The following is a 61,460-nucleotide window of genomic DNA, read 5'->3' as shown; positions in this document are numbered from 1 at the left end:
ACAGAATACCACAAGTAACTCAAAATCATAAAGATGTAAGGTAACATTAACTATTAAGTCCCAGAAGTCTATTTAAAATTATTATTTAAACCACAATGAAAAATCTGTATTGATGTGCTATATGTATATATTTATGAAATTACTAATAAATGTGGCCAGGAAATCAAGAAGTCTTTGCCCAACTGTGCTTTAAATACAATGTGTAATTCATGTAAATATAGAATGGGATAAAACCATAAGGGACAGGTATTACTGCCATGAATGTTTGAAAACTCTTATGTCATTATGTGTTTACAATGGAACTCTGCAGAAGCTCAGATCTAGCAATCCATAACAAAAGATCCACATTCATCTTACACTCCACATGCAATTATAGGAGTATCTGTGCCAAGTATTTTTTTCATATGTGTTCCCACAATCAAGGTTATCAAACAATTAGGGAAGTTCTAGGCAAAGAATATTACCACCAAATCAAAACACCCATTAGAAGTAAGCATCTTGCAGAATCTAGAGTTCTTGTCACTTACCTCTACCTTGCAAAAGTAGCCATCAACTTTACTTAAGGAAATATGAGAGAACAGGTTTTCTTTGAATATGATGCACAGTCACTCATGCCAAAATCTAAGGATCATCCACATTAGCAGATCTATGCAAGTAGGAAAGTTTTCCTTTCAAAACAGGAAAAAGTACCATAAATTATTCAAAAGTTGGTCCAGTAAGGCCAAATGCATAGAAAACAAGGCTCTTTGCATATCACACACACAATTTTGAGCAGAAGTTCTAAGTCATATATATCAGTCAATTTTATCTAAACAGAATTGCTTTGGCTTCAGAGATCCAGATCAAGTACTTTGCCTGGTACTCTAGTAACCAAGAAGTTCCACTGTAACATTTACAATCTCTAAAATAAGTATTACACCTGTCTTATGTAAACCAACTAAACAGAGGTGGACCTGGCTACTTTACGTTCCCTTCCTAATAGTGGCCATCAATATTAGAAACTACTTTGAGAGAGACCATACAGATTTGGTGACAACAACTGCAGTAATTTTAAGGGTCCCTTTTCCTTGGAAGACTATTAGTTGAATTGAAGGAGCACCTGACTATCTCACTCAGTAGAGCATATGACTCTTGCTATCAGGGCTGTGAGCTGGAGCTCCACTTTGGGTACAGAGATTATTTAAAATCAAAATATTTTAAAAAATTAAAACTAAAAGATGGAAATGGTGATATACACACAACATTTTTTGGTAAAATCAAAGGAAAAGACATAATTAATCTACTGAAATCTGAAGTTACTGAGGTATTAAAACCATCTTTAACTCTCATTTTATAAGCTACTCTTACAATCAATAAGGACTGATTCATTGCCCAGTTGAAAGCTTAGCAGTAAAACCTAAAACATTCTTCCATCTCCCTTTTAAAAGTGAGTTCACCATTGTTGCATAACCATCTCAAACTAGACCCAGATATCTGGGCATCCCTCAGCTATTTAACAGGAAGATATTTCCCATTCCCCTAAACATTTCCAGTACACCACTAAGTGATGTGACTGGATAATTTGTACTCAAGAGTTATCAACTACATTCATTTTAGGATGTAAGTTATCTGTATTTTAAGTAACACAACTTATCTCAAAAAATGAAATCTCCCTGGTTCCCAGTACCCAGGCTCTTTCATTCATTTAAAAATTAAGTAAGGGACGCCTGGGTGGCTCAGTTGGTTAAGCGACTGCCTTCTGCTCAGGTCATGATCCTGGAATCCTGGGATGGAGTCCCACATTAGGCTCCCTGCTAGGCAGGGATTCTGCCTCTCCCTTTGACCTCTCCCGTCTCCTGTTCTCTCTCTCTCATTCTCTCTCTCTGAAATAAATAACATCTTTAAAAGTAATAAGCTAAGTAAAAAAATGTATCAGTAAATACTTACTGGTAGTCAGTGATGATTATTCCAGGATCATATCATCTATTCTGATCACAGAAGGCCCAAGGGCACTGTAAAAGCTCATCACCTGATATAAACTTCCATGAAAAGGAGTATCTCCAATTCCAAATGCTTTGATTTAATGAACAAAGTTTGTTTCAGTACCAGTTTCTTTCCATCGGTGGCCTTACACGGCCTTTCATCCCATCCCTCCTTCCTTTCAGGTACGTATGACATAGCAAAGAGGAAGATACCATATGTAAGTCTTAGCCTATCTACTTAACCCCCTGGTTAAGGGTTTTCTTTGATGTCATGGTTATGAACTAATACCAGTCAATGCACAAAGTGGAAGTTAGGAAGCTTAATCAGGCATCACAACCATTTTATCTTAAGAATCAAAGAGGAAATTATTTAAATGCATTGCTTAACAGAATTCACCTCATCCATAATAACTTCAAAACCAGAAAAAATCCCAGTCTTCACTGTGACCACAATAAAATCAACAGGCAAAAAAAGTACAACATACAACAGTACCTCTCAGTTTAATTGCTCTGCGCATTTATTAGCTAATATTAATGCAGCAAGGAGGGAACAACAGCTCACAAACACTCTACACATTTCACAAGACACATCGCAGGGAAAAAAGTGACTTTTTAAGAATGATCAACAGTATCCTAGGGTCTTGGTGGACGCATTCCTGGGGGAGGTGGACCTGGGGAGGGGAAAAAAGCAAAATTCCATGGGACCATTAGAAAAACATCACATAAATATTAAAGGACCCAGCTGGCACCAATGCACAGAAGTGTAGCCACTCACCTCTAATTCCTGGTGGAGGGGGTCTCATTCCTGGAGGGGGCATGCCTATTGGCGTCCCTCGAGCAGGGGGAAGCCCAATTGGTGGTCCCATGGGTGGTCTCATACCAGGTGGAGGAGCCATAATGCCTAGAGAAGAAAAATGGTAGAAATAATGACCTCGTAATTAAGCTCAGCTAAGATTATAGAATAAAATACAAGATAATATTTAAAGAAATGTGTCCAGATACTAAGTAGAGGGTTGAACAATTTCTCCTGGACCATTATCATGTAAGCCATCCCCAAGTCCATTAATGAGAGTCCACAGCTTTTCATTAAAAACTATTTAAAAGAGGTTTAAAAGTGGGAAACATAATCTAATCAACTAGTTAGGTACTTGGGCTGTTTCTTAGTTCAGTATCTTCTTAGAATATTTTTTGTTGTCACTTCCTCCAGATAATATAATTTTTTCATGTAACATTACACACACACACACACATACACACACACACACACATATATATTTGATATCTATATAGATAAATATCAAATTCACTTACTTTCTATATCAATTTCTTACCTGGAGGTGGTGTTGCTCGGCCCACAGGAGTGGGTGGGGTACCCCGTCCTGGTGGGTATTGAGTTGGGGCTCCGGCAATGCTGGCAGTAGCAGCAACTGCAGCAGCTGCTACAGTGCCTCTTCCCTGTGGAGTCATTACCTGACAAGGCATGGTCAGATATTGTAAAGGTAAGGCACATTCTCACATTATTCAAACAAAGTAACAGCGGATACCATTGCCTATTAAATGATATAATAATTTTATATTTCTCCCATTTTCATTTCAAAAATCTTAACACACTCATACACCCTCCTAAAACCCTACATTCCTTATATTCTTTTACTATTGTTTTTTAAAATTTCTTTTTAGTGTTCCAGAATTCATTGTTTATGCACCACACCCAGTGCTCCATTCAATACATGCCTTCAGTAATACCAACCACCAGGCTCACCCACCCCATAACTTTCTCCCCTCCAAAACCCTCAGTTTCTTTCTCAGAGTCCACAGTCTCTCATGGTTCATCTCCTTCTCCCAATTTCCCCCAACTAACTTCTCCTCTCCATCTCCCATGTCCCCCCTGTTATTCCTTATGCTCCACAAATAAGTGAAAGCATATGATAATTGACTGTCTCTGCCTGACTTATTTCACTCAGCATAATCTCTTCCAGTCACATCCATGTTGATACAGAAGTTGGGTATTCATCATTTCTGATGGAGGCACAGTATTCCATTGTATATACGGACCGTATCTTCTTTATCCATTTCTGTTGAAGGGCATCTTGGTTCTTTCCACAGTTTGGTGACTATGGCCATTGCTGCTATGAACATTGGGGTGCAGATGGCCCTTCTTTTCACTACATCTGTATTGTTGGGGTAAATACCCAATAGTGCAATTGCAAGGTCACAGCATAGCTCTCTTTTTAATTTCTTAAGGAATCTCCACACTGTTTTCCAAATACATTCCCTATTTTAACCTACTAAGTTCTTTTACATTTTTTCAACTTTTTTTTTGAAGATTTTATTTATTTGACAGAGAAAGATCACAAGTTGGCAGAGAGGCAGGCAGAGAGAGTGGGGGAGTAACCTCCCCACTGAGCAGAGAGCCTGATGCAGGGCTCGATCCCAGGACCCTGAGATCATTTCCTGAGCGGAAGAGAGGCTTAACCCACTAAGCCACCCAGGCGTCCCTCAACTCTGGTTTACCCACCCATATTTCTCTATACTTACCCATTCTGGTAAATTCCTCTTGTCGAAGTGGCTTTAATCCTTTCCCCTCCTAATGTGTATTCACCCTCTACATCATATGCTGCTTACATAGTATAGGATGTGCACTCAGGCTTTTAAATCTATTCGGCCTCTAGACATGTTCTCTAAATAATATAAAACCTTCTCCTATCTCCTCACCTGTTGGGATGGCCCCCCAACCCCTCGGACAGGGCCTGCTAATCCAGCAGGAGCCTGGGGAATTGGAACACCAGCTGGCACTCCTCTGCCAGCTGCCCTGCCAACCCCAGGACCTCCTGCAGCTCCAGCAAGAGGTACCCGAGCAATTCCAGTCTGAAACAAGAAAAATTATTGGAAATCAAATTATTTACCAATGTCATGAATAATCTTATTCCTAAAATATCACTATCTCCCACTATTTTCTCACATCATCTAGTTTGTATTAGTTCCATATTCAAAGGAATAAACAAGTACACCATGGAGGCATTCAACACATTAAAAGTATGTATGTCAAATTCTGAGTACATATAAATCTGTCACTCCCATCCTTATATAGGTAGCACATAGAATAATTCATTGAAAGTCCTTTATTACCATATATGGACAAGTAAGCACTGACATTAAGTGCTGGGCACATTTTATCTGACAAATGTTTATTATTATTATGCCTTATTGTACCTTCATTTAGTAAACATCTCAAATAATCTGATGTCCTTCCACATTAATGTTCTGTCCTACCCTACAGTTTCCTTACGTCTTTGGGGGGTGGTCCTTCCACAGTCATGGATACCAAGTTCTCCCCACGTAGTAACACCAGACCCAAAACCCGCTTTTCTTCACGCTCTGGCTGCTTAGCATTCTTTGGCCTATAAATCAAAAGTAAACATTGTTGAGATTAAATTAGTGATCACCAACTAAAATTTAAGTTAGGTATCAACTAAGACAATAATTGGTGGAAGATATTCATGCTTAGTTACTAAGTTATTACCAAGTTATGACAAAACAAAGACCAATACAAAAACATTAGACTCACTGACATATAAGGATAAATGGGAAACCCCTTTCCTATCAAAATTTTTCAGAATGTTACCTCAATGTTTTATTTCAGCAAGATTAATTTCTGCTTCGTTAAACAAAATGCAAATTATGCAGCTAAAACTTTTAAGACAAGTAAACTATAATGTGTTTCTATGTTAACATGGGAAGTAAATTTTTTAAAATCATATTTTAAATAAATCTGGATGACAGACAACTAAAATAGTAACAATAAGAGGCAGTGTGTTCATACCAAATGATAAAGGTAAAAAAAAAGGGGGGCTTTGAATAAGACATGACTATACATAACTGGCATTACCACTTACATAATATAACTATAATTAAAAACAAAATTGAAAAAAAAAACTTGTGTAGTCACAACTGTCAGCAGCAAAAATCTTATATTCATGAGACATATACTATGTAATATGGGTAAAAGCAATTGACAATGTCATTTAACAATCCTCACTAAGGGGCGCCTGGGTGGCTCAGTGGTTTGGGCTGCTGCCTTCAGCTCAGGTCGTGATCTCGGAGTCCTGGGATCGAGTCCCGCATCGGGCTCTCTGCTCAGCAGGGAGCCTGCTTCCCTCTCACTCTCTCTGTCTGCCTCTCTGCCTACTTGTGATCTCTCTCTGTCAAATAAATAAATAAAATCTTTTTAAAAAAAAAAAAACAATCCTCACTAAGTATTATCAGAGAATAATATGTAGTTTAAAGCATTATGCATGTGAAATTATCCTTATATCTTAGTGAGAAAAGTTAAACAGAGAAATTAATACACCTAAAACTCTCAAATACCTTTAGAATTTGTATTTTAGGGAAAAATCTGGATTATTTACACACACAAGAAAAAACACTGAAATTTGCCACCATCCTAGAATATCTGAAATAATCCTACTTGGTGTTCAGGGAGGAGATGGAGAATACATGAAAAGGGAAAGATGAGGGGCGCCTGGGTGGCTCAGTGGGTTAAGCCGCTGCCTTCGGCTCAGGTCATGATCTCAGGGTCCTGGGATCGAGTCCCGCATCAGGCTCTCTGCTCAGCAGGGAGTCTGCTTCCCTCTCTCTCTCTCTGCCTGCCTCTCTATCTACTTGTGATCTCTCTCTGTCAAATAAATAAATAAAATATTTTTAAAAAAGGGAAAGATGTGGAATACGTTTTTGAATATGTTTTTTACCTGAGAGGAACAGACTTAAGAGTACAGCAGACAACTCATGCTGAGCATTATCTTTTTCTGCATATTTAATAAAACCTATATGAAATAGGCAAATTAAACTTCTGGATATCATTGACCGTGGAAATAAAGTAAAATCAAGCCAAGAATCCAGGGTGATGCCTCACAAGTTCTACCCCATGATAAAAGCCTAAAACAAAGCCATCTTGAATGTCCAGAGGTATTACAAGCACCAACTCAACTCCTCTGAATGAAAAGTCAACTGAGTGGAAGTAGGATGCCACTAAGATCCACCAATTTCTATGATCTTGCTGCAGATAGTCAACAATGCCCTGTGAAAGCAAACTCCCTGGTCACAGATATAAAGATGATAGCCTGATGTGGTAAGGCATAAATGTAAAGATGATTCCTGAAGAAATGAAGTGGGCAAATGATAAATACAATAAGCCAAAAGGATTAAGAATGGACACCAAATCAACACTGCACATGATGAATTTGGCCAAAACAAGGAACATGTAAAGAGGCTAGTAGAACAAAGTTGAACTTAGCCTGGAGTAATCGAATCATATCCCAACTCCTCTATCACTAAGACCAAATTGTTATCCTTAAGATTCCCTCAGGAATGCTGCAGAACCTAACCCATTAATAACATCTCATTCCTTTTTTTTTTTTTTTAAGATTTTATTTATTTGCCAGAAAGCGTGAGAGAGATTACAAGTAGGCAGAGTCAGGCATGGGGGGGGAAAGCAGGCTCCCCGCGGAGCAGAGAGCCCAATGCAGGGCTCGATCCCAGGACTCTGGAATCATGACCTGAGCCGAAGGCAGAGCCTTAACCCACAGAGCCACCCAGATGCCCCATCTCACAACTTTTTAAATAAATGTAGATACTCTGTTCATACTGTGAGTTCTATTCCAAATTAAGTTCATGTATGTTTGCAAACTTAAAACAGTAGTGTAAATATAGTGACTTTCAGACTGGGAGACCCTAATTCAGTAATGGTTTAGGTTGTGAGGCAATAGACTAGCCCTGCCACATTTTTCCTCCTCCCTTAACAGTTACCCTCTATAATTCCTTATTCCTATTACTCTCTCCCTCATTATCCCACCAACCAAACCCAAAATGGTCTTACTTGATCTTTCTGAATTCATCGCAATCACAGAGGATCAAGTTCATATGTTTGTCAAAAGCCTTAAAGGTGCCAATGAAGATTCGGCCATCTTGCAAGATACATCTCATTCTATAGTCAATGTGCTGCAGCATCTTGCTGCTCTTTCCCACAGTCTGAAAGGAGTAAGAAAGTTGTCAGTCAGTCATAAGCCAGTTTGTAATTACATTATAACCTCCCCACCATGTCTTCCCTACTCCTTTGTCAATCCAAACTTGGTTTCCTTAACACATCTTACCTCCCTTGTTTTCTCCAAAAATCCCTTCAGTCTCAAGATACCGGACCCAATTTAGGCCCAGAACAACTATACTCCTCTGTGGAACCCTCTATTGTTAGAATGTCTCAAGTGTAGCCTCCCATCATCCTAACTATATTTCCCTAACTACATTTCTTCCTTAACAGAGTCACAAACCCAGTTTCATGTTAGTATTCTATCATTCTAATTAGTCTCCTTTCCCCAATTTTGATCCCAAATCCCACTCTCTTTCAGAACGCTTGACCCTATGGACTATTTCTTTTCCCCTAGACCTGTAGCCAAACAGTGGGAAATTCCTACCTCCATCAGAAACTTTCCAATTCGCATAGACCCAATGCAAATACAAACTATTATTTAGTTCCCCAAAGACCTTTATCCTAGTTATATATCTCACACCCCACATTCCCTCCCCTTCAGAGTTTGGAACACTTGTTTCTCAAACCTTTTTCAGCTTGATTTAACCTACTACATCACTTCAAAAATATTTTTATCTTAAATCACCCACTCTACTGAAATTTTAATATGCTGATAATACTGTATCTGTTTATATACTGTAGTCCTTAAGAAGACCACAAGCTATCATAAAATCTAATATTCCTTCCACTTTCCAAATCAATTTTTGCTGCCTTAAGATATCTTTCCTGTTGAGAATACATGCTACAAGTAATCTAAACTTTAACAGAACCACAAAACAGATTATTAGGGTGTTTTCTCTTTAGAAACTGTTTATTATTATGCATTTCTCATGCCCTGAATTGCTAAACCCCTCCATCTTTAATGTAGAATCTATGTCTATTATAACCTGAGTCTTCTATCCACTGGATGGTCTCTTACTATCTTAAGTCATAAGAAAAACTGTTCTGTATTTTCACATGTAATATCCCTCCTTAAGATATGTTCAACCACTTTATCACTACTATAGGACGACAGACATAGCTGTTCTTCAGTTGATACTTCATACAATGAAATATCATCTCTAAAGACTGATTTCTTATTTCTAACATTAAGAACCCAAAGATACCCCACACTCTGGTAAACCATTACACTAGGTCCTTCCAGTAGCTTTTCACCCTCCTGTCTTAATATACACCTTACCATGGTTGCTGTTCCACCAAATCCAATGTCCACGGGAAGGTTTCAGGATCCTTAAGACCTAAGAAAAGGCTACAGATAAAGGTATGACGCAGGTTCTCCTATAAACAATGCAAGCTTGAGGCAGAAGCTTCAAACAGTAGATGGAGCCTGCAGAGGAAAGCATGATCTAGCTGCACTGCGATCTACCATGTTTAAAAACAGGCAGACAATTTTTCATGAAAATCATTTTAACAGACATGTTCAAAACACTTCCCATGTTCTTACACCCACCAAGTGAATACCAAATTTCACTATTCCCTCACCTTAATTCCCCCATTTGTTTGTATGACTATATGGGCAACTTTCTTAGCAGTCAAAAAATATGCATTATGATAAAAGTTGTTTTTCCCAATATAATGAAAATGCTCTTAAGTCTGGCAACTGATAGAGTCAAAACTGGAAAAGGTCTCAAGCTGTTAATTATACTTATTTGAAAAGTAAATACACAAATTAGACTTGAACGGTAATTTGGTTTTATGCATAGAAGTAACCCCATATCATAAACAGAATCTGATATAATTTTATTTTTAACAATACAGACATTTCTAGTAAAACTCTTCTGTTTTCAATAAAGGCACTTTTCAAAAAACAATGTACACTGCTTAAGTAAATTATGAATTATCTATTTCAGGATATAAAAAATATATAGTGTGAACTGTAACATCAAAACAATAAGGTAAAAGAAATGTTTTGAGGATACAGTTTTCCATGTGGAACTACAGGACACTAGATCAGAAGGTAACAGAATGATATGAAAGAAATAATTCAGTTAAAGTGGTAAGATGTAGATGTTTCTCTGTAATTACAAAAATGTGACGGTAGTTAAATACATTTCTATGAGAATTTGGAGTACCAGATTGTCTAAAAAATAAATTCATCATTACTCAGAATATCTCCTAAACTTTGTTCTCCAAATGCAAACTGCCATGCACCATTTGTGCCTTTTTTCTGAAAGACAATCTACCTATATCCTCAACACTGTCCATGCTTCTCTTTCTTAAAAAGATTTATTTATTTGAGAGAGACTGTGCACATGCACAAGCAGGGGGTGGGGGGTGGGGTTAGGGCAGAGGGAGAATCAGACTCCAAACTGAGCAGGCAGCCTGATGCCAGCTGAGCCAAAGTCAGATGTTCAACAGACTGAGCCACCCAGAATGCCTCTAACATTTATCTTAACTGACAATAATAGCTATACACTTTTTTCTTCTCCCATCTACCTAATTTACATCTTTAAAGATACAATGACATCACGGATATCCCCTCTTGTAGCATCCAGTATTTGTACATGAATTAACATTTTGCATAAAACTGGCATGTAAAGATCTCAAAATATCTATTCAAATCAGCATACTAATGCATGCTCCCCTCCCCAAGTAATTGTAGTTTCTTTTTAATTTAAATTCAATTAGCCAACATAGAAGTAGTTTAAGGCCTATAATATAGATGTTCTTAATTGTGATGGCATTATCTAGGAAGTAGAGTCTAAAATCCTATACTTGTTTATTTTTAAGTTAGCAATTCTTTTAGCAATTTTCATTTTTATAATATTGTATCTATTATGATATAAAGTCTTCAACAATCTATTATAGAAGAAAATAAATTATCTACAGAAATGGAAAAAAAATAAACATAGAAACAGAAAGTAAATTAAATGGTAACCTGAAGTTGGCTGTGGAAACAGAAAATGTATGTAAATGAACATGAAGGATCTTACTTTGGTAATGCAGCATCCTAAAAGTACCTGGCAATGGTTGCAAAAGTCAGTAAATTTATGAAAAAAATTAGGTACATATTATAGTATATAAAATATGTATCAATAAAGCTGTTCTTAAAGTGTAAAAAGTCAAGACCTTCACATAATATACAAAGTCTGTAACATTACTTTTTGTATCTCCATTATTGAAAAAATAAAAGCAAGAAATGCTAACCATTCAACAAGACACTATTACTGGAGTACACCCCCTCTACCAACAACAATGGAGACATGCTACCAGACACTAAGCCACAAGACCGTGAGTATTAGAACAAAAGAAAAAAAAATGTAGGTTTAGATTTCAAGATTCCATTTAAGGGAAAAAATGTAATCACTGAAAAGTTTCTTATTTAAGGATGTAATGGGACCCAGCATCAAATGTGCATTTAAGGTAAATTTGTAGTCAGTCACCTTTCCAATGAAATTTTAAAATTCAGAAACAAGGGGCACCTGAGTGGCTCAGTGGGTTAAGCCTCTGCCTTTGGCTCCGGTCATGGTCCCAGGGTCCTGGGATTGAGCCCTGCATAGGGCTTTCTGCTCAGCAGGGAGCCTGCTTCCCCAGCTCTGTCTCTCAGCTTGCCTCTCTGCCTACTTGTGATCTCTGTCAAATAAATAAATAAAACCTTTAAAAAAATTCAGAAACAAGACTTTTACCTTCAAATGCCAAAAAGATTCGAGTACAGATTTCCCTATCAGCTTCAGTTTAAATGTTCTGTCCCAACTGGCATCTCAGTGAACACATAACCATCAGACGTAATTCATAGTTTAACTGTAAGAAACCAACAAATTCAAAAAAACATTTCCTTGTATAGTGGAAGAGTGAAAAGGAAAGGAAAGAGTGTTTCTGTCCATCACCTAAACTGTTTGAGTTTCCAAACCCTTCCCACATCTACCAGATATTGTTAGCCAGTTACCAAGTATAAAAATGTACCTAGAGATGTGAGTCATAACCTAAAGAACTGGGAACACGGATGTGTAATATAAAATACAATATTCTATATAAATAAGAGATACACATTTTACTCTCAACTCAGATTGAAGGTTGACTGAAGTGATTTAGGAAGTTCCCTAAATTTAGCAAACCATAATCCTGAACCCTTGTAAGGGAAAGGATGTTTCAATTAAGAGATTGATCAAATTTATTTCCATAACAAATGACAGCAAAATCCTTCATGAAGTAGAGCATAAGCGCAGCAACATGACACCACACTGATGAATTAGCAGTTAAGATAATCTCCTTACATCAAAAAGCCATGTAAGCAAATAAATGGCTCCAGGTCCCTGACTGAGGCCCTGAGATTCCTTATAGGAAAAATTCTTAAACTTTTGGAAAGTCTGGAATTTTCAAATGATTAAACTTTATAAAAATGCAAGTGAAAAATATAAAAATATAAGTGAAAAGATAAGATGCTCAAACTTGGCCAAGATACATACAACAAATGAGAAATCATCTAATAATGGTTATGCATTAGTGCTCATTCAAATCTCGTAAAATATCACACCCCTCACAGAAAATGTGCATAGAAGTTAAACAATTAAAAGGTGAAAACACACACTCTAAAATGGCAAAGTACTCATCCACAAAGCAATGCCAATTAAAACCACACACACATACACACACACACACACACACTTTCAATCTTTGGAACTGTTTATTTATCAAAGACAAAGACACACAAAGATGGTACTGAGAAACTAGTGCCAGCAGTAATTATCCTTGATGGCAATCAACAATGCTTATGATGCTGACACAAAGCAATGTAACAAAACATTTAAGAGTCATACTAATATGCATACCCTGCACTCCACAACTGGATCCTTATCCTAATAAATTTAGGATACCAAGTGTATCTTCAAAATATAGAATATTTATAAAGCATAGCAAACTAGAAAAAAAAAACAAGTACAAGGGAAAAGTAAATCATGAATGAACTATCATTTATTCATTACAAATGATAATTATGTTGACTATAATAAAATGAAGATTAGTGATATACATTTAAGTGAAATAAATAAATTTATTTAAAAGCATGATTCCAACTAAAAAAAGCAAATGGGCAAAATGAAAGAAAATTCAATCATTTTTTCTTTTTTAATTCAACCTTATGCTGTGGTTGAAACATGGGTTTTACAATCTTTGGTTTACCTCCCCATTTTTCTTGTCTATCACTTGGAAGCTTTAGATTTATATTGTAAAAAAGGAAACATAACAATTGTCAAAATGTCTTTAAAAACTACCCAACCTACATTTACTCTTTAGATACAATTCTTTAACATGATTCTTAGACTTGACCCTTATCCTAGGAATTTATCTGGTTCCCTATCCTGTAATGTTTACTTTCATATACCTTCCTTCATAATAAGCCCTTTCGCTTCACCACCTTCTATAATATCACTAGACCCCTTATTGTCCCAATTTGGTGTTTTTATCTTTAAATGTGATTCTCTAAGAAAGATGCCTAAGAACTTTCTTTTAAGGGGAAAAATAGTATCTCAAGCTTTGCCTGCCGTTCAATCTGTCACAACTACTTCAATATGCTGTAGTGACAAATACAGCCACAGACCATACACAAATGAAATGACATGGCTATGTGGCAATTAAAATTTCCTTTGGGAAACCTCTGGTGTAGCTAAAATAATCCTAGAAACTAGCGCTGTCTAACAAACACTTGAGACTAGAATAAAACATAAGATCAGAAAATCAGATGATCCTACATGCAAGATCATACTCTGTATGATTTAATTATTACAGGGATGCTTGGCTGGCTCAGTTGGTAGAACATGTGACTCTGGATCTCGGGGTCATCAAGTTAGAGTCCCACATAAATAAATAAATTAATTAAATTATACTTAGAAACTTGTAAGAGTATATGAAATGCAATGAAGAGAAAAAAATTCCTGGTTTTAAAAAAAAAATCTGGTTGCACCTGGGTGGCTCAGTCATTGGGCGTCTGCCCTCGGCTCAGGTCATGATCCCAGGGTCCTGGAGTCGAGCCCCGCATCGGGCTCTCTGCTCAGTGGGAAGCCTGGTTCTCCCTCTCCCACTCCCACTCCCCCTGCTTGTGTTCCCTCTCTCACTGTGTCTCTCTCTGTCAAATAAATAAAATCTTTAAAAAAAAAATCTGTTCTCACTTAATCACTTAAAAATGGCTTTACTCTGGGGAACAGCTGGGACAATGCTCAGATTCCATTGTTTGAAATCAAGTCCACTGCCCTGCAATCAGCTCCAGGTAATTAGTGGAGAATGATGAGTAAAGGATTCAGCAGGGGAGAAATCTTCTCAGAAAATTTGTTTCTATCTTTTAATCTAATACCAAAATAGTGGCTATAAACAGGCCTAAGTAATTTGAGTCAAGATGTAATACACTAACAGAAATAGAAAATTTAGAATAAACTCATCTATAAACTGTCTCTTGGTTTCTAAAAAGTATATTAAACCCTTTGGATTACAGGTATTCAAATCTTAAAATTTAAAAAAGGTCACATAAAACATGAAAAGACGGACTGTAAATAAATCTATATCACATTGAAAATATCATGGATAACAGCTTTACTACATTGTCAGCTGAATCAAATACACTGACACATTGTCAGCTGATTCAAATACATTGTTTAAAAAAAGTGAGAAAGACAAAACAAAAAAGGAATAATTAGTAAATATGCATGGGAAATTATTTAACTTACTTGATTATGAATGTAGTATGTATTTATAATTCAGCAGGCAAAATTGATAATGTAATTAAAACAATCAATGCAGGTAAAAGTATATCGTAACGGGTATTCCCTTTTTTCAGGGTAACAGAGACTAATACTTCATAATACAATTAGAAAATGTACCTAAGCTTATATTTCTGATTCAGTTTATTTTTCACATCTGCATATCTGAGGAAATGATCCTAATATGTTATGCTCAGCAGTTCACTGAAGCCTTACTAAAACTACCAGGAAAGATTAAGTTTTTCACAAATGGTAATTACAAAGCATTCACTAGCAGGATATTCCACAGCTATTTATAACACCATATGTTTATATAATATTAATTGGAAAATCAACAGAAATTAGACACAAATAAAATTACCTAAAAAGTATGAACTAGAATGACTGGGAAACTAAGCGCTGGATTAAGAAGACCAAGGTCCTATTGCTTGATTTTATTTTTTTGACCTTTCTGCAACGTGCCTATAATAAGAATTTTTTATTTAATTTCAATTATGAAATTTTTAAGAAAAAAATTTATTTCAACACATCCCAAATAATTAAGTGACGTCCAAAAACATTATTTATTTTTAACCATTACCGAGTTAATTCTAACCTGGTTTTTCACTTGGAAATCAGCTACCTGGATGTTCCAATAACTGCTTTAACCACCTCTCGGTGTCTCAGCTAAGAATGCCTGTCTCAGTTCCGCCTGGAAATCCACCACAGGTACTTGCTGCTGCTGAGATCTCCTTGGGTACAGCTGACACCTATGACCAGAGCACAATACATTAAAATGAATATAAATGGAAAGAGAAAATTAAAAGGGTAACAATATGAAAGAAAATGTCCTTACATTTAAGGAGAGCCTCAATTGGGGTCAGAGCTTCCCATTATCTTATAAAGAGATTATAAGAAGAAACAAGAGTCTCTGTACACAGAACGTGCAAGGGCCAGAAGGACACTTACTACTTTGGGGATACTACCCAAAGAAACTTTAAAATAAAAAAAGTTCTTTTGTTTTAAAAAACCCTGTGGAAAAACCATCAGAATCATATGCATCACTCACTTTCCTATCTGAAAACAATTCTTTAACCCTTAGCAAGAAGAAGGCATTTGCTAAGGCATTTCCAGCAAGACATTAAGGCTGTTAGCCATACTAAATACTCCAAGGAGTAACCATCTGAAACAAGGAAATACCAGAGCCCAAGCTTTTAGGTTCTCGAACTATATAAACTACCTACCCATTAGTTGGAAGGGAATTCCAGACAAAAGTCCTCAACATATCTCTATGGATCAGTTATTTGGCTGTGAATCTGATTCTATGAATAATGATTTAGAAGTGTTGCTGGCTAACAAGTCAAGCATAAAAATAAATCACCAGCAATTCTGCTCTTGTTAAGCGTGTGTATGTGTGTATATGTATTATCACACACATGTGCATTATATATATGTATGTGTCTATTTATGAAACTACTCAATAGTAGTTACATTTGGAAACGGGCCTGAAAAAAGGTGTTCCACTATTTTTCTAGTTTTTAAATACACTTTAAACATTCTGTTATATAATAAAAGAATTAGGTTGGACTTTGTCCATGGCTCATGGGAGGTAACCTCTAATTTCTCAAATTTACCAAGTGATAGAAGTATCTTCATTATTCTTGGTGGGCCCCTTGGATCACACCTGAGCTAATGCTAACAAGAGGATTCAGGATAGGGGCTGGCCAAGCCACAAAGAGCAAGTATGTGATTAGAGTGTAGGGCCATGGACCTGACCTCTTGGGAAGGGATAGCATCAAGGAAGACGGAGTTCAACCCCATGCTGAATTATTCAATCATGTTTAAATAATGAAACTCTAATAAAAACTCTAGAAGACAGGGTGCCTGGGTAGCTCAGTTGGTTAAGCGTCTGCCTTCAGCTAAGGTCATGATCCCGAGGTCCCGGTGGTCAAGCCCCATGTCAGGCTCCCTGCTCAGTAGGCAGTCTGCATCTCTCTCTCTCAAAAAATTCGTGAAATTTTCTTTTCTTTTTCAACTTTTTTTTTTTTCTTTTCAGTGTTCCAGAATTCATTGTTTATGTACCACACCCAATACTCCATGCAATACGTGCCCTCCATAATACCCATCACCAGGCTAACCCTACCTTCCACTCCCCACCCCTCCAAAACCCTCAGATTGTTTTTCAGAGTCCACAGTCTCTCATGGCTCATCTCCCCCTCCAATTTCCCCCAACTCCCTTCTCCTCTCCATCTCCCCATGTCCTCCATGTTATTCCTTATGCTCCACAAATAAGTGAGACCATATGATACTTGACTCTCTCTGCTTGACTTATTTCACTCAGCATAATCTCTTCCAGTCCTGTCCGTGTTGATACAAAAGTTGCGTATTCATCCTTTCTGATGGAGGCATAATACTCCATAGTATATATGGACCACATCTTCCTTATCTATTCGTCCATTGAAGGGCATCTTGGTTCTTTCCACAGTTTGGCAACTTTGGCCATTGCTATGACTACTGGGATACAGAGAACCCTTCTTTTCACTACATCTGTATCTTTGGGGTAAATACCCAGTACCGCAATAGCAAGGTCATAGGGAAGCTCTATTTTTATTTCTTAAGGAATCTCCACACTGTTTTCCAAAGTGGCTGCACCAACTTGCATTCCCACCAACAGTGTAAGAGGGTTCCCCTTTCTCTACATCCTCTCCAACACAGCTGGTTTAGTCTTGTTAATTTTGGCCATTCGAACTGGCTTAGATTTGAATCTTCCTGATTGCTAGTGATGATGAATACTTTAAAACAAAACAAAACAAAACAAAAACCCTCTCAAAGCCACTCCAAGTTCTGGTGAGCTTCCTGGTTGGTGATACATATACACTGATGAGCTGAGAGTATTACAACCTAAAGTCATGAAGTTATGGATCATGTCCTAGGAGACTCCACATTTGGCTTATCCTGATTTGTATCTTCTATAGGAATCTTAATAGTAAGTGTAGTGCTTTTCTTTTGTTCTGTGAATCATTCTAACAAATTATGGAACCTGAGGAAACAGTGGAAAACCTGAATCTCTATCCAGATGTTCAGAAGTGTAAGTGGCCTGGAAACTCGAGGGCTTGCGATTGGTATCTGCACTGAAGGTAATCTTAAGGAAGGACTGTACCCTTAACGTGTCAGATCTGCACTAGCTCCATTAAGAATCTGAATTACACTGCTCATGCTTTTAAACTGTCCCATTTTTATTGTCCCATTTTATTTTATTTACTTATTTATTTCCAAAAGGCAACTAAGAGTCTCACCTAATATGGTTCTAGAAGTGTTTCAGAGAAAAAAAATATATATTCTTTGGCATTTTAAAACTCCTGTTGGAGTGTTCCTTTTGGATTTAACCTGAAACCCAGCTGTAGACTACATTAGAACTGAGAAAATAAAATGCAAGACAGATTTCATTTCATAAAATGCAAATATAATTTAGAAAGACATCCAAAAAGGATGCATAAAATAGACTCTTCAGGAGACTCTTCAGCCCCCATCTCCAAATTCTCTCAAATTTATAATACATCAAGAAACGGGAAAGACATTCACCAGCCCCAAAGATCAAAAACATTTACTTGATAGATCTATTGGAAGATGGTATAACCATAAATTCCAAGAATAAAAACCAATGAGCTTCTATTAACAATAACTGTTGGTCTATGAGAGGTTTTGTATGCATCGTTTTGGCTTTTATTCAATTTTGCTTTGTATCTTAGATGGAACATGAATAGCAAATCTTTACTACCATTAGAACCAGTACCACACAATTTCTCTGGAACACTGACTTTTAGCACTTATGGTCTGGAATATGTGGGATATGATGGGTTATCATTAAAATAAACAGACTACAGCTATTAACTATCCAAATCCTGAGAGAATTCTGAGCATACATATCAGTATGCAAGGCTTAGCAAGTAACAATACTGCTTACCCATTTTATAATACACTTACTCTCAAAATGAGAGAAATGACTGGGGAATTACACTATTTCCCTAACTCAAAACACCCCTCCCCCATTTAGCACCCTATAGTATTTATACATAATATAAACAGCAGAGGTTAGGAAAGGAACTTATTTCTTCTTTGAAAGCAATAAAATATTTCCATAGATTTGGACAAGAAAATGACATCTAAAGAGGTGAGAGATTTTGTTATGCTGGTTCACACTAGTCCTGCGCAAGATAAAGGTTCTAACAAAATTCAACTACGATAAAACCATCATCCACTAACAAAAAAGAGTCTACCTTCAAAAGAATCCCCCATACCTGAAATACAATCTTTTTTTTTTAAAGATTTTATTTAGTCATGTAAGAGAGAGAGACAGAGCACAAACGGGGAGAGGCAGAAGGAGAATGAGCAGAAGTCTTCCCACTGAGCTGGAGCCTGATGCAGAGCTCAGGCCTCCATCCCAGGACCTGGAACATCATGACTTAACCATCTGAGCCACCCAGGTACCCCTCAACTGCAATCTCTAAACAATCTTAAGATACTTCCAGAGGATCTGGGTAAAAAAAGCACTTTTTTTAAAAGATTTTATTTACTTATTTAACAGACAGAGATCACAAGTAGGCAGAGAGGCAGGCAGAGAGAGAGAGAGAGGGCAGAGGAAGCAGGTTCCCTGCAGAGCAGAGCCTGATGTGGGGCTCCATCCCAGGACCCTGGGATCATGACCTGAGCTGAAGGCAGAGGCTTTAACCCACTGAGCCATCCAGGCGCCACCAAAATGGCACTTTTAAAAGCTCTGAAGTTATATGGGATGCCTGGGCTGCTCAGTCATTAAGCATCTCCTTTTGGCTCAGTTCATGATCCCAGGGTCCTGGGATTGAGTACCGCATTGAGCTCTCAGTTCAGTGGGAAGCCTGCTTCTCCCTCTCCCACTCACCCTGCTTGTGTTCCCTCTCTCACTGTGTCTCTCTCTGTCAGATAAATAAATAAAATCTTTAAAAAAAAAGCTTTTGAGTTACAAAAGACATTACCATACAAGAGAAAATTAATATGCCAAAAGGTCTATTATAAAGGACAAATTATAGGGGCAACTGGGTGGCTCAGTTGGTTAAGTGGTCAAACTCTTTGATTTTGGCTCAGGTGAGAATCTCAGGGTTGTGGGGTTGAGCTCTGTTCCATGCTCAGCAGGGAATCTCCCTGAGAATTCTTTCTCCCTTTGTCCCACCCCCTCTCACTTGTGCATGGCTCATGTTCTCTCCCTTGCTCAATAAATCTTTTAATTTATTTTTTTGTTGGTTAGAACCTATTTTATTTTCTTTTACTTTATTTTTATTATGTTATGTTAATCACCATACAGTACATCATCGTTTTTTGATGTAGTGTTCCATGATTCATTGTTTGTGTGTAACACCCAGTGCTCCATGCAATCCCTGCCTTCCTTAATATCCATCACCAATACAGCTTTTAAAAATAGAACAAATTATATACACAATATCCATTCAGAAGATACTTCTTTTAAAGAAGTTCCCAAACTAAAAATGTAATAAAATAATGAGCTCAGAAGAATAAACAAACAGGGAAAATGGGGAAATAGCTAGCCTCACCAGTAATTCAAACTGTGCAAGTGAATATACTGCAATTTTCCCATATAAAAAAAAGAAAATAGGGACACCTGGGTGGCTCAGTCGGTTAAGCCACTGCCTTCGGCTCAGGTCATGATCCCAGCGTCCTGGGATCGAGTCCCACATCGGGCTCCTTGCTCAGCGGGGAGCCTGCTTCTCCCTCTGACTCTGCCTGCCTCTCTGTCTGCCTGTGATCCTTCTCTCTCTCTCTCTCTGACAAATAAAAAATAAAATCTTTAAAAAAAAAAAAAAGAAAATAACAGAAATAGAAGACAAAATTTTACCTCCATTTTATAACAGCCTTTTAAAAAAAAGCTTTGTATTTGAGGAACTGATATAAAATGTAAATAATTAATATTAAATAATATCAACTTTCAAATTGACTGCCCTTATCTTTGTTGATAATAGCTAAGAAATGCAAACCTCTCTATCAGGAGGCTAATGATAAATGAAATTATTAAACCACCCATATTCTACAATTTTTTTTTAAAAAGATTTTATTTATTTCTTTGACAGAGAAAGATGGAACACAAGCAGGGGGAGTAGGAGAGGGAGAAGCAGGCTTCCCACAGAGCAGGGAGCCCCATGCGGAGCCTGATGCGGGGCTCGATCCCAGGAGCCTAGGATCATTACCTGAGTTGAAGGCAGACGCTTAATGACTGAGCCACCCAGGTGCCCCCATATTCTACAATTTCTAAAATAAGGTATTTATATGCACTGACATACCAAGATCCCCAAGACATATTGTTGCAGAACAATAAATACTGCATATGTAAAGAGATCACAAGTATCCCTCCATTCCTCTCCCCCCTTCCTTGTGTGCATACACATGAACAAACAGGAAAAGGTATGAAAGTATAAACATCTACATATCTATGGATCCTCTCTAGGGAGGGAAGGGGAAAGGACTGATGGCAAGTTGAAGTAGATACTTTATATCTCAAAGTTATGTGTTTTATAAAGAGACAATATTCATGTACTTTTAATATGTGTAATTTTGGATAATAACTAACTGAAACAGCTTTAGGAAAATAAAAAGAATGCTACACACTGATTCTGTCAAGATTTGTGGTAACAAAATGGAAGATCCAATAAATACTGTGTATCAGGTGATTCAAAATGTTGGTATATTTTCTTAAAATCCCCCTTTTGGAAACCTAAATTTAAAAGTATCGGAGGGGGGCACCTGGGTGGCTCAGTGGGTTAAGCCTCTGCCTTCGGCTCAGGTCATGATCTCAGCGTCCTGGGATCGAGTCCCATGCTGGGCTGTCTGCTTAGCAGGGAGCCTGCTTCCCCCCTTCTCTCTGCCTGCTTCTCTGCCTACTTGTGATCTCTCTCTGTCAAATAAATAAATAAAATCTTAAAAAAAAATAAAATAAAAGTGTCAGAGGGTATCAGGGTGGCTCAGCTGGTTAGGTATCTAACTCTTGATTTTGGCTTGGATCATGATCTGGGGTCCTGGGTCCTGGGATGGAGTCTTGCGTCTGACTCCATACTTGGTAAGGAGTCTGCTAGAGATTTTCTCTCTCTATCTCTCTGGTCCTCCCCCAGCTCTATCTCACACTCTTTTTCTTCCTAAAATGAATAATTAAATCTTTTGAAAAAATTAAAAAATAAAAGGGTGTGTATCTATGTGTAAATATCCTACATAAGAAGAGGAACAAATGGGGGCACCTGGGTGGCTCAGTGGGTTAAGCCTCTGCCTCCGGCTGAGATCATGATCTCAGGGTCCTGGGATCAAGCCCCATGTTGGGCTTTCTGCTCAGCAGGGAGCTTGCTTCCCTGCCTCTCTGCCTACTTGTAATCTCTCTCTTTGTCAAATAAATAAATAAAATCTTTAAAAAAAAAAGAGGAACAAATGTACACATTTCAAGCTTTTTTTAAGATTTTATTTATTTGAGAGGCGCCTGGGTAGCTCAGTCAGTTAAGCAGCTGCCTTCAGCTCAGGTCATGATCCCAGGGTCCTGGGATTGATCCTTGCATCAGGCTCCCTGCTCAGTGGAGAGCCTGCTTCTCCCCTCTCCCTCTGCCTGCTGCTCTGCCTACTTGTGCTATCTCTCTGTCAAATAAATAAGTAAGTAAATCTTAAAATTTTTTTTTTATTTGAGAGAGAAAGCACGATTGAGAGAGCAGAAGCAGGAGAAGCAGAGGGAGAGGGAGAAGCAGGTTCCCTGCTGAGCAGGGAGCCCAATGCAGGGCTGGATCTCAGGACATGACCTGAGCCCAAGGCAGTCGCTTAACTGACTGAGCCACCCAGGTTCCTTACATTTCAAGTTTTTAATTAGATAAATGTACTAACAAAAAATAAAAATCTGAATAATGCAGCATATGCATGAATACATAAATTAGCATTTGGTCAATGAATAAGAAAAACTGCAAACATAGAAGTGAATTTAGTAACAACATAAATTAAACAAATAATTCTAATATCAAAGTTGAAGGATATAGAATTTTATTGATAAAACCACCTACACATTTGGGAAAAAATGCATCTTACTGAAATTTTTAACATAAGTTAGTACTACCTGGTTAAGGTTGATTCAACTGTTTTGCTGTATCTCCTATAAATTGGTTCTCAAACGAGACTACTCACTCTTGGTTGCTCAGTGAGGCTGTCCTCCTACGTTTGACTTGGACTTCCACCTCTGGCACGTGCTGTTCTGTAGTCCGTCTTAGGTGTAAGCGGTCCCTGAAGCAGAAAGAATAATTTATTTGATAAGACTTCATCAATTTTAAAATAACCATTTACTTAAAGGCTATATTTATTTTTAAAATGTTTTATTTGAGAGAGAGCAAGTGAGAGAGAACACAAGCAAGTTGAAGGGCAGAGGAAGATGCAGAGTCCCCACTGGGCAGGGACCCCAATGTGGGACTTGATCCCATGTCTCCAGGACCATGACCTAGCTGAAGACTAGAGCACCAACTGAGCCTCTAAAGGCTGTATTTAAAACTATATTTAATATACTGGAGTTTTTAAAGTGCTTATAATCCAATTAAAACAAGGCACAGTAATAATGTATGCCAACTGTATCTCAATAAAAATGGTGGAAAAGAAACAAGGCAAAATTTTAATGTTAATATCCTCAGTAGTCAGGATCTACCCTAAAGTCACTTACTCCCTTTAGAAGCCCCTTATCGTCAGAGATGCCTGAGTATCTCAGTCAATTGAGCATCTGACTCTTGGTTTCAGCTCATGTCATGATCTCAGGTGGTGAGACAGATCCCCTTGTCAGGCTCTGTGCTCAGCAGGCTGTCAGCTTGGTTTCTCTCCCTCTGTCCCTACCCTCACTCACAAGCATCCTCTCTCCGCTCCCCCCAAATAAATAAATCTGTGTTAAAAAAAAAAAAAAAAAAAAGCCCCCAGAGGTGCAAGAGGCTGGACAGCTCAGTCAGTTAAACATCTGCCTTTGGCTCAGGTCAAGATCTCAGGTCCTGCGACCAGGTCCCACCCATATCTGGTTCTGTGGGGAGCCTGCTTCTCCCTCTGCTGCTGCTTCTGTCGTGTCTCTCTCTCTCTCTCTCTCTGTGTCAAATAAATAAATAAATAAAATCTTAAAATCACACTGTTGGTGGGAATACAAGTTGGTGAAGCCACTTTGGAAAACAGTGTGCAGATTCCTTAAGAAATTAAAAATAGAGCTACCCTATGACCCTGCAATTGCACTATTGGGTATTTGTCCCAAAAATACAGATGTAGTGAAAAGAAGGGCCATCTGTACCCCAATGTTCATAGCAGTAATGGCCACAGTCGCCAAAATGTGGAAAGAACCAAGATGCCCTTCAACGGACAAATGGATAAGGAAGATATGGTCCATATATACTATGGAGTATTATGCCTCCATCAGAAAGGATGAATACCCAACTTTTGTATCAACGTGGATAGGACTGGAAGAGATTATGGTGAAAGTGTGAAATAAGTGAAATAAGTCAAGCAGGGAGAATCAATTATCATATGGTTTTGCTTATTTGTGGAGCATAAGGAATAACATGGAGGACGAGGGGAGATGGCGAGGAGAAAGGAGTTGGGGGAAATCAGAGTGGGCGATGAACCATGAGAGACTATGGACTCTGAGAACAAACCGAGGGTTTTGGAAGGGAGGGGAATGGGAGGTTGAGGAGCCTGGTGGTAGGTATTGTGGAGGGCAGGTATTACATGGGCACTGGGTGTGGTGCATAAACAATGAATTCTGGAATACTGAAAAGAAATAAATAAAATTTTTTAAATAAAAAAAAAAAAAAAAGTGACAGCATGAGATACCAGAAAACTGGGGGCTTAGATATATCAGAGAAAAAAGCAAAAAGAAAGTATTTATTTCCACGTATTTATATATATACAGATATAAAGCTATACATTTACAGAGATATATGCACTAACCTCCTACCCATACCTACATCACCTGAAAAACACAGCAATGTTGATTCCAAAACTGGCTTGAAAATATTTTAAAGATACTTTGAATTTATTTATTTGAGAGAGAGATAGAGAGAAGTAGGAAAGGGGGAACAAAAAGGAAGAAGCAGATTCCCTGAGTAGGGAGTCTGAAAAGGGACTTGATCCCAGGACTCTGAGGCCATGACCTGAGCTAAAGGCAGACACTTAATTGACTGCGCCACCCAGGTGCCCTGGTCTGAAAATATTTTACTAGAACAGATGTTTTAGTATAATGGAAAATGTGTAACATTTAAATAATAAAATTTCTACTTAAGCAACCCCGTGTGCAAACGCTGCTTTCCTAGGATTTCTAAAACAAGAAATAAAAAGGATGCTTAAGCAAAAAATAAATACATAAAACCAACATATCTACCACTGTCTGATGATCTGCAGAACAGCTCACAAAATGGCTGCTCAAAGGATCTGAGCATGTAAATCTCCCACCTGGGTCATCCACCCATGTTAGAAACTACAGGAACCACTCTTAAAACTGCAATTTAACAATGCTAATCAGAAAGGGTAGCAGCAGAAACAGGATTTTACAAAACTCATGCAATGTAATATTTCCATGGCAGAATTCAGAAGAAACATCCCCCAAAATAATTCTTTGAAACCTTGCTATTTTCAAATTCATGTTAGATTATGCAACGTAACCCAATCAAATAGCTTTCCAATAAGTCCAAGTTGTTTTATTGCTTAAAAAAGCTTTACTGTTTCAAACAATAACAATAGAAATCATTTAAAAAGCATATAGTACATATCAGATATTTTAAATGATAAACGTATACAATTTACTATTCTCCTTGACCTCTGATTAGGCAATGGTTTTCTTAAGGTACCTGAAGTACCTGAGAAAGGAATCTGTAAGTTGGATTTCACCTGAAGTAAAAAATGTATATGCTTCAAGGACACTTTATGTACAGCTGGCCAGCCAAATGGGAGAAAATATTTGCAATTCACACAGTTTGAGTACTCTTACAACTCAATAAAATAAAAAGAAACTCCACTTAAAAATGGATGAAAAGATTGGAACAGACATTTATGAGCACTAAAAAAAATACTTTATATCACTACAGTTATTAGGGAAATGCAAATAAACACTACAAACATACCACTTCATACCTCCAGAGTGGAGGAGGTGGAGAAACAGGTAGTGGGAATGAGAAATGGTGGAGCTTCTGGCACTTCCTAAAAATGTGTACCTGGGGCGCCTGGGTGGCTCAGTGGGTTAAAGCCTCTGCCTTCAGCTCCGGCCATGGTCTCAGGGTCCTGGGATGGAGCTCCACATCGGGCTCTCTGCTCCACAGGGAGCCTGCTTCCTCCTCTCTCTGCCTGCCTCTCTGCCTACTTGTGATCTCTGACTGTCAAATAAATAAATAAAATCTTTAAAAAAAATGTGTACCATGGAGTTAGCATATGACACTAATCCCACTCCTAGAGGGAGTAAAATTATGTACTGCCAAACTGAACGTAAGAGGGAGTAAATACACACACACACACGCAAACACACACACACACACACACACACACACTTGAGTGTGAATGTTCCCAGCAATATTTATCATAAGAGCCAAAAAGTGGAAACCACCCAAAGTACAACCACTAAAAAAATGGATAAACCAAATATGGTGTGGTATGGTATAGTCAATACAATGGAAACATCATTCAGTGCCAAAAAGGAATGAAGTATTTATTGATCAAACATAACTTCACAAATGTATTTGTTAACATATTAAAATTATGTAATGAAAAGAACCATAATAAACCTTTATGGCTCACAGGCCATCAATTATGATTGATCTAATCGTATAATTGAAAATATTCCATTACCAAAAAATTAAAGAAATAAAAATCTTCAGTTCTTTTATTCCTTCATAGCAGTTGCTCAGTATGAAAGGTCTGAGTTCATGGGATAAATGAAACAGCACATGAAATTATTCAATTTTCTAAATCCATTTTTAAAGCTACCTGTAAAATCACCAAAGAGCAGCACTGTTTTCACAGTGTTCACATTGTTTTCACAATATAGGAAGTGTGTTCTAAATATACATACATGTGAATACATTTAGAATCTTCTACTGCATTCCCAATCACCTCAAACCAGTCAGAATGGCTAGTATCAAAAAGACAACTGGGCGCCTTGGGTGACTCCGTCATTAAACATCTGCCTTCGGCTCAGGTCATGATCCCAGGGTCCTGGGACCAAAGCCCACATCCAGATCCCTGGTTGACAGGAAGCGTGCTTCTCCTTCTGCCACTCCCCCTGCTTGTGTTCTCTCACTGTCTCTCTCTCTCTCTCTCTGTCAAATAAATAAATAAAACCTTTAAAAAATACAAGAAATAAGTCTTGGTAAGGATGTGGAAAAAAGATACTCATGCACTCTTGATAGGAATGTAAACTTTTTCAATCACTGTGGAAAACAGTATATATGTTCCTCAAGAAATTAAAAATAGAAATAGCACATGATCCAGTAATTCTACTTCTGAGTATTTACGCAAAGGAAACAAAAGCACCAATTCAAAAACATACATGCACTCCTGGGTTTGACTGTAGAATTATGTATAATAGCTAAGGTATTAAAGCAGCCAATCAAATGTCTGTCAATAGATGAATGGATACAGATGCAGTATATAAATACAATATTAATCAGCTATACAGAAAATTTTGCCAGTTTTTACAAGATGTATGGACGAAGAGAGTACTATGCTAAGTGAAATAAGTCAGAGAAATTCAAATACCTTACTATTTCACTTACGTGTAGAATAAAAAAAAAGAACAACAACAAAAAAAACAGAAACAGACACCCAAAAGTAGAGATGAAACTGGTTGTTACCAGAAGAGAGAAGGTGGGGATGGACAAAATGGTGAAGGGAAGTGGGAGGTACAGGCTAGGGATGCAATAGGGAATATAGTCAATGATACATATTTTAAAGCACTGCATGGTGACAGAGGGTTAACTACACTTAGGAACACTGCAGAACAGAGTTGCTCAATCACTACATTGTACACTTGAAACTAATGAAGCAGTGTGTGTCAACTAAACTCCAATTAAAAAAAATTAACTTTAAGACCTTGACATCTTAAGTGTGAAATTAAAAAAAAAAAAAAATCTGAGCCCATTCAGAGGAAAGGACAGGAATAAAGATGTCGCATCACCATATATGAGGAAAGGATTTCAGCAATGAAAGGTGGGACAGATGCACTAGGCAAACGAAGATAATACAAAATAATCTGAATAAATCCAAACAACACTACCTTGCCTTAAGTAGCAATACAACCATCCCTGAACTGTTTCCTTGCACTAAATCACGAAAGGATTCACAAGGCCTCGTCATTTGCAAAATGTCCTGATGCTAAGCCAAAAATATTCAGTGGTCAGGGCAGAGACCTTGAAACTTCAGAGGTCTTTCCAAAGGGATCCGCCATATTGACATCCTGAGCCTGCGTGTAAAACTACAAAATGGCTGACCAAGGTAATACACGCTCATTTTCTAAATATCCAAAACGATCAGGAGTTAAGCAAAATATATTTGAAATAGTATGTGTATATGAGTAGGAAAAAATGAGCAAACCATACTTATCGCAGAATTCCAAACTCCTGCTATTTTTAAAACTACTCAAAAAGAAACAATTTCCATAACGAAGCTTTCCAAGACTTCTGGGTTTGTTTTCCGTAATTACACTCCAACTTAGCATCATATTGTTTGTGATGGGGGGGCGGGGAAAGAGCCTGCCCACCAGCATTCTGCAAAGAAAAAGTCCTTGAAAATGCTCCCCTCCAAAGGTAGAATACAGAACACCGGAAGAGCTACTTTGTTAATTATATATTCTCACCAAATTTTCACAGTAGCTCCCATTTCAAAAATACTGGATCAAAAGCATCACTTTAAAAACCGAACTGGGGCAAGAATTCCCTTATCCAACCTGTACTTACAGCCATGTAGCATTCTACTTTTCTGATTCTCTGCTCTGTTCCTCTTCGGCACATAATACTTACAGGTCTCAGCTCCTAAGAACCGTGGAGGAGCCCTGACCCCCAATTTAAGTATACTGTATATAAAAGCTGCGTCACAAAAAGAACATTCACAGATTAAGAAATATGACAGACTCTTAAAGGTGATGCAGTCCTACAATTATCAAATCTGGAAAGGGTAAATCAAAGGTAATAAGGGATTTTCTAAAGAGTCATGAATCCCGTTTGAATATTAAGAACAGTCAGTCAGGTCATAATACAACCTAGAGAATCTACAAAAATGAAAAGGTGGGGCTCTCTTTAAGTGAGAAAACATTTTAAATCAGCACCACTGATAGAGGTGGCCTGAAGTAGTAGCACTGCAGATCACGGGTGACTTCGCCTTTCTTTCCCTGGCTGCAGGCCCCCATCTCTCTTCTATGTGCAACAGAAAGGCAGGGGCACAGCATGGCTGCCAGTCTACGCAGGCATAGAATGTACAAATCCATTGCCCTGTTGCCATCTCCACTCCAATGTGGCCTTATGGGTAAGGGGCGGCCCAAGGTACCAGCTCAGCAAATCCATGTCTTCCTTCTGCCTACCCATGCCAGCACAAGAGGAAAGGAGCAGTCGTTACAGCATACAAGTGAAGGGGGTAGCTACCAGACCCACCAAGTGGACACCGCGCAAACCCCCTCCTCTGGTGCCCGCCCCACTGTGGGGCGGAGACGGTGTCTTCCCAGTTGCGCCTGCGCACCCCAAATCCCGCACCCTTCCCCACTGCGGCACTTTGGGGAGGGAAGCAGCTGCCCACGTTGCCAGCCTCCTCCCCTCAGCGCTGCGCTTTGAAGGTGCCGCGGAAATTGCTATCTGGGAGAAACCTCATACATTACCCTTCCCCCACTGCGGCACTGGCGGAGGGGTAGGCTGCCCCCCACCCTGTCACGCCTGCGCAGATCCGCACATCTGCAACGGCAGCCATCTTAGTGAGCCTCACAATGGTAGTGACGCGGCCGTGGACCCCTGAAAACCTTACTCCGAAGACAGGGAAAGATCCATGCCAACGAGACACGCCTCTGCAGTGTTACACCCCAGAACCTGGCACAACTCTCACAAGTTAGTAAAGCAAGCTCTGCACACCATACCCCTAATCTTATACCAAAGCCTCAAAAGCAAGGAATTATACAGGAGTAAAATATCTGAAGACAAACTTTTCTGCAGCTATTCCTTTAGGTGAGCAATGGAGAGTAGGTTCGCCCTAATACAGACTCTTTAGACTGCAGAGAACAACTGAACGTTCTCCCCTTTTTCTCAAACTAAAGGTGTGGATGCCTCGCTGCCTCTTCCATCAGCCCACCACCAGACTCGTGGTCCACTGCCCCCGCCCCTCTTACCGCGCTCATTCAACCACCGCCATGGCGACCACTCTGCCAAGGTACCCACCGCCATCCGATCGCACCTCCCGTCACCACCATCATGGCTGCCTCGCCACCCCCACACATACCACATCCAAGGTGGGTCACCCCTTTCACTGTGCCACCCGCTTTGTAGCACCCTCACGGTGGCCTCCCTGCCACCCCCTCCCAAACACCGCCATGACAGCCACCCTCAGCTTACCAACTCCGCCCTTCCCTACCACCACCATGACGGTCACTTCACTGCCCCATCCCGTGACAACCATGATCACCCTGCTAGTCACCCCGCCATCTCTTCTGTATCACTGCCACCGTGGCCACCTCGCTGACCCCCAAACCACTAGCACGATCACCGTATCTACCCCCTCACTACCATCACCACCAAGAACAGCCTACGCTTTACTCTCTCCCACCACCACCATGACGACCACCATGGCGGCCACCATTGCTACACCACGATCACATCATAGTGGACATCTCACCCTAAAGATCCTTCCTTATCACCACTGCAAGCACCCTGCTACCCCTGTGATACCACTGTCACCAAACCGGATGCCCTACCTTGTCACCCCCTCCTTGGTACTGCGGACTCCCCTGTGATTCCATCCCTGTCTTTCGCACCACAGTCATCACAATATACCTTCCTCAACCACAGTCATGGCCTCAGGTCTCAAGGACAAAAGGCCACTTTAGAAAGGATCTGACAGGACAGGATACAGTGGCATATACCAGCTGCAATACGACACGACATGGTCAGAGCACTGTCCACGGAGGTACAACCAATCCCCAAACCTTCAAAAGTATCTCATTCAGTTCTCCAGAACAAAGAACTTTAGAGCCCGGATTTCCACTATATACAACAATACTTTACGTTCTGCAAATTTGGAACACTGAACGAACAAAAATGACTATTCCCCAGGCTGTCTCTAAGGGAAGAAATCCACACAGCTAACCTGGCCCGCTCCATCGCGCTGCTACCCGCTCCTCAGAACAGACCGTCAGGCATCTCCGGCGACCACTCCACTCTGCGCTTGGGTCACTGCAGCAACACCAACTAATCACACCAGTTCCACCTGCGCATGCGCAGCAAACCGCCCCTCCGCCTTTGGCTGCGCAACCGCAACAGTTTGCCGCAGTGCTGAGGTCCTGCCGCAGTGCAGGGTTGCCAGTGCCTCTGCTAACTGGCATTATTACCAGGGTGTGATGTTTGCTTGAGTCCAAGTAGCCAAGGCATTAGCGCCCTACGAGGAGGACTCCAAGGACGACACCACCACCCTGGGGTTCAATGGCAACGTTTCTCTCTTTCTTAAATATGTATAAAATGTTGAGGAAATAATTCTTGGTTCCCCAACAAATCTTTGCAGGCACCGTGGTCCAAAAATCCTGATTTACAGTCATCTTCATGTCTTCCTATACCATGTCAGAAATGCTGATTTGGGGGGCGCCTGGATGGTTCAGTCCTTGGCTCAGGTCCTGATCCCAGGGTCCTGAGATGGAGCCCCGCATGGGGCTTCCTGCTCCACAGGAGGCCTGCTTCTCCCTCTGCCCCTCCCCCTGCTCTGTTCCCTCTTTCACTGTGTTTCTCTCTGTCAAATAAATAAATGAAATCTTAAAAAAAGATAAAAGAAAAATGCTGATTTGGAAAAGCTAAATTGATGCAAAACCACGGTCAATGCAATATTGTTAGATCATCGAAACCCAATCTAGAAGAAAATGCCTTTTAAAAGATACTGTATTAGAGTGCCTTCGCGGCTCAGTCATTAAAAATCCGCGTTGGGCTCAGATCATGATCCCAGGGTCCTAGGATCCAGCCCGGCATTGGGCTCTCCCTCTCCCACTCCCCATGCTTGTGTTACCTCCCTTGCTATGTCTCTCTCTGTCAAATAAATAAATAAAATCCTAAGGGAAAAAAAAGATACTCCATTATTTGAATTTGGTTAAATTTCTTTCCCTCTTTTTATGCTTTCTACGGTTTTGGGTTTTGTTTTGTTTTGGGTTGGGTTTTTTTGCAAATTTTGAAAATTACGCCCAAACCATCATAATGTAATTAACCTCTCAAATACAGAATGGATAAGTAATTAAGTTGGAAAAGTTGTCTACTCAATTTCTATAAAACGAAAAGTGACCTTGGATTCCTACATAAAACAAAACCTTTACATGTGTATATTGAAATTTTTACCAATAACCAGTGATAGCTACAGTGGGAAAAATAACACTTTCATACAACAGGGATGAGCAAGTGGATAGAATGATTTTCTTTTTTTTTTTTTTTCCTAATAATACCCTTTACAGATTTAAGAGACACTTTGGTAATTCCAAAATTATTACATATGTGTAACATGGAGAAAGAAAATGCTAAGGACAGAAAGCTAAGGGAATAATCCTGAAGCTATATTTGCATAGAATTTTACATAGCTTTGTAATTTCTCAATTCTCCATGTCAATGAACTGAGGGGGAAGGTGGGCTAATGGTGACTAAATAGCTAAAATCCCCTCCTCATTCCCTTAAGCTAGTGCTCTGTTCCCAATCATTTTATACTTTACAAACAAGTGTGAAGAGATGTGTCAATGCAGACATCTATCATAATAAAATCTTGAAAACTATGTAATGTGCCTCATGAAAGATATATAGGCTAAGTAAATTTTACCTATGTATACAAACAATAATAGGCTGATATGTAGAAATATAATACAGCTCATATAATCATTTGAAATTATCAATATTAAACATTTTTATCTACAAAATTTCACTGATAGTTCATTTTTACACATTCTTGTGGAGTAACGTATGAAGGAGTTCATAATATACTACCCTAAAATATGCCACCCTGGCATACTGACTATTTTTAGTTACTCCCCTATAAATAGAAAGTCAACCCTGATCATGTGAGCAAATAGTAAAATATTATGTAAAATTAATGCTATGTGAATATTTTATGTAAATATGTTATCTGCACATTAAAAAAATGTATAAATCAATACACACCACTATACTGTTGAAGACTATCCTTGGACTCAGAATCATTTGATTCAAATTCTAGTTTTGAAACTTGATAGCAACATTACTTGAGACAATTATCTAACTTTCTGTGCCTAATTTTTTTTAATATGTAAAATATGGAGGAATTGTACTTAACCTTACATAATGACCTGACAGCTAAATGAGTTAATATGCCTATATAGAATAGAGTTTGTTTCAGACCAAAAACTCTATAAAAGTGTTAATTAAAATCTGTACCTTATTCATATTTCCTCAGATGTTTCTTCATGTTATTTTCTCATTGCAAGATACCATACATGTTTTTCAGGAGTCATGTCCCTTTAGGCTCCTGTTGTCTGTAAAACTTTGGGTGGTTTTTTTTTTTTTTTATGTTTTTACCATGTTTATACTTTGTACAATGTTAATTAATTACTTTTAGAGCACCATTAAAAATAACTATTAAAATAAAATTATACTTAATTTGCAGCTCTAATATACTTGTCTAGTTACTTTCCTAGCTTTCAAATCCTTCTCCGCTTGCTCTTTCTGACACTCTGACCACACTCCTGATAGTTTTCTGGCTGCTCTACCACCTTAAGAAACTGGCTTTAGATGCCAAAGAAGGTGTGATAAGTTCCCTGAGCCTTACACACACTCCAAAGAGAGCTGACACATTGGATCATTCATATACTTAAAGAGTATAATTTATATCAGTTTATAAGTCTGATTGAGCATTCCCTGCAATTGGGAAGTAAACATACCAAAAAAAAAAAAAAAAAGAGGAGAGAGAAAGAATGGGAGAGGGACTGTGTTGCTAGACCCAGTTATGTCTCCCAACAATTCCATTTTTCCCAAAGTCTAGACCTATCCCCAAGTCATACACTCATAGTTATACACCTAAGGGACAACAAATCTGGAGTAAAACTATCCTCAAAATTAAAAAAAAAAATCTGTATACAACTGAAGCTAAAGAATCTGCAAAACTGATGAGAGCTCCTCCATTATATACAAAAATTAAGTCAAAATGGATTAAAGACTCAATATAAGAGTTTAAAATATAAAACTCTTAGATGAAAATATGTGTGTAAATCTGTATGACCTTGACTTAAGTAAGCAAAGTTTTCTTAGACAGGATACAAAAAAAATAAAGTAGACTTTACCACAATTACATTAAAATTTTTGCTTCAAAGGACGCCATTAAGAAAATAAAATGACAACCAGCAGAATGGTGGAAACTATTTGCAAATATCATATAAAGGAAGTCTTACAACTCAACAAAAGATAGAATAAAGTGTGAAAGATTTGAATAAATAATTCACCCGAAAAAATGATATAAACAAATGGCCAATCAGCACATGAAAAGATGTTCAACATCATTAGTCATTAGGGAAATGCAAAAGATTAGCTCAGTGAGGTGCCACTTCACACTCAGTAGGAGGGCTATAATCAAAAAGACAATAACAAGTGTTATGGAGGATGTGGACAAATTGGACCATTAATACTTTGCTTATAGGAATGTAAATTAGTGCAGCCATTTTAGAAAAAAATTTTGTAATACCTAAAACTTTAACCATAAAGTTATCCTATGATCCATAACTCTACTCGTTAAGTATATAACCATAAAGAAATGAAAACACACACGTATGCAAAAATTTGTACATGAATTTTCATAGCAATCTTATTATAATAGAGAGAGAAAGTAACTCAAATGTCTATCATCTGATGAATGGATAAACAAAATATGTGGTATGGCATATCTATATTAAAATATCATTTAGCTATAAAAAGGAATGAAGTATTCATTCATGCTGTAAAATGGATGAAGCTTGAAAAATGTTATGCTAAGTGAAAAGATTCAAACATAAATGACCACATTTAATATGAGTCCACTTATATGAAATGTTCAAAATAGTCAAATTCATAGACACAGAGAGCCAAGCAGAGGTAGTCAGAGAATGGGGGAAGGATGAGTAGGGATTGACTGCTAATGGTTATCGGGTTTCTTTATAGGATGATAAAATGTTTGAAATTAAATAGTAGGGATGTTTATAAAATGTTGTAAATATACTAAAAATCACTGAATTGTACAATTTTTAAAAGGTGCATACTAGAGTGTGTACATTATAATTTTTTTAATTCCAATTGAGGAACATTTTATAAAATACCTGAATAGTACTCCAAAAACTGTCAAAAACAAAGAAAGTCTGAGAAACTTTCTGAGTTTTGTTACAACCCAGAAGAGCCTTGAAAGAGGAGTACTAAATGTAATGTTATCCTGGATGAGATTCAGAACAGAGAAAGGACTGTATGAAGAGACTGAGAACATCTAAATAAAGTCTAAACTTCAGTTTTGGTTCATTAATTATAACCAATGCACCATACTAATGTAAAATGTTGATAATAGAGGAATACATGTGTGAGATAGAGAATAACTGCACTATCTTTGAAGTAATTATGTAAGTATAAAGCTGCTCTGAGATAAAAAGTTAAGAGAACAAACTGATCAGAAATTATATGGAGAAAGGTTCTGACATGGTCACCTACAAAGGGAGCAGGTTGGTGGACAGGGCAGAAAGGAGAGGTACCACTGAAGCATCTCTGTAAGCATATTTTTTTAATTATCATTTGAATTTATGAACTGTACCAAATCAAAAGAAAACAATCAAATGATACAGAAAAAGTTGTTTAAGGACATGTGTATGGCAAAAGTATATAATAAACAAGGTTAAAAGAGACAGTAGAATATCTTTGGAATACAATTAATATATACCCATTACATCAAGAACTCACAGAAATCAATAAGGAAGAGAGAACTTCCAAGAAAAAAGTGCAAAGATGCTAGTCAGTATAAAATATTTGTTCTTTGTGATCTCTCTGCTTTGCAACTGTGGCAGATCTCTCTCTACCTATGTGGTCCTTCTTACCTTCTGCTTTGGCCACAATCAAACCTACAAAGCACACAGATTCCCCACTCTGGCCCTTCTAATTCCTCTGGCAGGTGAAGAACAAAATACAGGCTCCCTTCCTAGCAGTGGAGCCCACCCCTCTCCCCCAAGCCATTACAAAACCCAAGAATACCCTCGGGAGGAATAGAGGGCAAGCAGGTAAATAGGAAGAAGTCAAGAGGCAGCCAGCCGAAAGACAATGGTTGGATTCTATCCATGAGGTCTTGCAAATTACACACACGCATTCTGCTCCTTGGGCATGTTCTACATAAATCCCAACAGCATTATTTTGAATTATCTTCCTTTTTGAAATAATCCAAATAGACAGTGATAAATTAAAATATACAAACTTGATGTTTTCTTTTCTTTTCCTTTTTTTTAAGATTTTATTTATTTATTTGACAGAGAGAAAGATAATGAAAGCAGGCATATAAGCAGGGGGAGTGGGAGAGGGAGATGGAGGCTTCCCACAGAGCAGGGAGCCTGATGTGGGGCTCCATCTGAGGACCTGGGATCAGGACTTGAGCTGAAGGCAGATGCTAAATCACTGAGCCACGCAGGCACCCCTTGATGTTTTCTAGAATAAACCAGTCAACATTAGGAGAAAAGCTTGAGGATGGGATGAAGCAAAGAAAAAGTTTGTTTTGAAAGTGGATTTCTGTTTTTGAATTTGTTATATTGTGAAATTATTATGTGGTGAAAATGTATATAATTAATACAACACTAATAAATTTTCATAGAAAAATGAATTATGGAGGTGCCTGGGTGGCTCAGTTGGTTGAGCATCTGCCTTCAGCTCAGGTCATGATCCCGGGGGTCATGGGAATAAGTCCCACATCTGGCTCCTTGCTCAGCGGGGAGCCTGCTTCCCCCTCTCCCTCTGCTACTCCCTCTGTTCATTCTTTTTTCTCTCTCTCTCACTAGCTCACCCTCAAGTAAATTAATTATTTTTTTAAGTGAGTGATAGATTGTGATGGTTTTGACTCATATAAATTGTTTTGTATTTGTTGAATATGAGGGAAGTATAAAAATCCTGCCCAGGTTTGAAAATAAGATGTCCTTCTACTTGAATAAAATCCCCCTTGTAGGGAGTAAAAAATACTTTAAAATAAAATAAATATAACTGATGAGGGAGCAGGAGGCTGGCTGAGGACAAAGCAAAAGCTGGCGCCTTGCACCCCCTCTCCACCCACTCCCCACTCCCCACTCCTCTCTGTAATATGTGTGACATTCCTCAAGCACCTCTAACTGCCCTAAAAGAAAAACAAATAGTTAACTTGCAGAGATCACAATCCTGCAAGACTGGAGTCCCCCTTGGTTTACCAATGTCCTAGAGATTTACAACAAGGAGGCTAGCTTAACAATAGCACAATTTCCAGAGGCAAATAACTCGGTTCCTCAAGCCCTAAATAAAGTTAAATTTATTCTAAACCCAAATCTCACTAACAAGGACACTTGATAGGAGAAATGTGAAACTTTATCTCTTGATCTCCAAGATAGTGTCATTCCCAAGCATATGGCCCACTAATATACATCTAAAGGGTCTCACAAAGAAGACTTTTACTACTAGTAATAAATAACCTTTCTCCCAACAATAGTTAGTCCCTCAAGGTCCTGGAGATCTTGCTTCCAAAATTCCTTAGAGACTAACATCATCCCCTTTGTCCTCACCTACCCAACTCCTGTGTATATAACCAACCACTCTTCACATCCCTGGGGCAGCAGCTCTTTCTGCCCATGGGTCCTGTCCCCATGCTTTAATAAACCACCATTTTGCACCAAAGATGTCTCAAGAATTCTTTCTTGGTCATCGGCTCCGGACCTCAGCCCACCGAACCTCACCTAGGTTCTAGAACTTCATCAATAACTATATAACAGAACAAGTTATAAAATTTTTAAATATAAAATAAGATATTATGAAGTTTTGTATGTGGGACAATTAGACAATCTCCAGTCTTCTTTTCTGCCACTAGTAGGACTTTTGTGAGGAGTCTTTAAAACATGATTATTTATCTTTTTGTAAAAACATTTTTGTTAATGTGAAAATGAAAGCCATACCCACAAAAACCACTTTTTTGGAATTTTATTCCAATGTGTCATAACTAAAACAAATACACAAGATAAAATTATAAAATAAGAGGCAAACATTTTGAGATACAGGCAAAATACTTCATATCTTAAACATATGTGGAATGTGGACAATGTTTGAAATGATACTGCAGAGAGTCTAGAGTCCTTTTTATGACAAAATTTAAAATTCAGAAGCAGAAGTTCAAGGCAATAAAGACTGCATGGTTTGAAGTCTGCATTCTATGCAGAGCAGCTATTTTTCATTACTCGTTTATTTATTTTACAGACACATTCTGATTACTATGTGTCCAGTAATTTTTCCAGGTACTTTCCCATTAATCCAAATAACTACCCCTTGAGTTGCTTTCTATTTCCCACCCTCTCACGTATTAAGAAACTGAGCCCCAGAGAAGTCCAGAACCACACCCAAAGTCACACAGTTCACAACCAGTTGAACCCAGATACAAGCCCAGCACTCTGTTTACTTTGCCCACGCTCTTAACCACTACTCTACGCTGCAGTCAATATTATGGGCAATGACTCTCTTTATAATTCTTATTCCACAAACCTAAAGCCCAAGCAGTAAGCTAGGTGAAAAGACAAAACAGAACACACACTTTGAGCACAAAAGCCCAAGACAGTGCCTGCAGGCACTTTGCTCAAGGCACTGGGTGGCAGCCTTTCCCTACAGGCACAATCCATTCACAGGAGAACTGACCAGGAGATATTTTTGCCTTAGGCTTCCTTCCCCCTTTCTGGGGAACCACATTCTTCAAAATCCCAAGACTAGCTCCAGAAGACGCTAGGCAGGGGGAGGAAATGCCTACTCCTCTTGAGAATACTCCAGCAGGTCACAAGTAATGAAAAAGACAGTCTTTCACCCATGGCTTTTGTATATATTCTCACTATATCCAGGCTTTGGGCTAGAGCCCTCTAGGTGGTCAGCAAATGACACCAAATCTCACCTACTGCCTATGTCTTAAGTAGTTGGGAGGGAATCAAAAGAAAGGCAATTTTGTAACACATGGAAATTACATAAAGTTCAAATTTCGGGGAGGGGTGGAGGTTGGGGAAACAGGTGGTGGGTAATAGGGAGGGCACGTACTGCATGGAGCACTGGGTGTGGTGCAAAAACAATGAATACTGTTACACTGAAAAAAAAAAAGTTCAAATTTCAGTATCTATACATAAAATGTATTTAGAACACAGCTGAATAGAAAAACCCAGTCTTTCCTTCCTAAATGGGAAAAATCCAGCTCTCCAGTCCTGTGTGTTTTTCCTTCTCACACTATTACCCATTCAGTTAGAATACTTCACTTCTGATACTTCTGTCATCAAATTTATGGGTAGTGATAACACCAAATAATTCTCCACAACACCAGCTGGGTTTGTACAATTTAACTCAACTCTGATAATATCTTACCTGGAAGGTAGTGTCAGATCCTAAAGTTAAGGCTCAGTCCCAGAAGATTGCTCCTACCTACTTTAGATGCCAATCACAAATAGCAGGTCCAGAGGTTCCCCATAACATCTGTCTGGAGTGGCTACAAATCAGAGGCTTATTGACCTTCTGCGCCTTTTGGTTTAATTAAGGCACTAAACTCAGAGAAACATTCACAGTTGACCCTTGAACAACAAAAATTTGAAATGCATGGGTCCACTTTATAGGTCAATTTTTTCCAATAAATAAATTAGGAAGATTTTTGGAGATTTGTTGCAGGTGAACTATGTAGCCTAGACATACTGAAAAAATTAAGAAACAAACCAAGGGTTATAGAAGGGAGGGGTTGGGGGTATGGGGTAACCCATGGGGGATGGTTATTAAGGAGGGTGTGTGATATGATGATCACTGGGTGTTATACACATCCGATGAATCCTTGAACACTATATCAAAAACTAATGATGTACTACATGTTGGCCTAATTGAACTAACTAAATAAATAAATAAATGTATCAATGCTTTCTAATCAAAAAAAGAAAAGAAAAAGTATTGTTGAGGGGCACCTGGATGGCTCAGTGGATTAACCCTGTGCCTTCAGCTCAGGTCATGATCTCAGGGTCCTAGGATCAAGCCCTGCATCAGCCTCTCTGCTCAGCGGGGAGCCTACTTCTCCCTCCCTCTCAGCTTGCCTCTCTCCCTCCCTCTCAGCTTGCCTGTCTGCCTAATTGTGATCTCTCTCTCTCTCTCTCTATCGAATAAATAAAGTCTTTAAAAAAATGAAAGAAAGAAAAAGTATTTTTTTTAATATTTTATTTATTTGACAGAGAGAAATCACAACTAGGCAGAGAGGCAGGCAGAGAGAGAGGAGGAAGCAGGCTCCCTGCGGAGCAGAGAGCCCGATGTGGGGCTTGATCCCAGGACCCTGGGATCATGACCTGAGCTGAAGGCAGAGGCTTTAACCCACTGAGCCACCCAGGCACCCAGAAAGAAAAAGTATTGTTGTAAGAGCCTGGTGATGGATATTAAAGAAGGTACCAATTGCATGGAGCGCTGGGTGTTATATGCAAACAGTGAATCATGGAACACTATGTCAAAAACTAATGATGTACTGTATGGTGACTAACATAACACAATAAAAAAAACAGGAAAAAAAGAATATAGTATATAATACATGTAACATACAAAATAGGTGTTAACTATTTGTTATCAGTAAGGCTTCTGGTCAATTATAAGCTATTAGTAGTTAATTTGGGGAGAAGTAAAAAATTATACATAGATTTTCAACAGTGTAGGAATTGGCACCCCTAATCCCCACATTGTTTGAAAGTCAACTGGACCAGTTTAATCCAGTTTAATTAAGGACATGCTAAAAGGATATAGATGAACAACCATATGAGGAGAGATCCAGGCAAAGTCTGGGAGGCTCCCAAAAGCAGAAGCATTTGTCCCACGGAGTTGGGGTGTATCATCCTCTGAGTAATGGATGTTTTCACCAACCTCGAAGCTTAGTACCATACATTGGGTTTTTCTGTGGAGACTTCACTAGGATGACATGATCAATTATTAGCTCCATTTCTACCCCCTCTCTCCTCTCTACAGAAGTGGGGGTGGGACTGAAAAATTCCAAGCTTCTAATCATGACGTCACCTTTCCGGTGGCCAGCTCCTATCCAGGAGCCTTCCAGGAACCCACCCAGAGTTGCCTCCTCAGAACAAGAGATCCTCCTAGGGTTCTTACCACTAAGGAATTTACAAGGGTTTTAGGAGCTCTTTGTCAGGGATAGGGTTGAAGACCAACTGTTAAAACAAGAGTTGCTCTTAGTGTTCCTATCAATCAAAAAAATCACAAGGATTTTAGGAACTCTGTGCCAGGAACTGTGAGTGTGCGTGTATATATATATATATATATATATTTTCTTTTATTAAAGTATAGCTGATATATATATTTTTTTTTCTATTACCTCATACAGCCATGCCCATTTGTTTATATATTTATCTATGGCTACAACTTCACAGCTGAATAGTTACAATTGATGGGGCTCAGTCCACTCTAAGCCAGAATATGGCACCTTGGCATACTGAGTATTTAAGCCAATGGAGTTTGAGAGAATTATAGAAGAAAAAAAATTCACTTTAGGGGCACCTGGGTTGCTCAGTTGGTTAAGCGCCCCTCTTGATTTCATCTCTGTTCATGATCTCAGAGTTGTGAGATACAGCCCCACACTGAGTTGAGTGCTAAGCCTGGAGCCTGTTTAATATTTTCTCTTTCCTCTCCCTCTGCTCCTCCCCACTCTCCCAGGCTCTCTAAAGGAAAAGTTCACTTTGATCTCCCTCCCCACCCTTCTCCTCTGAAATAGGACATAGACTCCTCCCTTGAGAGGTACTTTCCCTATGCCTAGAGAGAAGATGTATCCTTATTTCTAAAGACAAAGAGATGCCAAGAATTGGAAAAAAAACAAAACAAAACAAAACAAAAACAGCTCTTGCTAAATTTCTCCCAGTTTGCTACACTAACCTCAAATTCTATATTCTTCCATGACTACTCACATTTCAACAAATCTGGCAAAAAATAATCATCTCTGTTTCTTTGGGGCCTCATTTCCTTAGTAGTAAAATCTTCTGGGTCACATAAAACTTACATCAAATAAATAAATAATTTAAAATAAAATAAAATCAAACTTACATTAATTTTCAGACCCAGCCAGAGCCCTAAAGAGGCTTGAGGAAAACTTTTCCTCCCCTACATAGCAGAAACCAGATGGTTCACAAAATAAAAATATTTACTATCTGATAGTGATGGTAATTTTGTGTGTCAATTAAATAGGCCATAATACCCAGATATTTGATCAAAGGTCAACCTGTATGTTTCTGTAAACATATTTTTAGATGGGATTAATATTTAAATAGTTTTAAATAAAGCAGATTACATTCCATAATGTAGGTTAGCCTCACTTAATCAACTGAAGGTTTTTTTGTTGTTGTTCTTTTTGTGGTTTCTTTTTTGTGTGTGTGTGTTTTTTATTTGTTTGTTTTTGTTTTTTGCAGGGGGGTGGGGGAGAGAAAATGTGCAAAAGCTGGGTGGGGGGAAGGGAGGGACAGAGAGACAGAGAATGTCTAGCAGGCTCCACTCTCAGCAAAACCTGACTTGGGGCTCATTCTCATGATCCTGAGATCATGACCTGAGCCAAAATCAAGAGACAGAAGCCTAACCAACTGAGCCATCCAGGCACCCCCATTTGAAGGTCTTATGAGAAAACAGAGGTCCCCTAAGTGCATATTTTGCCAGTAGACTGACTTTGGACTCAAGCTGCAAATCAACTCTTCACTGGACCTCCAGCCTCCTAGCCTACCCTGTAGAGTTTGGACTTCCAGCCTTCAGAACCACATGAGTCAATTAAAAAAAAAAGATTTTATTTTTAAGTAATCTCTATACCCAATGTGGAGTTCCAACTCACAACCCTGAGATCAAAGTTCACATGATCTTCTGACTGAGCCAGGCAAGTACCCCATGTTGAGTCAATTTCTTAAAATCAATGTCTCTGGCACCTGGGTGGCTCAGTGGGTTAAAGCCTCTGCCTTTGGCTCAGGTCATGATCCCAGAGTCCTGAATCAAGCCCCACATAGGGCTCTCTGCTCAGCAGGGAGCGTGCCTCTTCCTCCTTCTCTGCCTGCCTCTCTGCCTACTTGTGATCTCTGTCTGTCAAGTAAATAAATAAAATCTTTAAAAAAAATCAATGTCCTGGGGCGCCTGGGTGGCTCAGTGGGTTAAAGCCTCTGCCTTTTGCTCAGGTCATGATCCCAGGGTCCTGGAATCGAGCCCCGCATCGGGCTCTCTGCTTGGCAGGGAGCCTGCTTCCTCCTCTCTCTCTCTCTGCCTGCCTCTCTCCCTACTTGTGATCTCTATCTGTCAAATAAATAAATAAAATCTTAAAAAAAAATCAATGTCTTTCTCCCTTTCAAAATAAAGGGGAAATACACACACACACACACACACACACACACACACACACACACACACACAAGCACAAGCACATACACACACAGACTGACCAACCAATATACACACCCTACTGGTTCTGCTTCTCAGGAGAATGCTAATACAGATTTTGGTACATAGAGTGGTTCTAGAGGAACAAAATAATAAGGATGAGTTTTTGGAATTGGTTCTAGGGTTTCTGTAATTGGTTCTTTTTAAGATTTTATTTATTTATTCATGAGAGAAAGAGAGAGGGAGGTAGAGGGAGAAGCCGACTCCCACTGAGTAGGGAGCCTGATGCCAGACTCTTATCTCAGGACTGTAGGATCATGAACTGGGAAAAGGCAGATGCTCAACCAACTGAGCCACCCAGGTGCACTGTGCAGTTGGTTTTTTAAGCTGGTTAGGCTTAAAGGGATCCAATATATTAGTAAAGAGAACATGGATAGTCTATGGTATGATGTAGCAATGGAGATATGCAAAATACAAACTTTGGACACCCTAATCACACACTTACAGGAGGCAAGACTGTGGGTGACTGTGTACATAAGGCCCTCAATTTTTTTCTTAAACTAACAAATAAATTTATATTGCCTGATTATAGGTTCTCTATGATCATATTGTAGAGGAAGAAAAAACTCAGGCCTGCAAAATATGCAGACATCACCCAAAAATACATAGCTGCAGCACTATGTCCCTTTTCTGGGATATTCCTGAAGGAACACAAAATAGTGGTAAATTCTTTTCCAGTAGGCAGAACTTCTAGCAGTGCACTTAGTTGTTTATTTTGCTTTGGAGAAATGGCCAGACACGTGATTATATGTTGATTGTTATTCTATAGCCAATGGCTTGGCCAGGGATTTGGAAAGAACATGATTGGGAAATTGGCAATAAGGAGGTCTGGGAAAGAGGTATACAGATAGACTATTCTGAATGGGCAAACATTGTGAAGACATTTTTGTTCCCTGTGGATGTTAAACAAAGGATGAACTCAGAAAGGAAGGATTTTAAGAATCAAGTGAATAGTATGACCTATTCTGTGGACACCAGTCACCCCATTTCCCCAGCTACCCATCATCGCTCAACAGACCCATGAACAGAGAGACGATGGTGGCAGGGACAGAGGTTATGCATGATCTCAGCAACATGGATGTTGACTCACCATGGCAAACCTGGATGCAGCCACTGATGAGAACCCAATCTGGCAGAAGCAGAGATCAATACCCTGGGGTATTCAGCTAGCTACTTGGTGGCAGGCTGATCACATTGGACCGTTCCATCATAGAAAAGACAACATTTCGTTCTTACTGAAATAAATTTACTTACTTACTCTGGATATGGATTTGCCTTCCCTGAGTGCAGTATTTCTGCCCGCACTGTCAAACTACCACCCATGGTCTTACCATATCCATATCTTATCATATCCACTGACATGTATCCTTCTCATCAAGGAACTCACTTCAAAGTGATGGGGTTCAGGACCAGCTACCCCCAAGTGTGCCACTTTAGCATATTGGATATTTGAGAATAAAGGAGTTTGAGAAAAAAACAGAATCAGGAAGTTCACTCATACTCTACCCCCCAACCTCACCCTAAAACAGGCCATAAAACCTCATGTGAAATATACCCTCCCAATATCCAGAAAAAGTAAACATCTTTATCTCTGAACATAAAGCGATACTGAGAAAAATCTGAGCAAACAAGACCTTTTATGTTTTCCCACATTTACTACAATTACTTCCTACTCCTTAACATATTTCTCCATGACTGCCCACTTTTCAAAATACTCAGGTCTGTTTCTCTGGGTCTTCATTTCTTTAAGGCTCCCATGTTACATAAAATTTACATTAAGTAATCTGCATGATTTTCTCCTGTTAATCTGCCTTTAGAGTATTCAGATCCAGGGACACCTGGGTGACTCAGTCAGTCTGCCTTCAGCTCAGGCCATGATGTCAGGGTCCTGAGATTGAGCTTTATATCCACTGGGCTCCCTGGGGCCCATCAGTGGAGAGTCTGCTTCTCCCTCTCCCTCGGCTCCTCCCTGCTGCTCATGCTCTTTCTCTCTCTAATAAATAAATAAAATCTTAAAAACATATTCAGATCCAGCCAGAGGCCCTACAAGGGTCAAGGAAAACTTTTTTCCTCCCCACTAACAGGAAATGAAGTACGGCACTGGCACAGCACTGGTGGGAATTCACTCATCTTACCATGTTTCCCACCATCCCAAAGCTGCTGGCTTATAGAACGGTAAAATGGGCTTTGAAAGACTTAGATGCAGTGTCAGCTAGTGGTAATATCTCCTGGAGATGGGCAAGGTTTTTCAGGAGGATGCATATGCCATGAATCTGCATTCAATATGGCACAGTTTCTCAGATAGTCAAGATTCATGGATTCAGGAATTAAAGGGTAGAAATGGGAATGGCCCTGTTACTTATTAATCCTAGCAACCTACAAGCAAAGTTTTACTTCTTGTCCCTATGACCTATGCTTCTCTGGCCTAGAGATTTTTGTTCCAAAGGGAAGGATACTGGGGCACCTAGGTGGCTCAGTCGGTTAAGCATTTGCCTTCAGCTCAGGTCATGATCCTGGAGTCCTGCAGTTGAGCCCCACGTAGGGCTCCTTGCTCAGTTGGCAGTATGCTTCTCCCCCTGACTCTGCCTCTCCCCCTGCTTGTGCTCTCCCTTACTCACTCTCTCTCAAATAAAACAATAAAAGTTTTTTAAAAAGGATACTTCAAAAAGAAGACAGAGTGATTCCACTGAACTGGAAGTTAAGACTGCCACCCAGCCACTTTGGGCTCCTTGTGTCTTCAAAACAACAAATAAAGGAGCTTCTGTGCTGGCTGGGTGACTGTTCATAATTACCAATAGAAAATTCAACTACTAACCACAAGAGAATTAAGGAAGAGGATGCTAGGACATCTCTTAGTATTACTATAGTCTATAATTAAAGCCAATAGAAGCCTACAACAACGAGGAAGACTACTCATGGTCCAGACTCTTTAGAAATGAAGGTTTGGTTATACCACCAGGTAAAGAACCACAAACTAGCCAAGGTGCTGGTTGAAGGCAAAGGGGATACAGAATGGGTAGTGGAAGAAGATAGTTATAAATACTGGCTAAAACCACAGGAAGGAGGCCTAAATAGTAATTAGTATTCTCTCTTCATTTTGTTATATGTTTGGGTGGGTGTTTTATTTAGATATCATTAACTTTACATCATAGTATTTCAATTACAGGGTAGCAAGGAAAAAAGTTAAGATCACCCAAAGACTTTGTATCCTTTTCTGGATAAAGAGTGGGTTTTTAATTTTACTCAAAGTTTTAGTTTTACTCAAAATAGCTGTATCATGTTAGGCAGAAATAGAACATTGCTAATATCTTTATTTGGAAATTGAGTATGCTTGTTTGGGTTTTTTTGAGAGGGAGGGACAGAAGGAGAGAAAAAAATCTTTCTTTTGTAAGATTATTATTTATTATTTATTTGATTTTTTAAAAAATATATTTTTAAAGATTTTATTATTTATTTGACAGAGAGATCACAAGTAGGCAGAGAGGCCAGCAGAGAGAGAGGAGGAACCAGGCCCCTCACTGAGCAGAGAGCCTGATGTGGGGCTCGACCCTAGGACCCTGAGATCATGACCTGAGCCGAAGGCAGAGGTCCAACCCACTGAGTCACCCAGGCTCAATTATTTTAATTTTAAAATTAATTTTTTAAAAAAATATTTTATTTCTTTATTTGAGGAAGAGAGAGAGCACAAGCAGGGAAGAAGGGCAGAGGGAGAGAGAGAAGCATACTCCCTGCTGAGCAGGGAGCCTGATATGGGGCATAATCCTAGGACCCTGAGTTCATGACCTGAGCTGAAGGCAGATGCTTAACCGACTGGGCCACCCAGGGGTTCCAGGATTATTTGAGAGAGAGTGCAAGTAAGAGTGAGAACATGAGTTGGGGGATAGGTAGAAGAAGCAGAATCCCTGCTGAGCCCCCAATGGGGGCTTGATCTCAAGACACTTAACTGACTGAGCCACTCAGGTGCCCCTGGAGATTAGTATGGCTTAAGGAAATATATATGAGTGCCAAGTTGACAGGAGATGGACTTATGATGTTAATTTTATGTGTCAAATTTGCTAAGCCACAGCACCCATATATTTGGTCAAGCATCAGCCTGGATGCAATTGTAAAGGTGTTTTTCTGGAGGAGATCAACAACTAAATATACCATTAGTTATGTGGATGACCTTCTTTTGTGGGTGGGTCTTATCCAATTAGCTGAAGGTTTTGAAAGAGAACAGAGTGAGGTTTCCTAAGAAAGAGGAAATTTGGGGCACCGGGGTGGTTCAGTCTTTAAGTCTCTGCCTTCAACTCAGGTCATGATCCCAAGATCCTGGCATCGAACCCCACAACAGGCTTCCTGCTCAGTGGGAAGCCTGCTTCTTCCTCTCCCAATCCTCCTCCTTTGTTCCCTCTCTTGCTATGTCTCTGTCAAATAAATACATAGAATCTTGAAAGAAGAAAGAAAGAAAGGAAGGAAGGAAGGGAGGGAGGGAGGGAAGGAAATTTTGTCTCCAGCCTGGTGTTGGATTAAAGTCTGCAACTCTTCTTTGTCTCTAATCTACCAGCTTAATCTGCAGATTTTGGACTTGTCAGTCTCCATAATACATAAGTCAATTTCTAAAAGTAAATCTCTCTGTTCTTAATAAACTGGCCCTTCAGAAAAAAGTTTTGCTGATCTGCATCCTGGTCACATGGCCATATCATGAAAATTGTCAGAGATTCTTAGAATAGTGTGATTTAAAATCTTCCTCATCGTATTTATTCTTACAAGATCTACTAGGAATGCTAACTTTGAAATGTAAACCCTAAAAAACTTTGAAATGTAAACCCTAAAATATATTTTTAAAAATGCAAAACACATAAACAAATGGAATAGAACCCAGAAATAAACTTGCCTACAGTTCAAATGATTTTAACAGGAATACAAAAGCCATTCAATGGGGGAAAATATAGTCTATTCACATACAGTGCTGGGAAAATTGAATATCCACATGGAAAACAATGATTTGTATAAAAGACCTAAACTTAAGAGCTAAAATTATAAATCTCATAGAGAAATGCTTCATGACATTTGATTTGCCAATGATTTCTTTGATGACACCAAAAGCACAGGAAACAAACAAAAAATAGATTAAAAGGGAGTACACTGAATTTTAAAACCTTTGTGTAGCAGTAATGTGAAACAAAAACAAAAACAAGCTGTAGGATGGGGAAATATTTTCAAATCATATATCTGATATGTGGTTAATATCCACAATATATAAGAATTCCTACAACTCAACAACCACCACCACCAAAATAACCTGTATAAGAAATGGACAAAAGACTGGAATAAACATTTCTCCAAAGAAGATGAAGATAAACCAATCAGTAAAATATCAGCATACAACAAGATACCATTTTACACCCTTTTGAGTGGTTATTGAATTAAACAACAATAACCAAAACAGGATAACAAGTATTGGCAAGGATATAGAGAAATTAGAACACTTTGCTTTGCTGTTGGAAAGGTAAAATGGTACATCTGCTATGGGAAACAGTGTTTCCTAAAAACAAAAGGACAGAATTACCAGATGTGGCATATATATGCAGTATATATATGCAACAGAATATTATTCAGTTTCAGAGAGGGAGAAAACTCTGACACATGCACAACATGGATGAACCTTGAAGACCTTATGTCAGTGAAATATGCCAGACAGCAAAGAACAAATATTGTATGATTCCAATTATGAAGTATCTAGACTAGTCAAATTCACAGAGAAAGAAAATAGAATAATCATTGCCAGGGACTGGGGATAGGGAGAAAGGGGGAATTGTTATTTAATGGGTACAGAGGGACACCTGGATGGTTCAGTCATTAAGCATCAGCCTTCAGCTCAGGTCATGAACCCAGGATCCTGATCATAGGATACTGTAATGGAGCCTCCACGTGGGGTTCCCTCTTTTGCATGGGCCCTTCTTCTTCCTCTCCCACTCCTCCTGCTTGTGTTCCCTCTCTGTGAAATAAAAATAAAGTCTTTAAAATAATTGGGCACAGAGTTTCAGTTTTGCAAAATGAAAAGAGTTCTGAAGATGTATGTTTGATGATTGCAAAACAATGTGACACATTTAATGCTGCAGAGCTGTACACTTGAAAATGGTTAAGATGGGGACGCCTGGGTGGCTCAGTGGGTTAAGCCTCGGTCTTTGGCTCAGGTCCTGATCTCAAGGTCATGGAATCAAGCCCCATATCAGCATCTCTGCTCAGCAGGGAGCCTGTTCCCCACCCTGCCTGCCTCTCTGCCTATTTGTGATCTGTCTGCCAAGTAAATAAATAAATCTTTAAACAAAAATGGTTAATATGGTAAATTTTATGTAATATGCATTAAACCACACACACACACAGGTAATGCGAAGCATTATAACAAATAAGCAAATTACTAGATTCCTTTTTTTAATATAAAGATTTCATTTTTATTTATTTATTTATCTATAAAGAATTATTTATTTATTTGACAGAGAGAGAAATCACAAGTAGGCAGAGAGGCAGGCAGAGAGATGGGAAGCAGGCTCGCCACTGAGGAGAGAGCTGGAAGCAGGCCTAGATCCAAGGATCCTGAGACCACGACCAGAGCAGAAGGCAAAGGCTTAACCCACTGAGCCACCCAGGTGCCCTATATGAAGATCTTATTTATTTATTTGACAAAGAGGGACACAGTGAGAGAGGGAACACAAGCAGTGGAAGTGGGAGAGGGAGAAGCAGGCTTCCCACTGAGCAAGGAGCCCAATGCATGGCTCGACCCCAGGACCCCTAGGACTCCGGGATCATGCCCTGAACCAGAAGCAGATGCTCAACAATGGAGCCATCCAGGCACCCCAAATTATTAGATTCCTGAAAATCAAGTCCATATTTAAATTTTAAAAGTACTAAAAATTGTCAGTGTATTATATATGTCCATGGAAACTGTTTTGGCTTTACTAATTATTTTATAAATTACTACTAAAACATATTTATCTTTTATCAACAATTATGTTGATTATTAAAAATAAGAAAAATTTTGGGGGGCCTGGGTGGCTCAGTGGGTTAAGCATCTGCCTTCGGTTCATGTCATGAACTCAGGGTCCTGGGATCGAGCCCTGCATCAGGCTCTCTGCTCAGCAGGGAGCCTGCTTCCTCCTCTCTCTCTGCCTGCCTCTCTGCCTACTTGTGATCTCTGTCTGTCAAATAAATAAATAAAATCTTTTTTTAAAAAAATGAATAAAAAAAATAAGTAAATTTTTTTTGGTTCCCACTACCCTGGCCTCAACCGTTATTAGTCCATTGATCCATACCTATGCTATACTCAAATATGACTCCCCTCCCACTGAGACTCTGGTTCCTAATGCCCTCACCATTCTTAACAGATATCAGGAATCTGGGCTTCCTGAAAGTTAATATGGTATCAAACTTGGCCTTCCAACTTCTGATGATAAAGGGCATGTTAAGGTATCCCTGATTCTTAGAGACAAATTTTAAGCAAAATTAATGAGGAATAAAAATAAGTACATGTTTAAGCAAGAGATACATTATTACACAATTCACAGGATACTCATGAAATTCAGTGGGAAGGAGGAAGAAGAATGAAAAATGGAGAAATAATATAAAACACAAAGAATGAACACCTACAGTTCACTTTTCCCAAAAGCAGGAATGATCTTCTGATACTTAACCTCCTTATTTGGGGGCTTTTCAGATTCTCATGGTCTGAAAGATCTCGTGTTTGAAATTGCATTTGCTCCAAACAGACAACACATGCTAGAGATGACATGTTTAGAGCAACGCAATCTCCAATCCAAATGCCTTGGCACATGTCACTCCCCTTGAGACCTTTCAGGAATCCTCTCTCCAATACTGTCCTCAAAACACATCCCACTTCACCTTCAAGAAACACTCCCTATTCCTCCATGGTCTTGTCACATCTAAATCTCAGGTCATATTCTTGCCTCTAGCCTAGAACCTATTTCTCTCCATCCCTGCTTCAGTTTGGACAGTATAAACCTAACTTCTCAGAAGCTTTTGGAGGTAGAGACCCCTTAACACAAAGCATACTCCCTATCCCAGTACTTCTATCTGGATTTCAAATACACCACCAATTAAACAAAATCTATCTTCCACCAGAACGTCATCTTTAAAAGGGGTCTTATCTTCCTAACCTGTGATCTCCCATGATAGACACCTAAGTAACTGCATGCCTGCCCCAACATGAGTTCCAGAAGAGTTTAATTGGATTTATCAGAAGTCAGCAACCCTTTTCTGTAAAGAGCCAGACAGCAAATATTTTAGGCTTCAAGAGCAATGGTTCTCTTGGGGCGCCTGGATGGCTCAGTGGGTTAAAGCCTCTGCCTTTGTCTCAGGTCATAATCCCAGGGTCCTGGGATCGAGCCTGCTTCCCCCCCACCTCTCTGCCTCCTTGTGATCTCTGTCTGTCAAATAAATAAATAAAATCTTAAAAAAAAAGAGCAATGGGTCTCTGTTGCAACTTCTTTGCTGCTGTGTAGTGCAAAAAAGCCATATATAATGTGTAAATAAATGGACATAACTGTACTCCAATAAAATTCTAATTTTGTTGTTATTTGACAGACTTGTCCATACATTCCCAGAGGACTACCCCCAATGAAAATCCTTCAGTGTGTGTCATGTGCCCTCTCTCCATTCTATGGGGCCTGCAAAACCATTAAACTCCGTATTCTGCCTCTCCCTTCTCTCTCCATGTTTGTGGGGGCAGATCATTTTCCTTTTTGGCAGTATCTCCAAGTGCTTAGTTTCCTGATCTGTGAACTTCCATCAAATCCAACACTTTCTGTACCCTGGAACTCTAACCCAATCATTATTTTCCCTAAGAATCCCAACCTGGCTAGGGTCTCTGCTAGGGTCGCAAACACTACATTCCCAAATACATTGTATTTTGCTCATTGTCCTGTAGCAGGCTGTCTGATTGCTTACCTTCTCTCTTTTCTGAATCTGCTCCCCACCAGAGCATAGATATTGTACCAACAATTCCACAAACGGGCTAGCAAAAAGTGAAGGTTCAATTACCATTACATAACCAATGATTCTCATTGCTGGAAACACATTATACTTTAAAAAAGAAGAAAACTGAAATACACTGGAAATCATTTGGTATATGTGACATCATTACTAATAAGACCGGGACTAAGTATAATATAGTACACTTAGGAGAGGGTATCATTAGGCAAAACTAAGGGATAGAAGCAACAGTGGCTCTGTGTTGCTAACAGATGGGCTGGGGAGAGTGCCATAATAACTGAACTTTGTTAGCAGGGCTGGCTCCTGGCTCACAGAATATGGAGCTTCAGCCCCAAAGGTGAGAGCCTTACCTCTGGGGAACTAGCTACCTATGATACTATGATCTGGAACAAGAAATCCACAAGAAACCATCTGCCCTCCAGCTCAGGTTATGATCCCGTGGTGGTCCTGGGATCGAGATCTGCATTGTGCTCCCTGCTCCACAGGGAGTCTGCTCCCCACCCCCACTGCTCGGGCTCTCTCTGTCAAATAAATAAATAAAATCTTAAAAAATAAAGAAATAGGCTTACCCATGTGGCTCAGTGGGTTAAGCCTCTGCCTTCGGCTCAGGTCACGGTCTCAGGGTCCTGGGATCAAGCCCCGCATAGGGGCTCTCTGCTCAGCAGGGAGGCTGCTTTCACCCTTTCTCTATGCCTGCCTCTCTGCCTACTTGTGTTTTTTCAAAAAAGTAAAGAAATATATAGTTGGTTTTCATCCCTCTTTCCCCACAGAGCTCCTAAAATTCTTGGAATTTCTGTGATGAGATTGATAAAGATACCGTCTGTGATGTTAAAGAGGTAACACTGGAAGGCCAGGAAGGATGGGGGCTGGTTTGGTTGCCAGGAGGATCACGTGATTAGAAGGTTAGACTTTTCAGTCCCATCTTCCTAATGTTGCAGGAGGGGAGACAGGCTGGAAATAGAATCAATTTCCAATATCCAATGACTTAATCAATCACTCTTATGTAATAAAACCTCCATAAAACCCCACAAAGATGGTGTTAGGAGAGCCTCCAGGCTGTTGAAACAATGCTTCCATGTGCCACTGTGCTGGGCCCAAACTCCATGGGGTAAATAAATTCCTTTGTTTGGGACCTCACAGTATGGGTCTTTTAATCTAGCTGTTGATTCCTATTCTTTATATCCTTTGTAATAAACTGGAAATTTAGTGAATAAATTGGTTTCTTGAGTCCTGTGAGTCAGTCTAACAAATGAAACAACCCAGGGAGGAGGTCATAGGAATCTCTGATGTATAGCCAGTTGGTGAGAAGCACAGGTGACAACTTGGAGTTGGCAATTGTCATATGAATTAGGGCACAGTCTTATGGGTCAGAATCCATAACCTGTGAAATCTGATCCTATCTCTGTGGAGATGGTGTCAGAATGGAGTTGTTTTATAAGTCGCCCTGCTCATGCCTAAGAGTTGCTTGAGGTAGGGGGCAAAACTCCCCACATAGTAAAATTGAATGCAGAGAATGTAATACTCAACATTCAGCAAGCATGAGTACCACTCTCCTCCAGCTCCCACACCAACAGCTTCAGAACTCCACTGGTTAGGAGAGAAAGACAAAGAGGCAAGGAAAGAGCTGGTGAACTTGTGGGCTTCCCTTCAAGTACTTCAAACATTTTTTTGTTTTTGTTTTTGTTTTTTTTGACTAAGCTTATTTTCTAGCATATTGTCTGAAAAGAGTAAGGAAATGGATACACAGGCGTTTAAGTGACTTACCTGTGTTCCCACACTTTTCCCCCCATTACTATCATAAGGCTAAGAAAATCACAAGCACATGCTAGTGAATCAGCAAGGTTTAGATCCAACGGTACTACAAATGTAGAAGACGTTAAGATGCAAACTTCTGCATCCACTTTGGTCTTTCTCAAAATTGTCTTCAAATTTGTTGTTTATTTAGTCTTCTAAGTTTTAGAAATTGTTAACTTTCGGGGCACTTGGGTGGCTCAGTGGGTTAAAGCCTCTGCCTTCGGCTCAGGTCATGATCCCAGGTTCCTAGGATTGAGCCCTGCATCAGGCTCTCTGCTCAGCAGGGAGCCTGCTTCCTCCTCTCTCTCTACCTGCCTCTCTGCCTACTCTCTGTCAAATAAATAAAATCTTAAAAGAAGAAGAAGAAGATGAAGAAGAAGCAGAACAACAACAACAACAACAACAACAACTTACTGAAGAATATGAAGAGGGGCACCTGACTGGCTCAGTTGGTGGAGCACATGAATCTTGATCTTGGGGTTGTGAGTTCGAGCCCCACTCAAAAAAAATAAATAGGAAGATGAAAGAACATGAAATGACAGGAAGGAACGTTAGAATAAATTATCATTTGTTTATAGGGAGGGCCACTGGTTCAGAGGCTCAATCGTTATTATTAGTTATGCGGGTGAAATCACTGACCACTCAGCTCAGTTAATGACAGAAACTCCTGAAATAATTCCACTGAATGAAGATGTTCTGATAACATAAGGAAGAGTTCCAAAAATTGAGACATGATCTTGAAATAGTACTGTCTACCATTTAGTCAAAGAATGAAAAATTAAAGGAAGACTTGGATAAATAAATAAAATAATATAACATTATTTTGGATAAATAAATAAAATAAATTAAAAAATAAAGGAAGATTTGGAAAAAAGCGTTGGATAAATAACAACGGATACTGCAATCTCTTAATGTACTACAAAACAAATTGAAGCATCATACGGTGACATTTTCTGAATTGAGAACTTTCAATAAGTTGATGATAAAAATATTTAAGAGGGTCGTCCAGCTGGCTCAGTCAGTAGAGAATGTGACTTTTAATTTCCATCAGTTCAAGCCCCATGTTAGAAGTACAGCCGAATTAAAAAAAAAAAAAAAAAAAAAGATTAAGGGGCCTTTGTCTTTAAGGTTCTGCCTTCGCCTCAAGTCATGATCTCAGGATCCTGGGACTGATCCCTAAATCCAGCTTCCTGCTCAGTGGGAAGCCTGCTTCTCTCTTTCCAATTCCCCATGCTTGTGCTCCCTCTCTCACGGTCTCTGTCAATTAAATAAATTAAATTAAAAAAAACTAAAAAATTAAAGAAATGATTAAAAGAATAGGAGAAGCTCTTGATTACCTTGAGTATATAGAAGACCATTTTTCCTCTACCCAACAGAAATGTTAAAAAGGAAAAAAAAAAATTCAAGAATCAACTGCATAGGAGCACCTGGCTGGCTCAAAGGGAGTGTGCAACTCTTGATCTTGGGGTCAGGGGTTTAAGTCCCATGGTGGGTGCAGAGATTACTAAGAAATAAATAAACTTAAAAAAAAATCAACTGCACAGTTGACAGCACTGCAAAATGTTACAGATTCATATAAATAGATATTCCACACAATCCGCATCAAAATTAGTGATTCCTTTTAGCTGTCTTATGTTGAGCTGCCCTTACTTAATGGAATTGTCTGGAGACGCACAGAAGAGCCAACCCAGATAAGATTGGAAACATTCCATCAGTGAAAGGATGGTCTCTTTTTTTAAAGTATTTAAAGAATCCTATCATTCAAGGATAATGGAAGTCCTGAGGACTACTTGGACAAAGAACATATTTGCAAATCAAAGCACATACTCTGTCTTCCTTTTATCATTAAAATGAAATGTGCCACAGAGGCTCCTGGCTGGCTCAGACAGTAGAGCATGTGACTCTTGATTGTTGGCTTGTAAATTCAAGCCCTATTTTGGGTGTACACATTACATAAAAGTGAAATATTAGGGGCACCTAGGTGACTCAGTTGATTAAACGTCTATTTTTGGGTCAGGTCATGGTCTCAGAGCCCTAAGATTGAGCCCTGCATCGGAGTCCCTGCTCAGCAGAGAACCTGCTTCTCTCTCTCTGCTAGTGTGCACTTTCTCTCTCTATCAATTAAGTAAAATCTTTTCTTAAAAATATTATTAATTTAATTTATTTATTTGACAGAGAGACACAGCAAAAGAAGGAATGTAAGTGGAAGAGTGGGAGAGGGAAAAGCAGACTTCCCACTGAGCAGGGACCCTGGGATCATGATCTGAGCCGAAGGCAGATGTTTAATGACTGAGCCATCCAGGTGCCCCATAAATAAAATATAAATAAATAAATAAACCTTAAATAAAATGTATTGCCACAACTATTATTTATTTTAAATTATTTTGAAATGGTTCTCTCTCATTCAGTTAGCACTTTAGAGTTTTAAACTATATGGACAAGAATGCAAGTAAAAATATTCTAGTCTTAATCATTATAAGATACTTAATGTACCTTCATGCAATATTCTTTGAAATTCTTTAATTTATGATGTTGCTAATGTAATATTTTCCATTTAAATTTCAACAGTTTTTAATGTATTTAAGTTCCATTTAGTACTCAACTCTTATGTTTAGGAAATATAAATACATATATATATATATATATATATATACACACCTCCAACAGATGAAATATTTTATATATATACACATATACATATGTATATACACACTTATACCTCCAACAGATAAAAAGATGCTCAACATCACTCATCATGAGGAAAATGCACATCAAAACCACAATGAGATCAACTCACACCTGTCAGAATGACTAAAATAAAAAATGCAAGAAACAACAGGTGTTGGCAAGGATGCAGAGAAAGGGGAGCCCTCTTATAGTCCTGGTGGGAATGCAAACTGGTACAACCACTCTAGAAGACAGTACAGAGATTCCTCAAAATGTTACAAATAGAAATACCTTATAATCCAACAATTGCACTACTAGGCATTTATCCAAAGGATTCAAAAATACTAATTCAAAGGGATACATGCACCCCCTTGTTAATGAGCACCAGGTGTTATGTGGAAACATTTAATCACTCTGCTGTACACCTAAAACTAATATCATACTGTGTTAACTGGAATTTAAATGAATACTTAAAAAACAAAAAACAAAAACAAAAAACAAAACAAAAAAACACACATTATTTCTGGAGCACCTGGGTGGCACAATTGGTTTGGTGTTCAATTCTTGGTTTCAGCTCAGGTCCTAATCTCAGGTTCATGACATCGAGCTCTGTGTCAGGCTCCACAATCAGCATAGAGTCTGCTTAGGATTCTTTCTCCTTCTCCTTCTGTCCTCCTGCTTGTGATCTCTCTTCTTTCTCAAAATAAATAAATCTTTTAAAAAATATTTTATTTCTTCAGTGCCTGTGTGGCTCAGTCAGTAAAGTGGCTGCCTTCTGCACAGGTCATGCTCTTGGGGTCCCGGGATGGAGCCCTATGTCCTTGCAGCTCCCTGCTCAGTGGAGTCTCCTCCCTCTCCCTTTACCCCTCCCTCATGCTGTGCTCATGCTCTGTCTCTCTCAAATAAATAAAATCTTGACAAAAATTCATTTCTGATAATGTGTAAATGAATAGGACAACGACTCAGAAATTTCTGGAAGTGGTGTTCTGTCTTCTGAGAATTTAAACTAAGGACATAGGGAGAATGAAGAAAAATATCTATTTATAAAATATATTTTGCCTTCTTTTTTTTTTTTTTTTTTTTTTTAAAGATTTTATTTATTTATTTGACAGAGAGAGATCACAAGTAGATAGAGAGGCAGGCAGAGAGAGAGAGAGGGAAGCAGGCTCCCTGCTGAGCAGAGAGCCCGATGCGGGACTCGATCCCAGGACCCTGAGATCATGACCTGAGCCGAAGGCAGCGGCTTAACCCACTGAGCCACCCAGGCGCCCTATATTTTGCCTTCTTAAATAAAACAATATAACAATATAATTTATTACCTCCTTTAATCATTTTACTTGAAAAATATGTGTTTTTCTCCTGTTGCAGAGACTGGTTGCTGACATAAAAATTTATCACATGGACCCTGAGCTCATTTTCACTCTTCCACAGGAAAAGAAATGTTGGACCCAGCTTGGAAAAAAATGCATATATGCCTTTTATAGAAAACTGTGTGGCAGCTCCATGGAAGGTTGTCAGGGCCTTGGCATAGGGCTCTGGGATTATTCTGTAACACAAAGCTCAAGCACTAAAGTTGCCACCCTCATGAAGGGACAACCACGTGACAGGATTTCTGCAGCTTCCCTGAGCGAGGGTGTTTGCAAATATTCCTCATTCCCCTAGACCAAGCGCCTTTCACTTTCCAGAAAACTGCTTTCATTTTCTGACATTTTTTAAAAGTTTGATATTAAATCTATGATGCCTGTATTGTGCTCCTCTGGTGTGTCAACCAAAGGGAAGGAAGAAGAACAGGAGATGAGAAGGGAGGGGGAAAAGAGAGGAGGAGAGAAGCTAAAACAGGGAAGATGACTCTGGAAAAGAGGTTTCTCAGTATGTAAATAGGGAATGCAGGAAGGCAAACCAAAACCTGTGCAACTAGATTGGGATTGAAAGTATCATTATAAATACATGGAAAAAATACATGCATACACACAGTTTTATATGTCTATATATCTATACACAAATCTTCCTCAACTTACATTGGGGTTATGTCCTGATAAAGCTGAGTTGAAAATACTGTGATCTTTAAGACCCCTAATCTACCAACATCATAGCTTAACCAAGCTTACCTTAAACATGCTCAGAACACTTGCATTAGTCTACAATTGGGCAAAATCACCTAATGCAAAAACTATTTCACAAAGTGTTGAATATCCCATGTAATGTGTTAAGTACTATAGAGAAAGTGAAAAACAGAATGGTTGCATGGGTCCAGACTGCATGGCTAACTGGTAGCTGTGACTCCCAGCCACCATCCTGCATTATGAGAGAGTATCATGCCTCGTATTACTAGACTGAGAAAAGATCAAAAATTAAAATTTAAAGTAATGTTCTCAGGTTCTTGATACCAAGACACCCAAGGAAAGAAGGAATCATGATCATGCCAAAAAGGGCCACTTACAGCCCATTCTCCATACCATTGGCAACAAACCATTGCAAGCCCAAGGAGGACAGGGACATTGAGAAGTGCATTATTGGGAACATAGTAGAGGCCACTGCCATCAGGAACATTTCCAAAGCGAGTGTCTTCAATGTCTATGTGCTTCCCAAGCTGTGTGTGAAAGTCCATTACTGTGTGAGCTGTGCCATTCATAGCCAGGTGGTCAGGAATTGCTCTGGTGAAGCACGGAAGGATTGAACATCCCCATTCTAATTTAGATTCATAGGTGCTACCCCACCACCTCCACCAATGTCCATTTAAGGAGCTAAGTCCTTCAGAATTGAAGAAAAACTATTCCAGGAAAAAAAACACAAGATGGAAACTATACTATACAAATTTTTGAGTATGATTTCTACTAAATAAGTACTATATTTATGCCATTGTAAAGCTGAAAAATCATAAATCAAACTATTGAAAATTGGGGACTATCGTATTTATATACAACTACGTATAATTATACACATATAGTTATGTACATAGCTATATCTATATATCTTTATCTGAAAGGACATAAAAGCAATATTAGTAGCACTGATACCTTATATTCTAAACACTTTTTCTCTATGCCTTTTTTTAATTTATGAATTTGAGTGTCTAATACAGTCACATGTTGAAAGATTAAAATGTACAAAATGACATACCATGTAAAGTCTGCCTTCCATGCCTGATGACCATATATCCCCATTTTCCTGGTGAAGATTCATTTTACAACCCCTGTTCTGGTATACTAATGAATTACCCCTTCTTTCTCTCAGAAGTGTGCTATTTTGGATGACAAATTATACAGACACTCTACTTGGAACTCTCCTCCTTCACCATGTTGTCACCTCAAGACATAAGAGTCACCTGTGTTATATATAAGTAAATACATATATACATATGTATATAAGTAAGTACATATATAATTTTTTTAAAGTTTTACCTGACAGAGCCACCCAGTGTCTTCTTTTCTTTTTTCTTTTTTCCTTTTTTTTTTAAAAATATTTTATTTATTTGACAGAAATCACAAGCAGGCAGAGAGGCAGGCAGAGAGAGAGGAGGAAGCAGGCTCCCTGCAGAGCAGAGAGCCCGATGCGGGGCTCGATCCCAGGACCCTGAGATCATGACCTGAGCCGAAGGCAGAGGCTTTAACCCACTGAGCCACCCAGGCACCCCTCTTTTTTCCTTTTTAAAGATTTTAATTATTTATATGATAGACAGAGATCACAAGCAGGCAGAGAGGCAGGCAGAGAGAGAGAAGGGGAAGCAGGCTCCCTGCTGAGCAGAGAGCCCGATGTGGGGCTCGATCCCAGAACCCTGAGATCATGACCCGAGCCAAAGGCAGAGGCTTAACCCACTGAGCCACCCAGGTGCCCCTCTTTTTTTCCTTTAATTAAAGATTTTATTTATTTATTTATTTGACAGATCACAAGTAGGCAGAGAGGCAGGCAGAGAGAGAAAGAGGAGCAAGCAGGCTCCCTGCTGAGCAGAGAACCCCATGTGGGGCTTGATCCCAGGATTCTGGGATCATGACCTGAGCTGAAAGCAGAGGCTTTAACCCACTGAGCCACTCAGGCACCCCCCTTTTTTTAAAGATTTTATTTATTTGTCAGAGGGAGAGAGAGAGTGGGGGAGAGAGAGCGAGAGAGCACAAGAAGAGGGAGCAGCAGACAGAGGAAGAAGCAGGCTTCCCACCAAACAAGAAGCCGGAAGGGGAATTCAGATCCCAGGAGCCTGGGACCATGACCCAAGCTGAAGGCAGATGGTTAACCAACTGAGCCATCCAGACATCACCTGTTTGTTTATTTATTTATTTAATTTTAAAGAAACTGGTATATCCATGCTATTTTTAACTTTACTTTGAAGCAAACTTACATACATAGAAATTACAAGAATATCAAAAAGAATTCACCCTTCACCTAGACTAATTATAAACATTTGGTTTGTCATGTTTTA

At 39.0% G+C, this 61,460-nt stretch overlaps 2 protein-coding genes and 1 pseudogene across 3 annotated transcripts; 1 reads left to right on the top strand and 2 right to left on the bottom strand.

Moving 5' to 3' along the window:
• Positions 1-2,457: 2,457 nt before the first annotated feature.
• SNRPN (small nuclear ribonucleoprotein polypeptide N) lies at positions 2,458-9,281 on the bottom strand. The gene is made up of 7 exons (XM_046009094.1): positions 9,224-9,281; positions 7,837-7,988; positions 5,251-5,362; positions 4,677-4,829; positions 3,293-3,431; positions 2,737-2,862; positions 2,458-2,632 (listed from the first exon to the last, which is right to left on the bottom strand). Exons 1-7 carry the CDS (start codon positions 9,224-9,226, stop codon positions 2,595-2,597), a joined length of 723 nt encoding a protein of 240 aa, XP_045865050.1. The 5' UTR covers positions 9,227-9,281; the 3' UTR covers positions 2,458-2,594.
• On the bottom strand, positions 9,239-31,176 carry SNURF (SNRPN upstream open reading frame). 2 transcript variants are annotated; one of them, XM_046009095.1, is made up of 4 exons: positions 26,797-27,029; positions 22,905-23,000; positions 15,355-15,481; positions 9,239-9,370 (listed from the first exon to the last, which is right to left on the bottom strand). In XM_046009095.1, the coding sequence occupies exons 1-3, from the start codon at positions 26,898-26,900 to the stop codon at positions 15,376-15,378; spliced, it is 306 nt and encodes a 101-aa protein (XP_045865051.1). In that variant the 5' UTR covers positions 26,901-27,029; the 3' UTR covers positions 9,239-9,370; positions 15,355-15,375. The 2 variants fall into 2 exon arrangements, with proteins under 2 accessions (XP_045865051.1, XP_045865052.1); XM_046009096.1 differs by lacking the exons at positions 9,239-9,370; positions 26,797-27,029 and adding an exon at positions 31,065-31,176.
• A 27,373-nt stretch (positions 31,177-58,549) lies between these two features.
• LOC123943503 lies at positions 58,550-59,786 on the top strand (annotated as a pseudogene).
• Positions 59,787-61,460: the final 1,674 nt, after the last annotated feature.

Source organism: Meles meles, chromosome 6, assembly GCF_922984935.1.
Source record: "Meles meles chromosome 6, mMelMel3.1 paternal haplotype, whole genome shotgun sequence".
Taxonomy (NCBI): domain Eukaryota; kingdom Metazoa; phylum Chordata; class Mammalia; order Carnivora; family Mustelidae; genus Meles; species Meles meles.
This window is presented reverse-complemented; position numbering and strand designations above follow the sequence as displayed.

Excerpts from the sequence above, each read along its gene's own strand:
- SNRPN (XM_046009094.1), bottom strand. Across the intron at positions 5,363-7,836 it reads GATGAATTCAGAAAGATCAA|GCCAAAGAATGCTAAGCAGC; the intron begins GTAAGACCATTT and ends TTTGATTTATAG. Across the intron at positions 4,830-5,250 it reads AAGGACCACCCCCCAAAGAC|ACTGGAATTGCTCGGGTACC; the intron begins GTAAGGAAACTG and ends TTCTTGTTTCAG.
- SNURF (XM_046009095.1), bottom strand. The coding sequence starts at position 26,900 with ATGACGGAGTCACCCAAGGCGCCCAGTTGTCTTTTTGATACTAGCCAT. Across the intron at positions 23,001-26,796 it reads GATTCTAAATGTATTCACAT|GGACCGCTTACACCTAAGAC; the intron begins GTATGTATATTT and ends TTTCTGCTTCAG. Across the intron at positions 15,482-22,904 it reads GCCTCACTGAGCAACCAAGA|GTGTCAGCTGTACCCAAGGA; the intron begins GTGAGTAGTCTC and ends CTCTGGTCATAG.